We start from the raw sequence: 71,538 nt of genomic DNA, 5'->3' as shown, positions 1-71,538 counted from the left end.
ATGAGCAAGACAGACTGTGGGGGCTGACTGATGGCTTTTGTGTCCACAGCTCTTCAAAAATCTGTGTCCTCAGTGAAAATATCCACAGGCCTTTTAGGTAACAGATGGAGGCTGCTCCTGATTTCTTGCTGTTGCATTGCGGGGTAATTCCTTGACTTTCCCAGTGAGTGCATATTACCATGGTGCTTACTTGCACAATCACTGTGGTGCACACTACAGGTGACATACTAGGTGAGTGTTTATACAACAGCATATAGTGGGCACTATGGATACTCCCTAGACACACAACACATGTAGGGAGCATGTGTGAAATTGCACTGTCACACCACAGCAATGTTGGCCACTGTTACTGAAGCTGATAGCCCAGGCATGGGGGCACGGCGAAGGACCACAGTGCTGCTGAGTGAGAAGACAAGTCTCCCCAACCTTCTCAGAGACCAAAGTCTGCACAGACGTAAAGAAACATGGAAGTAGGGTCCAACAGCTGGAGCCTGAGATTGGACCCAGGGCACCCTCACCTTGCCTAGGAGACTGCCCTTATTGCACAGAGGCGAAACCACTGTGTGGTCTTCAGAGGCTGGAGGAGAAAGAAATTGTACCACCTTGACTATCTGAATGAAGTCGGGCAACCACACCCTACAGGTTCCCTGGCACCTCTGGGCTGAAGGGAGAGGCACAGAAACCAGAGGATCCAGCAGGGTGGGGGCCACTTCAGCCCAGAGGGTGTGGTGTTTTCCTTGAGGGCAGAGGGAGACTGTGGAGACCACTTACAGTTACTCTCTGTCCGACCCAGGCAGACCCTGTGCCTCCTTGGAGACACCTGGACATCTGACCCACTCTGCCCCACGGTGATATCTCTTCCTGGCTGAAACAGGCAATGGTCCTAGCAAGAGAGGAGAATGTATGGGAAGGGTCAGCTCTGAGGTCCAGAGCATAGTCAGGATGTGTGTGCAGGACAGAAGTGGGCCCTGGAGACCCTCTAGCGCTTCCCCTGTATGCTTTTGGAGGTGGGCCCTAGCCATAGCTCACAAGACAGTCTCTGGTCAGCAGGGGTTGCAGCACAGAGGACAAGGCAGACATGAGCTCTTCTCCCTCCAGGCCAGAGGAGCAGAGCCAAACAGAGGACTGTATACCCACTATGCTTAGGAGAAAAGAGATTAGCAAGGCTGATTTCAGTGGTGAAATAACGACTGATTTTAATTTTCTTCCCTTCCTTTTCTTGTCCTTTATTTTGTGTACTTATATTTTCTCCATGGTGACTCTGATTTTGTTGATATTCAGAGAACGTGAATCTCCCTCCAACCATCTTCTATCAACATGGTTTCCATGAAGTTTCTCCATGCAATCTGCTGCTCCCCTCCTCACCTCCCTGAGTCATGAAAAAAACACCTTCCAGGAGCAGGAGCCTGGCTGTCACTTACCCAGATAAGCCCAGGCTCTACCTTGCCTATGCCAGGCCCCTGGTCACCCTGGGAAAATGCACAGAGCTTACCACAATGCCATGTGGCAACAGATGTAAGCCTCTTCCTTTTAACACGGCAGCTTTGAGCTGAAGCAGGCTCAAGACCCCCTGCTATGGTGCCCCAGAGTCCTTGCTGGCCGTGTGACATGATGGACCACTGGGCAGTTGAGCTGAGCAGCAGGACCTCATCAGAGACTGTCCTGTTCACAACAGTGCCATTTGCCTGGAGCCTGTCTTCCCACAAGGACAGTGACATTGTGAGCACACAGCTTTGAGAAGGCATGGAGACAGCACCCTGAGCTGTCACAATCTATGTGACCAGGAGCAGTCTGGGTCTCATCCTGACACCATGGAGCAGGACCACCTCACTTCCTGCCCTGGACCCCAGCCCCATCCAATTTCACTCCCTTATCTTGGGAGGCTTTGTCACAGGTTAGACTATGGCTAAGGCAGCAGGCAAGTCCTGGTTTTAAATTCCCTCTCTGAAATTTGCTAATTTGTCACCTCACTGGTCCAGGCCTGGTTTCCTCCTAGCAAGTGGAAGTGTCAGTAGCTGACCTGAAAGGCTGGGAAAATCAGAATACTCACATGGGTGCCTGGTTCACAGTGACATTACCAGATGATGGCTCGGATAATGACAGCAGATAGCTCTTTGCTAGCTGAGCTCCTGTGACCTCCGACTCTCCCTGAGGAGACCTGAGGCCACCCCACTTGCCACTTTGCTCTCCTCCCTCTGTCCTCTGCCCTCGGCCTTGTCTGCTACCCAGGCCTCTGCTTAGGTAAGGTGACAGCTTCCTCGTGCCCACCTTTCCCACTCTGTCCCTTCCAGGTTCTGTCCAGGCCACCTCCTCAGTCTCCAGCAGCTCCCTGACCCTCCTGCTTTGCCTTCAGGCTGACTTTAATCAACTTCAGTGAAGTATACCCTCTGCTAGCTGTGTGCATCCTGCTGTTCTCTGTGCTGGGTCTCTCTTCTTCCTCAGCCTCCTTTGTTTCCTTTGCTCAGCTTAGATCACACTTGGAAGCCCTTGCCTGATAGCACCACTCCTGTGCCCTGAATGTGAAGGCCTCTCCTTGGCTTTCCTGGCACAAAGTTGCACCCAAGGGCAGCTTCTGAATCACTTGCTCTGAGTTTACAGCCTGACTCTGACACATTTTAGCACCACAGCCCCAAATTACCTACCTCTCTGTGCCTTAGTTTTCTCATCTGTGACATGGGGGAGGAAACGAGTGTCTTCTTCATAGGGTTGCTGTGAAACTCAAAAGATATTGTGAATTAAAATACTCAGCATAGTCCCTGGCTGCTTGGAGCATTCAACAGATTTCAGCTAGTGACGTCAATATCACCCCCCACCCCGTCTCGATCCCTAGTCTAGTCTAGCTCCTCCCCCAGCAGTGGAAGATGCCATGAAAAGCCCCGGGGTTCTAGAAAACCCAGGCTCAGGACTAGGGCCAGGTTTGCTTCCAGAAAGGGTGAGTTCAAGACAGACTATTGGGCAGGGCCAGGCTGCCGGGAGCTCACCACCCTGCCTAACTCTACCTGCCTTTGCTTTGCATGACTGAGCATCACAGGTGCCCCTCTGTACGGTCATTACTAGCATAATGAAAGCCCTTTCCCACTTGGAACTAGGGTCACCTGCCCAGAGAGCCTGGCCACCCAAGACAGAGGGAGGGAAGAGTCCAAGTGAGAGGGCAGGAGTGCCCAGGAGGGCTGGGGTGGCACAGACAGGTCACTGAGGAGTCAGGGCACCAAGAGGGGGAGGGGACAGAAAGGGCAGGCAAGGCGAGAGTTGCCACATCAAAATATTGTACTGCTAAAAATTCCCTTTGTTTCTATTTATTAAAAAATGCTTTTCTATATGTACCCTTAATAACAGATTTTGAAGAAATCGTAAGATGGTAAAACATTTGAATGGTACAGTCGATGTAAAAAAAAATTCAGTTTAAAAGAACATTTGTTTATTTGAAATCAAATGATTTTGTATATAAAGTTCAATAATAAAAAAAGCTGAAAAAATACACTGTACTGCTGAGAACATAGGAAAGGGAGACCTCGCATGAAGGAAATCTGCTCCCAGAACACTAGGACAAGGGGCTCCCTCCTCTGGGCCCCCAGCCCGCCTCTCACCCCATCCTGCTCTATCTGTTCCTCACTCTGTGTGGCCGCTCCCAGGCGGTTTCCATACTCTGCTAGTTACTAACCTCAGCTGCAGGATTCTCCTTGTCACATCATCAGTCTTTGTGCCAGGACGTCAGCCCAGCCCAGCCCACCCCAGCCTGAGACCCACCTGGGAGGGTCTTCCTCCACCACTGGCAGCCAGGGCAGCTGATGCCACCAGCCATCCTCGTGGGCTGACAGCCACCTGCTTCTGCCCCCACCAGCCAGTCGAGGGAAAGGCCTGTCCCTCCCATGCTCAGCCCACCATCTCTCTGGGTTCTGACTGGAGCCCTGTCCCAGGAGGGCACTCCTCCTTGTCTTGCTTTCTCCTATGGGAACAGACTTTGACACCCAGGGCCATGACAGTACTGTGTCTACAGATGTTTCCCAACCATGCCAGAGCTTGCATGAATGTTCCTGCAACCTTTCTCCGACCAGAGAGCTCACCACTAACACTGACCTCATTTCTACTGGGAAATAACACGTTTCAAGCAATCACCTTAAAATGAACTCGGAAAACCTCTCTCTGCACCTCCTCACAAGGAGACTAAGAGCTAGTAGATATCATGTGGATGTGCCTAAGTGTTGTTCTTGTCCCCACTTGGCATACAATTAGCATTCAAGCCACATAGTAACTGCACCCAAGACCAGAAGCTGAATATAAATACCACGCAGCTGAGGTTATTACAATCCTCAATCAGATCGACCTGATCTAAGGCAATTATTTTTTCTGGCAGAGTTAATTAGAATGTGTCTAAAATGAGTGAGATGTGAAAGGCAACTTTCCATTACTTATTCCTTTAACGGCTGCCTCAAAGCTGGAGTCTCGTCCTTAATTTCACATTACAAGCACCTTCTAGACAGGAGAGCTCTACACACAGATTTTTAAAGTGGGGACCAAGCTTTGTTCCTGATAATGTCAGCTGAAGCATCAAATTGAGAAGAAAGGAAACCACAGGTGTGTTGGAAGAATTCCCAGAGAAAAGCCAAGGCCTAGGGAGGATTCGGAGAAGCAGGAGCAGGAGGCACTGGCCAAAGCGCTTGCCTGGACCTAGCAGAAGGCCTAGTACCCCATCCCTTTGGTCTCCAGCCCATGTCTGGATTTTCGATTACACAAGGGTACATCACCTGACCTCACGTGACAAGAGTGTGTCACTTTTTTTTTTTTTTTGGTACCGGGGATCAAACTTGGGTCCTTGCACTCACGCTTGTGCAGCAGGTGGCGAAACAACTGAGCTAAATCCCTGGCCCCACGAGTGTGTCACCTTTTATGTCCTCAGTTTGGCAAAACCATCTGGCCTATGAAATGGAAGTATGACCTGCATTGCAGACTGGAGTTTGTAATCTATATGGTTCAGACCTTGGAATGCTTTTGACCAATGAACACATGAGGAATTGCTTTCAAGAAAACAACTTGTGATTACTTAAAGAAGCAAATGAATGAAAAGGAGGAAGTAAAAGCTAGATGAATGATTCATCTGACTGAGTGTAGGTGGATAGACAGTGCACAATGAGGGCCAGCGAGGGTTCCTCATCATCCTCACCTTTGAGGAAAAGATGAGGCAAGGTAGTCCAATCCTGCTCTGCCATCCCAAGTGTGGGTCCAAAGTCCAGCCCCTTTCCCGCCTCCTGAAGAGTCTTTCTAATGAAGCAGAGGTTCTGATTTCTGTTTTAATGTCTATCACATCTAAACATCTGTGGTGGTGCAGTGTGTGCACTTGTCTGCACATGGGTGGGGACACAACTGTGAGGAGAGAAGAGAAGGAGACTTGGGGTGGTGGAGAGCTCCAGAGGGTGTAAAGAAAACAGTAAAATAGCCAGCAGAGCCCGTGCTCTCTGGGTGCTGTGTGTCAGGCTCAGTTAGAGATGACTTAAGCAAAGGTAGGATACATGGTAGTGCACTGGCACTGTGGCAGCCCTTTGGGGCTTGTGGAAGGGAATGCCTGGTATCGGGCAGTGTGAGTCAGGGCGGACTTCTTGGAGGAGGAAACTGTTCAACAGATTTAGAATGGGGACCATTTAAGGTGGAGGGTCAACTGTTAACCAGATCTCTAAAGAAACAGCACAGTGCTCAGAGCAATCCTTAGGTAGGGGAAAAATGAATTTCCTCAGGCAATGCTCTCCTCCCCTGCTTTTCATAAAGTCCTCTTCCCTTAAACCACTTGGCATCTGAGTGTCCACACTCTCAAAAGGAAGCAGAACCCATATTGGCTGCAGTAAAGTGGAGAGCTGGGTTCTCCAGGGCATAGGATGAAAAGGCACCCTCCACCCCAAAGGGACCTGAGTCTCAAGTTGCCAGCCTAGATGCCACCTCTTCCCATACCACAATGTCCAGTGAGGCTGGCCCTGGTGAACTGGAGGGCTTCCACACTGTCTCTCTTGCTGTCAGGAAGTTGCCTATGGCTGTCAGCCAAATCTGAAGTCTCCATGACTCCAGGAGAGCTGCCCTGCTGGGAGGTCCCAGACTGATCACAGGGCTAATGCGAGCGCCTTCTCCACAAGCCTCCCAGGTGGCTGTTTATGGAGTGCACTGCACTCTTCCAGGGAGTTACTGACTCCGGAGCCTGGAGCCAACCAGGACTGCGCCATCTACACTCCACTGACCGAGTTCCCTCATCTTCTCCAGAGGAGGGAGACTGGGCCACACTGGGTGTCCAGGGCAGTGGGGAGGGTGAACTGAGAAACCCAGTCAGGCACTCAGCCACCCCTTCCTCCAAATCATTGTACCACCCAACCAGAAACTGGGGTGCAAGGGTGCAGGGTGGGGTGTTCTGTAGGTTATTTGTGTGTGTGTTGTACACTGAGGGAATGCAGTGTGTTATGTGTACTGCACGTGTATGTATATTGTGTGTTGTATGTTACACATAGGTGGTTGCATTATGTGTGTTGGGTATATGTTGTAAGTGCTGTGTGTGGTGTTTGTTAAATGTGTATATTGTGCTGTATGTACGTGTGTGTGTTTCTGTGCTGTGTGCCATCTGTGTGCACACACACCCTTGTGTGTCTTGTGAAGAGAAAGCAAACCAAAGCAGGGTCCCCTTGAACAATTTGGTGTTACTAAGGAGACAAACCCCAGTCACCACCTGAGCCAACCTCTATTTACAGGGCTCATCAGGCCCCCAGGGATTCAATGTCCTGTGGCCCTGCTGGGGATGGAGTCACTGTCACTCTTGAACTGAGGCTCCCCTCACCCTCCCAATTTTCCTAGACTCTGTTTCTCATTGTCTTCAATGCTGAGATTAGGATGGGGAACAGACTCACCTTCTTTCCAAGAAGCAGATATGGACTTTGACAGGGCTACTAAGGTGGGTTGGCCCTACATAAGTAGGTGGAGGGTGGGTGGTGAGGTTTGGAGACTTGCTGGCAGGGTGTCAGGGCCTGGGACAGCACACCAGGTATGGAGAAGCTGGTATCAGTTTATTTTAAACCAAGAAAATGGGCATGGAATATTCTGTGGAGGGAAAGGGTCTATCTTCCCTCTGCTCACCTCTCTTCTCCAGCTCTTCCTTCCTTGGAGATTGTGTGCTGATCCTGACCCTGAGGGTCACCTGTACCCTGCAGGGTCCCATGAAGCAGCTCTCCTGAAGAGCATCCTGGCATGATTGGTCACCTCAGTAATGGTTCATTCCCACCTCCAGTGGGCCAGGATTCACAGCTGAAATTAGCTTGCTGTGAAATACTTCTCAAATAATCCTCTGCTGTAAGCCGAGCTATGTCCCCCAAAGTCTATATGTTGAAGTCCCAACTCCAAGTTACCTCCAAAAGTGACCTTATTTCAGGTAGGCTTTTATCCTTTTAAGGATGTGTCTTTAAAAGAGAGGAAACTTGGACCCAGAGAAACACACACAGAGGGAGACCACGAGAAGAGACATAGGGAGCAGGTGGCACCTACAAGCCAGGGAGGGAGGCCTGGAGCCTCTGAGAGAGCTGCTTGACTACACCTCAACCTTGGAGCTCCAGATCCATTCACCACCCTGATCGTGGACCTCCAGGAACTGCGAACACCTTGACCACAGACCTCCAGCCTCCAACCATGAGCGACTAAGTTTCTATTCTTTAAGCTGCCTCACCTGGGTACTTTGTCATGGTAGCCCTAGCCAACTAATGAAACTTCCCATAAGGCAAGCAGAGAGAATGGTGTATGGTGAATGTCATGGTGCTTTGTCAAAGTAACCAATGAAGGACTCAATTTGATTTCCTTTTTTATAGTGGCTTTTGACCCCTAACACAAAAGACAGATTACTCCACAGTCCACAGAACCTGTCAGTCCCTCGATGGAAGAGCAGATGGGTGCACGGCAACTGGGTTTTTCCTATGGCACCTGCTTCTCCATGCTATTAGCACATAGAGTCACTCCAATCCATAGTCACATGACCACTGTCCCCTTGTCACTGCTGTTGTTACCCTCTAGCTTCCTTGAGTCCTTAAAAAACTCAGTCTTTTGTCTTTTTTTGGACAACAGGACTTCAAGTCCCCTCATTCACCAATAAATATGCTGGGTTCCCTGATGAAGGGTTTGTCCTTGTAGCTTGAGGTCCAGCGGGGGACAGATTCTGTGGCAGGGGCTAAAAGGTGGGTCAGCTTGGGACAGATGTGAGAGGTCATCCACCTGAGCCTCAGTGGAGAGGAAAGCCCAGCTAGGCATCACAGGGTGGGCTGAGAGCATCACAGCCAGAACCAGAGCCCAGGGCTCCACATCCCAGCACTGAGCGCTCCCCCTGCTCTGTGCAGCTGAGTTGCTCTTGCCTCTGGCTCTCAGCCTGGCAGCTCTGGGGTGCTGGGAGCTGAGTTGTTCTAGGGACACATAGGAAATTCACCCAGTTCCCTTTCTTAGTCTGCTTTCCTTGGTCCAGATGTCCCAGAAATTAGCAGCTAGGGTGTCACATACTCATTGTCCCTCCCTGAGGGCAGAATGAAGACCTTTTGGAGGCTGTTGACCAGGCCATGTCTGTGGTGGCCATCAGTCTGCTGTGATCTAGAGTCATATCTGTAGTGGCAGCAAGAAAGCTCGGGTCCCCGCTCCTCTGTCCTTCAAAGCCCCTCATGATTTAGTGTGAATTCATTTCTCATCCTTGACTCCTGATTCTACTCCAAACCATCTGTCTTGCGATGTGAAACTATTTAGTATTCCAAGAGCAAGTTTCTGTCACCTCCAGCCCTTCACCCACTCCCTTCTCCTGATCCCTTCCCTTCCCTCTTCACTCCTCTCCATGATCCCTTCCAGATCTCAAAGCCCTACACAGGCCCTCTTGCTCCCTGTGCCCGGGTCCCCTGGGGCCTCTGGTCCTAGCCCTCTGGTCCCTGCCCTCTGATCCCCTGACCCCTCTAGGCACTGTCTGACCCTTCCCCCTTCCCCCCAGACACCACTGTGGACCAGTCCTGGGGACCAGGAACAGCACTGTCTCTGAGAAACCCCTGAACTTTCCCACACGTGGGACCATTCGCTCTCTTTCGGTGCCATCCCTGTTTTCGCAGTTAAGGGTCAGCTCCTCAGTAGTGCCTCCTCCAGGCATAGCCCAGGTGGGTGTCCAGGTGTGAATCCTGAGGAGCCACAGATGTTGCCTCTGTGGTCCAGAGCAGGACTGGCATTTTCCGAGCATGCCAGCAGACTGGCACACACAGTCCAGGGTCTCACATGGAAAGCAGCCCCAGCACTCAGCATTTGTTGATGATGGGATCTGTGGGTCTGTGCTTTTGCCTCCTTCCCAGGAGGCTGCAGGCAATCCCACAGCTCAGTCACAATCTTGGCATTTGTAGTGATGGCAGATAGGGAAGGTGGCCCTGCAGAGCTCCTGGGCTCCATGGTTGGAGAAGCCTGAGCTGGGTGGCCCCTCAGCTTTAGTCCTCACCGACAGGTTCCTGCCTGGCACTGCTCTCCACGCTCTCCCTTCCCATAGGCCACGTTGCTCAGCCTCCCTGCATACTGGACAGACTCCCAGCTTTGCACCGTGGGCGCCAGTGGGCATGGTCTTCTAAGGCAATCCCTGTCCACAGCTCCCTCTAACTTCCCACAGCTGGTTTAAGCAATATTATGTATGTTTAGATCTAAAATGGCTGCCCACATTCTCATGTATGTAGAAGGTGATCAATCATGGAGGCACCGTAGCTGACTTGCTGCAAGAGGCAGGGCCGGGTTGGAGGTGGGTCACTGGGGATGTGACAGGGAAGGGTTCAACTGCCTCCCTGCCTCCTCCTGTCTGTCTGCTTTCTGGCTGCCATGGATGAACCAGCTGTCCTCTACCTGGCCCTTCTGCCACACAACTTCTGCCTTGGAGCCAGCAGACCATGGACTAAACCATGAACCAAAATAAAGCTTTCTTCCTGTAAGTTGTGGGCATCAGAGATTTTTCTCAATGACAAGAAAGTAGCTAAGACAAGCAGTTGTGCTGAGATTGCCTATTAGATGGTCACCTCAGTGGGACAGGTGTGCAGGGTTCCGTGTGCTGGAATATCAAGGGGGAGGGCCACACAGGGCCATAGTAGATGAGTCTACTTACCACAAGGTGTCCAGACAGGTGGCAGTGACATCATGGAACTATGACAAAGTCCTGAAAAGGGGATTCCTTTCCACTTGCATAGAGCTGCCATGAGGCCCGCTGTGAGCTTCACACCATGGCCCCACCTGTCCCCACCCTTGGGAGACTTCTCCAGCACCTGTCTGCCTGGGAGCGCCCAAGCCTGAAGCTCCAATTCCTTCAGAAATTAGGGTTCAAAGGGCTCTCTGTCATCTGCGTCCCTCTCTGCTCCTCTCCATGGGTGCAATGCCTTTCTCAAGAGTGACAGTTCTGCAGAGATTGGAAGAGATTCCTCCCAGTCTGGTACATGAGGGCTGAAAGCACTTAGGGAAAATGACCACTGTATTATGATGACAGTCAAGGATGGCAACAGTGGCGGAATGTCCTGTGTCCTGCCCTAAGCCCTTCCTACTTATTTAATCCCCACTACAGACCTCTGAAGACAAAGAAGAGGATGTTGAGGCTCAGACAGGCTACAAGAACATGCCTAGTTGCTCAGGTGGTGCATGGTAGAGCCAGGGCCTACCCCTGGTAGCCTGGGTCCAGATTGCAAGATGACCAGGGTGTTAGAATCCCATGGACTATGTGGTCTGACTAAACCTGCCGTGTCTAGCCACTGTCCTCTTCAGGTCTTTGAGACTGTGCTCATCTCTGCTGTTCATCTTAGCCACACTAGCCATTGTGTCCTTGAATGCTGGCTGCAGGGCCTTTGCACATGCTGTTCTCAGCCTGGAAGTTCTTCCCCTGTCTATTTCCTCCAGTCCGTGATATTCATCCTTCTGATTTCTGCTGAGGGAATCCTTCCCTTCTCCTAGGCAAAACTCCCTCTCACAATTGTGCTTTTGTATTTGCTGTAGTAACTCAGTCAATGTCTGCTTGGCCCACTGACCTGGCAGCTACAGGAGGGAAGGGTATGGCTTGCTTGCCTCTGAGTCTCCAGGGGTTGGCACCATGCCTGGCATGCCAATCCATGCTTTCAACCCATGCTTTCATGGAATGCAGAGCTTTCTTGCTCTGTTACAGTGGGAAACAATTACTCCATCAGTGGCCAAAGAGCCAGGCATCATATCTACTGGGCATGGGAAAATCATCAGATGCTTTTTTTTCTGGTTTAGATTTCGTCTTATTCCTTCAGTAAATCTAGAGAAGTATTCACATTTCATTAAACTGATTCAGATTGAATCTAAATGAGGGTTAAATATAATTTTCTAAATGTTATCTAGTTGTAATTCCTGTGTCTAAATTATAAATAAATGGTTGAAAGTGAGGCGATGGTGAGATTTGGCCCGGTGGTTTCAAGCCTTCCGCATTTGATACAGATAATCAGATTTGCCGCAGAAAGTGTCTGCGCTTGCTGACCTTGTGCTTGATTTTGGCCACTTTCTCTGCAGGCACATTCCAGACACTGACAATGCAGGAGATTTGGGAGTAGGAGCTTTGGGACGAGGGGTGGATCTGGTGGTGTCCAGAGACCCCAAGACACCTTCCTAGACTCCGAGAGGGGGAGAAGCAGGGTGGGTGCCGGGCAGTGTTGACCCAGGGACCCTGCACAGGGAACTCTGATGACCAGGTGGCTGTAGCAGCCAGGGAGTCCTTCTGGGCGGGTTTGATGAACATCCCTGGGAGGGCACAGCTCACTGCACTCAGCTGCCAGTCCTTGGGATAATAAAACCTCCCCCTGGATGCTAAGTCTGCTGTTGAAAAGTGATCAAAATAATCCTGAGGAACAGGTGGACGATAAATTAATCCTTCAGATTGCGCTGGGGAAGAAATTAATTCCTGGGCAAATGAGCAACAAAGAGGGCTCCCCTCCTCCTGCAGCCTCTGAGCCCTCTGAGATTTTGTTCTCCTGAAATCTAATTTTCATAAAACACTTCTGGGAAGTGCATGTTGCCAGCATAAGAATTTCTTAGCAGGAGTGCTAATATGAACGCCGTAATTCCTCAGTAAAGAGGTCTCTCTCTACACCAGGCCCGCGGCTGAAGAGGATGATATTTCAAGGAGGCCAGCAGCGCCTGCAGGAGCTGTTAACACCCAACATGCAGATGGGATGAGGACCAAGCTGGGGGGATTGGACCCCTAGGGTGGAGATAAACTTTATTTATAGGATAATTTGTACAAATACATAAAATCTTTATTTTCAATAGCTCACATTCTATGCCTGCCTAAAATATAAGCACTTTCCAGTTTTCCTCCTGAGGCTATGAGGCAAATGCTTCTGCAATGTCACCCTGGGGGTGATTTACAGGCAGGAAGCTGGTGGTGAGCCAGGTGACCACTGCAGACCACTAAATCGCTCCTCACAGTCTGAGCACTGACACCCTCCTTCTCCCAACCTGGCCAGGACTGCAGGAGACAGGACAGCTTCTCTTTGGGTGGCTGGATGTCAGGGGCCACCTCATCTCTGCCACCCTATTGCCACTTCAGTGGTTGGCCTGCCAGAATCTGAGTGAGGGAGGAAGCAGGGCAGGCTTCCTGTAGGAAGTGTTAGACCCTCACCCTCCAGTCTGTCTCCTTGCAGGTACACGTGACGACCCTGATCCCTGGTCTCTGAGGTAGGTGTGAGAATCAATGGGATCTTGCATGGAATATAGGAGTGTCCTCCCCACAGCCCACCCAGGTGGCCCAAAGGCCTGGGCACTGCCAGCCACTGACTCATGGAAGGCTCCTTGTCCTGGACAAATGCTTAAATCACTCCAAGTCTCAATTTCCTCACAGTAAAGTGAGAATCACATCCTCCTACAAGTTTGCACAGAAAGCAATGAAATTGTAGGTAATTAATTTGTAATTTGAAAACAAACTGCCATACAAACATAAACCACATCCTGTGCTAGAGGCCCCAGGGGACCCAAAAATTAAAAGATACAACCTCATACCCATTCTAATGCTTAGCATTAAAAAAAAGAGGAAAAAAAACCCACAAAAGAGAAAGTGCTGGTGAAGATGTGGAGAACATTCAACCCTAGTGTGCTATTGGTGGGAATGCAAAATGGTACAGCTGCTATGGGGAACAGTGTGGCAGTTCCTCAAAAGATTAAGGACGTGACTACCCTGTGATCCCTGGAAGTCCTGTCCTCAGTGCATACTAAAAAGAACTGAAGCCAAGGCATCAGGAGATATTTGCATACTCATGTGGACAGTGACATTATCCACAATAGCCAATGGTGGAAGTAACTCAAGTGTCCATCAGTGGACAATAGAAGTAACAAAAATGTGGTTTTTGCACACAGTGGAATGTCATTCAGCCATAAAAAGAAAAACCATTCCGACACATGCAATAAGAGGTGAACACGGAGAACATTATGCTCAAGGAAATAAGCCAGTCACAAAAGGATAGTACTCCACCTATGTAATCAGAGTCACAGAGACAGATCATAGAATGGTGGTTGGGGTCCTAGGGGGTCTTAGTGTTTGATGGGAACAGAGGTTGAGCTTTACAAAATGAGAACATATCTGAGGGTGGACAGAGGTGATGGCTTACAGCAACGTGAGTGTACTCAGTGTCACTAAACTGTTAAAAATGGTTATGGTTATGATGGGGAATTTCATGTTATCCATATTTTACACCAAAAAAAAAATCAGTTATAAAGTGAGGATCATGAGCTGGGAGTAATAACCTTAGTCTTAGAGCACTTGCCTGGTATACATAAGGCCTAGGATTTCATTCCCAGCATTGCCAAGAAAGGATGGAAAGAATGAAGGTGGAAAGAAAAGATAGTGGATGGTGAAAATACATTATCCTTTTTCCTTGTAAGCAAGAAAAGACCCTGTGACCAAACACATTTATCTTTTTCCCAAGAGAACAAAAATCATTTCCAACTCTGCAACTCTCTTCCTCACTTTTCTGCTCCTGTTACTGTGTGGGGTTTACAGCTTTACAGAAGATGGGGAGGTGGGACCTCCAACTTCTGCAAAGGCCTCAGGGGCCACATGGAAGCCTCCTGGCCCAGAACGGTGCCATGGTGTTTGCCCACAGTCCCTTAGGACAGAGCTCTCTGACACTGGCAATGAGAGCCTCAGAAGTGAGCCTGGGGACCATGGGCTCAGTTCCAGACATTAACAAGCCCTTCACAGGGATCTCAGCCAGTCTCCTCCCCAGGGAAGGAGAATGGCAGCCACTGGGGGCTCCTACTGAACCATGTCCATCTCCTAGGTGACAGGACCTGGCACCACCTCCCAGGGAAAACTCAGCATTAGAGAACTCCCTCCACAGCTGTGAGCCCTGTGCTGATGCTCTCAGGAAATGCCACATTGGAAGGGCTGTGCTTGGGTGGCACACAGTACATGGCCATGTGGTCATTGTCCAATTTGTACTGAGGTCCTTCTAATGAAAGAGCAGCTCTCACAGAGCTCAGACTTTTACCAGGATCTGCATAAGAAATGGATGTGGAACTAGTCTGTGCCTTTCAACATGCTTTGCAGACGCTGTCCATTCTGCTGCTCAGAATCACTCGATAGGAGCCAGAACTGCATATCCCTATCGGAGCAAATGACAGGAGAGAGTTTGTGTGAATTAACAGGGCAATTCCTCAATCAAAACTTTAGAGCTATGTTTGCTTTTGCAGCAAAACAGCCACTTTCACTACTAAATTATAGCAACTCCTGCCAGCCCAGGCCTCTGATCACTGTGTTTAGCTGCTCAGTTCACAATCTCTGTCTTTTTTCATTTTCCTTCCACAAGTATTCAGAGGGCATCTATGGCCTTTTTCTGCATGCATTATTTCATCTTTGCTGGGTCACTAGAGCATCTAGGAAGTAAGGGGCATGCAGGAACACACCAGCCAATGTGGACAATTTACAGGCCTTCTGCAAGGACTGCTCTGGCCGGGACCCACTGTGGCCCCCTGTGAGCTGTGAGGTACAAGAGCCCCCCAGTAAGTACAGGGCCTGGAGCCTTACAGATGCACTGGCTGCATGACCTCCAACAAGTCTTTAAACCTCTCTAAGTCTCAGCTTGCTCACCTGTAAAATGTGGGTATGAATTCCTACCTCATCAGGGCCACTTCTGTCTCAGGCTAGGGGTCTGGGACACCAGGGAAACTCCTGGCTAATGGAGGGCCTAGGGAGGGGGGAGTAGAGGGCCCCAGGCCTGACTTCTCCTAGAGGCCTGGAAGAGGCAGGGCCTGGCCCAGAGCCTGCTCCTCTCTGCTTCTCCCCGTACTTCCCTGCCTGTTCCAGCTTCCACAGGCCTCAGTTTCTCTGCAGAGACCTGGCCTGGCCAGGTTGCCCCAACGCACATGGGCAGGACCTGGACAAGAATCTCTGGGGATAATTCACAAGAAGCAGGATCTGGTTGGTCTCCAGCTGTGCAGGACCTGCAGCAGGGATGCCAGGGCAGAGTGCAGCAGGCTGTGCTCAGACCGGACTGCACGTGGAGGGCTGCCTTTGGAGTGACTGAAACGATGCAAAGTGCCAGGTGCAGGATGTGAGATGACGTTGGGACTCGGTCTGCTCTCTGCTTTTGTGTGAGGCACACTGGACCAGACCTGGTCAGGGTAGAATGGGAGTTAGTTACATGACAGCAAGAACTATGCCATTTTGTGACATTTTAAATTTAAAAACTAATGAACTTTACTTAGGTGTGATTTATTTACAGTAAACTGCGTTTGATAGAAGTGTACAGTTTAATGGCTTTGACTTCACATCCTGCAAAAGCTGTGGACTGTGCTATACCATTCCTGTTCCCTCCCCTCCTTGGGGAAGGTAGGCATGAAGCAAGCAGCTCCTGAAAAAGGTTGTCTGCTTCCTCCCAGCCTCCTCTCCCACCAACTGTGGCCGACCCCCAGCTGTGCCTGCGGATATTGCCTTGGGATGTCTTCCATTCCAAGCCCAACATACCTCAAGGTCTATCCTGTTTGCTGCTGGTCTGTCTCTGTCCCCAGAATGTCTACAGCCTAACAGGCCCTGGGTGAAGAGCAGAGTGGCCTCACATCACCACTGGGTTCCCACTGACAGCACCCTACACCAGGCTGGCCTCACCCTGGCTCCCGCACTGCTTTTCCTTGCTGGTCAGGCCAGGGAAGCCTCTGACCAGGTGCCCCTAACCCAGTGGATGTCACTTCCTCCCCTCTACAGAGCCCACTGCTCTCTCTTTCTGAAGTCCTGGACTCCCCTTACAACCACAGGGTAAGTACCTGCCTACCCTATCAGAAGCCATCAGAAACCCCACTCTCTGGGCTGGCAGCATCAAGTGTTGGCTTGAATCAAGCCTTAGTGAAAGACTGCATTCATACCAGGTCTCTCTTCACCAATAATTCTACATGATCTCCAGCTTCATGATAGACTTTCTATGAAATTTCCTTTGAACAGCTCAAAATTAGACACTTAATTTCCTCAGGTTTGTGTGCCATGGTTAATGGCTCAGTCTTGCTAGGTAATACCCCATGACAGTCACTTACAGAAAATGGAAGTGACTGCATGAGAACCCCATATTGTCCTGTTTGTTCACATATTCTATCAAAGACGCAAAACATTTTTTCAGTTAAATATTTTAGATAGGCCAAGGCTTCAGGCCCAGGAGGCCACCCTTCACTAGACACCCAGGAGTCAAATGATTTTGGGGTTCCCTGGAGCTTAGCCAAATCTGGCTTGTGGCAGCCACAGTGGCCCTCAATCTCAGGGGCCAGTGGGTCCAACAATGTGCCTTGCTTCTTTTTTTTTTTTCTGCCAGCAGATAGTAATGTATGTCTACTTAATTAAAGTTAAGGCTTCTAGTTAAATTGACTCATATGGGGCCAGGGATTTAGCTCAGTGGTTTCAATGCATGCTGAGCAATCGCAAGGACCCAAGTTCGACCCCCAGGACCAAAAAAAAAAATTGACTCATATGAAGTGGGGAGAGGAATCTGAGTGCCAATGCAAGCAGAACACATGTGAATAGATAGCAAGAGAAGACAGGACATATTTTATGGCTTACTGAGATGGCAACACAGACCCTTTGCTCTATACATGATCTTGGTGGTGATGTTTATACAGCACCTCACAATTTACATGAGCTTGCACACACATGATCCCTTACATCGAGGGTCTTTGACCATATGACCTCTACTCCTGTGCCGAGTGAGTTTCATCAGAAGTCAAGAGACCCAACTGCTTGTTCTACCCCAAGACCAGCTCTGTGCAAAGTTTGGCAAGTCTTTTCCATTTTATGCCTCCTTAAGCACACAACTGCCTCTCACTTCCTGTTCCCCAGGGAATAAGAGGCTGGAGAAGCACGAGGATGGAGTGGGTCGGCCTGGCTGTGGCTGCTCAACGCTGGGTCAAGCCTGCCTATGCTTGGCGCAGCTTGGAGGGCATCACTGAAACTGAGGTTTAAAATCAGGAAGAACATGCTACATTTCCCTGTTGCCATTTAGAGTCAACTAGAGATATTTCCCACTGATGACTTCACTAAAACTTACGAGGCTAAAAACAAAATGTTCAGCTCTGATGAAAGATTCTTCCAAATTATAGATGCTGCAGGGGCTGTGTGTGACAAGAGTGCTGGGTCTGTATGCTCCAGCTGCAGAGTACCAGTGAGGTCACCATGCCACTGCTCCTGTGTGCAGATGAGCAAACTGCAGCCCAGAGACACGAAGTGCTGCCTGTAGTCCCAGGGTAGCAGGGCTGGGGGAGAGCCAGGCCTTCTGACTCCAGCCTGAGTCCTTTCTGTTGCCTGTGCCTCTCAGAGGGGACGCCATTCCCAGGCCATGTGGCAGTGACCCTGGGCTCTTTGGACCCATGGCCTACACATACCACACCTTCTGGGCATCAATTCCTCTTGACATGTTTTAGAAAAATCACTGTAATTAGAGAAAAACACACAGAGCTGTCTCATGGAGCAGAATGAGAATCTCATAGACTTTAAAGCTGACACAAAGTTCTACAAATAGCTGGGTGTGGTGGCCTATGCGTGTACTCCCAGCATTTAGGAGGCTGAGACAGGAGGATCACTGTGCATTCAAGGCTATGTAGTAAGTTCAAAACCAGCCTGAACTACATAATAAAACCATAAAAAAAAAAGTTCTAGCCTTTTACCACAGTGTGGCCAGCACTCAGGTCTCATGCACTTTTACCCCATTGGCTCAGATGTCCTGCTCACAGTGCTTTATGGCAGTGTGGTTGGAACATCTTCTGAGTGGCTTGCAGTTTGGGTCTGAGTGGAGGGAACCAGGGTCGCTCGTGTTGACTGGCCCAGAAACATGGATGTGGGAAAACATCTAAGCTACCAGAATTAATCAGAGAAGATGTCAAAGTAAATCGTGGACATTAAAGTATAGTTTCTACTTCTTAAAAAGAAATCTACACAGCCTTTGGAGGTGAAGTGAATATATATTCAGGCTTAAATGAAGATTAAGAACTTTGTAGGAAGCAGCAAAGAGGAGATGAACCTTCTAGGCCTCTGTACCACTGCCCCCAGTGCCAAGGAGCAGAGCTGCCCCCAGTGCAGAGGTGAGCTGTGCAGCGCCAGCAGCAACCCCTGCCCTTTGAAATGAGAAGACATGTAAACAAGTCTCAAAACCACACTTCCCAGGCTGGGGATTTAGCTCAGTGGTTTCACTGCCTGCTGCACAAGCGCAAGGACCCGAGTTCAATCCCCGGTACCAAAAACAAAAAACAAAAAAAACCACACTTCCAGATCACCTAAAGCAAGCCCAAAGGGAAACAAGATGTAACACTCTGATACTCAACCACCTGGACTCCCTGAACTGGCAACAAAAGAGGATCTGGAAAAAATGAAATCGGAAATAATTTCTCAGATAACAGCAGAGATTGTGACCACAGTGCAAGACATGATTAATAAATCTAGAGAAGAGCTGAGGAACATGATGGAATCCCAACATAGGAAACAAATGGAATCCATAAAACAGATGCAAGGGCTGGGGATTTAGCTCAGTGGTTCTGCCACCTGCCACACAAGCACAAGGTCCCAAGTTCGATCCCTGGTACCAAAAAAAAAACAAAACCCCAACATAAAACAGATGCAAACAGATTTCCAGGAGATTGAAAACTCTGTTGAAAGTGTACACAGCAGAATGAGCCAATGTGAGGACAGAATTTCAGATATAGAAGATAAGACTGCAATTAGTGAACAGGAAAAGAAAAATTGCTTTAAAATTGTAAGAAATCAATCCAGCAGCTGCTAGATGATGCAAGGAAGAATAACATAAGAATGACTGGAGTCAATGAAGAAACAGAGAGTGCAGATGACATAAAAAAAACCTGTCCACAGAAGTCATGGCTGAAAACTTCCCAAGCAGGGGGAAAGAACTTGACATACAGGTAAGTGAGAAAAGCCCATCAGAATCACAGCAGACTTCTTAATGCAAACTCTCAAGGCAAGAAGAGCTTGGAGTGATGTATTCCAAGCCCTAAAGGAAAACAGCCTCCAACCTAGATGGATGTACCCTGAAAAACTATCTTTCAAAATTGATGGAGAAATAAGATACTTTCATGACAAAGAGCACTTTAGGAACTTCATGAATACCAAACCAGCACTCAAAAAATTTTAGACAATATCCTAGGAAAAGACAATGAGGATCACAACTCCAGGAAGCCCAGAAGAATGAATCCATTGGGTGTGACAAGAAATTAAATGCAAAGGAGGAGAATCCAACAAACAGAAAAAGTCATGACAATAAGTCAATATGTGCAAGTTATAACCATCAATGTTAATGGTCTCAATTCACCAATCAAAAGAAATAGACTGGCAGAATGGGTCAAGAAGCAAGATCCAACAATATGCTGCATACCAGAAACACACTTAATTCAAAAAGAAACTCATAGTCTGAAAGTTAAAGGGTGGAAAACAATACTCCATGCGATAGAAACCCCCCAAAAAGCAGGAGTAGCTATCCTCTTTGCAGATCAAGTGAATTTCAAATCAACACTGATTAAGAGAGACAAAGAAGGACACTACATCTTTGCAAAGGGAACAATCCAAGAGGAAGAGATGACCATCATAAATATATATATGCACCAAACACTAGTGCACCCATCTATACAAAACAAATACTAACAGACATGAAAAGTCATATATGCACTAATACAATAATAGTGGGGGACCTCAATACCCCACTGTCACAGATAGAAAAACTAGACAAAAAATAATTAATGAAATACTCAATACTAATGAAATACTCAATTGAACTCTTGAAAAAATGAACTTAACAGATGTTTACAGAGTCTTCCACCCCACAAAATCAGAATACACATTCTTTTCAGCTTCACAGGGGTCATTCTTCAAAATAGATCACATACTTGCTCATAGAACCTGTTTAAGTAAGTGCAAAGGAATTGAAGTTATCCCCTGTATATTACCAGACTACAGTGTGATGAAATTGGAGATCCACAGAAAAAGAAACCACAAAATTTCATAAACACATGGAAATTGAACATCACACGTCTGGATAACCAATGGGTCACAGAAGAAATTAGAGAAGAAATCAGACAGTTCCTTCAATTAAATGACAATGACAATATAACATATCGGAATCTATGGGACACAATGAAAGCAGTCTTACAAGGGAAATTCATAGCAGTGAATACTCATATTAGGAAAATAAACCAAGCCCAATTAAACAACCTGATGCTGAACCTCAAGCTTCTAGAAAAAGAAGAGCAGGACAACCCCAAAGCTCATACAAGGGAGGAAATTATAAAGATCAGAGCAGTAATCAATGCAATGGAGACTAAGGGAATGACACAAAAAAATCAATGAAGCAAAGAGCTGGTGCTTCCAAAGAATAAACAAAATCAACAAACCCTTAGCCAACCTTATCAGAAAAAGGAAAGAAAAGGCCCAAATCGATGCAATTAGGAATGAAAAGGGTGAAATTACAACAGACCCAGCAGAAATCCAGAGGATCATCAATACGTACTTCAAGAACCTATACACCAATAAGGTTGAAAACACAGAAGAAATGGACAGATTTGTAGATATGTATGAATTACCAAAGTTGAACAAAGAAGACCTAAAAATTCTACACAACCCAATATCAACCAATGAAATTGAAAACATAATTAAAAACTTACCAACTAAGAAAAGCCCAGGTCCTGATGGCTTCACTTCTGAATTCTACAAGACATTTAAAGAGGAACTACTGGCACTACTGTTTAAACTCTTCAATGAAATTGAAAGGAAAGCAATACTCCCAAATTCATTCCTGGAAGCAAGCAACACCTTGATCCCCAAAGCAGAGAAAGACCCAACTGAAAAAGAGAACTATAGGCCAATCTCACTAATGAACATAGATGCAAAAATCCTTAATAAGATACTGGCAAATAGAATGAAGAAGATCATACACCCTGACCAAGTGGGATTCATCCCAGGGATGAAGGGATGGTTCAACATATGCAAATCAATAAATGTAATACACTGTATCAATAGAGCCAAGGACAAAAACCATATGATTATCTCCATAGATGCAGAAAAAGCATTTGACAAAATCCAACATGCATTTATTATTTAAAAAACCCTACAAAAAGTTGGAATAGATGGTCTCCACCTCAATCTGATAAAAGCCATCTATAAAAAAAACAACAGCCAATATCATACTACCAACAGCCAATATCATACTAAAAACTGAAATCCTTCACACTAAAATCAGGAACATGACAAGGATGTCCACTATCACCACTCCTGTTCAATATAGTTTTGGAAACATTAGCCACGGCAATTAGACAAGAGAAAGAAATAAAAGGAATAAAGATAGGAAATGAAGAGTCAAACTGTCATTATTTTCACATGACATGATAATGCATGTAGGAGACCCCAAGAACTCCACCAAAAGTCTTCTAGACTTAACAACCAAATTCAGTAAAGTTTCTGGATAGAAGGTCAACACACAGAAATCAATAGCTTTCCTCTACATGAACAACAGACTCACTGAGAGAGAAATAGGGCAAACAATTCCTTTCACAATAGAATCCAAAAAACTGAAATACCTAGGAAGCAACCTAACAAAATAAATCAAAGACCTCTTCTCTGAAAACTGTAGCACTCTGAAAAGAGAGATTGAAGATGATATCAGAAAATGGAAAGACGTTCCCTGTTCCTGGGTAGGAAGAATCAACATAGTGAAAATGGTCATACTTCCAAAACTGCTATATAGATTCAATGCAATCCGAATTGAAATCCCAGCAGCATACATCATGGATCTTGAGAAAACAATCCAAAAATTCATTTGGAACAAGAAGGGACCCAGAATAGCAAAAGCAATTCTAGGCAACAAAGACATGGCAGAGGGTATCGCAACCCTCAACTTGAAACTATACTGCAAAGCTACTGTGATAAAAACAGCATGGTACTGGCAAAGAAACAGACCTGAGAACCAGTGGAACAGATTAGAAGATGCAGAAACAACTCCAGACACACTCAGCCACCTCATCTTCGACAAGGGAGCCAAACACCCTCACTAGAGGAAAGATAACCTCTTTAATAAATAGTGCTGGAAAAAAATAATAATAAATGGTGCTGGAAAAATTGGGTTTCAACTTGTGAAAGATTAAACCCCCCCAAAAAAAGAAAGATTAAACCCATATCTCTCCATATATTAAACCTACATCTCTCACCATGCACTAAACTAAAATCAAAATGGATTAAAGATCTAAATATTAAAACAGAAATGCTGAACCAGCTGGAACAGAAGTTAGGTAGAACTATTGAAGACATTGATGTAGGAAAAACATTTTAATTTTATGAACAAAACCTCAGTTGCCAGTGAACTAGCACAATCAACAAGTGGGATCTCTTCTTACTAAAAAGCTTCTGCACAGCAAGAGAAACCACCAACAGTGTGAAGAGACAACCCACAATGTGGAAAAATTTTCACCTGCTATTCCTCAGACAAAAGTCTACTATCTAGAATCTATAAAGAACTTTAAAAAATCAGACTTCCCAAATTTAAGGACCCAATCCAAAAATGGGCATCTGAAATGAACAGACATTTCTCAGACAAAGAAGTAGAAATAACAAATAAACATATGAAAAAATGTTCAACATCACTGGTTATTTGAGAGATACAAATGAAAACAATGCTGAGATTCCACCTCACCCAAGAAAGAATGGCTGCTATCATGAAAACAACCAATAACAAATGCTGGCGGGGCTGTGGGGAAAGAGGAACACTGCCCCACTGCTGGTAGGAGTGCAGACTGGTGCAACCACTGTGGAAATCAATAAGGAGATACCTCAAAGAACTAGGATTGGAAGTCCCATTTGACCCAGCTATTCCGCTGTTGGATATCTTCCCCCAAAGAATTAAAAGAATCATACCACAGCTATATATGTGTGCCCATGTTCATAGCAGCACAATTCATTGTGTTAGCTAAAACTTGGAAACAACCCAGTTGTCCATCAACTGGAGACTGGTTAAAGAAAGTGTGGTTTTTTAATAAAATGGAGTATAACTCAGCCATAAAGAATGAGAAACTAGAGACATTTATAGCTAAATGGATGCACATTGAGGTGATATTCAAGTGAAATAAATAGGACACATATGCGTAAATACTGAATCGTTTCTCTAGTGTGAGAAACTGAAATTGTAAATAAGGACTAAAAGGTATAATAGATAATGTGAAATAGGAAGAAAAGTTGCAAAGGGGAAGGGAAAGTGGGAGGAGTAGGGGAAAGGAAAGAAGGGAATGGAATTAATATGAGAAAGAAAAAATGGAAACAAAGTCTTTGTAGATAGGGAGGGTGGAGGGGTTGAAGGGAGGGCAGGGGAATGGGTAAAAAATGAGAACCAAGATGGATTATGTAAAGGTGCAAATTTCCGAAGATGAATGTCATTATATTGTATACTTTAAATGTACCAATAAAAATTTTTTTAAAACTGGTAAGGGTGGAACAAGCCTGGATTACTGGGGTCACAAGAACACAGCACCATTAGCTCCAGAGTCCACAGCTGTTCCCAGGAGTCAGTCCTCCTGTGGTCCTGGGACCCATCCCCGCAGAGCCCGGGATGAGAGATAGTTCACCCAAGAAAACGATCATGGACTACCACCATTAAGACACACAAGGGAAATCCCACAGAACCATCAGCAGCCCATAGTTCTGACCACAACACAGCTACCTTAGAACTCTGTAGTACAGTGCAGTTAGCAGTGGCCTGGCAGAGGGCAGATGAGGTGACAGGAGGGCATGTGCCAGGCTTAATGAGCATCAACACTAGGGTTGGAAACAAGAGGCAGATTCCACAGGTGCCTGCAGTGTCGGCCTGGAAGAAGTCAAGATCATGGCCAAGCTCAGCTTTGGCCACTGGGCACAGGCTGAGCCAAAAGTCAGAGAAGGTGAAGCTGGGAAATGGGACCTAAGCACTCACCTGGGGAGGGCAGGACATGAACACTGACTTCTGGAGGGTGGGACATGGTCCCCAACCTGAGAAGTGCAACCTCACTTGCACACAGAGCTGTGGGGCTGAACACAGACTGGACGGGCTGAGGGAGGAATGGAAGGCAGAATTGGGTCCGTAAGCATTGGCCTCCCTTTGAGAAACGTGGTAAGGAGGGGTGGGGGTTCCAGGGCAGGACTGGATGCTGTCTATGGCTTTCCTGTGAGTCAGGAGTGGAATGATGTTGAGCCCTGGTCCAAGGCCATGTCGCTCCTCCAGCTCCAAGGCTGTGTCCCTCCTCCAACTCCTGCCCTTTCACTTGCTTGCAGGGCTGAGATGTGCATCTGAACCTATCCCCTTGCCCTCCACCATCCAACGCCTCAGTGTGGCCTTTTCCCCTTCACAAGTTCCTGGCTCTCTCTAAGTCCCACTGCTGGAGGCACGCTGCTGACCCCAGAGTTTACATCTCAAAGCAAGAGAGCCACCGCTCCCACTTTTGAAGAAAGGAAACCCTGAGACTAAGATGGGGGTGGTGGGTAGGGCAGGAGGCATGTGGCAGGCACAGTGGCCTTCTTGGTCCCAACTGGTGGGTCCTTCTAAAACTACTACAGTATTCAATGGATTGCTACAGGATGAGACAAAATTCCCATTCTAACATAGACAGGCAATTTGGAAATGGTTTTGTATCGGGGCCCAGTATCCTTGGCTAAAGCCTAGGATGCACCATAAAGGAGGGTTTTTCTTCTGCAGCAGCAGGATGTCAGAAGCCAGGACAGTACACCAGGGGAGAATGAAACCACAGCATGCCAAAGAAGAGCCTAAAACTGTTATAATTATGGGTGCAATTGTTAGCCAGCCTCCTAATGGAGGAGCACAATGGAGCCTAGCTACATTTCCTTAACATGGGGATCTGTGCCGCCTCAGGCCCTGTCCCTACTGCAACCTGCATGGCCTTGCCTTTGTCAGGACTTCTCACAGCCTATGCTGATAATTTTTCTTATTAATATTTAATATATGTGAATTGTGCACATTTTATAAAATACATTCATGGTACAAAAGGAAAAAGAAGAAAATAATAATCATCTGTAATCCTCACCACCCCACAAAACTCACTAAAGGCAAACAATTGCATGCATACAATTCCCTTTTTATGTGAAATATATATCTATATATATTTAGATATAAATATAGATATATATCATTATTAACACCAACACCAGCACTGCTCTTAGAAGACAGCTGGCTCTGTTAGGAAAGACAGAGGAATATGAGAAGTCAGTGGAAGCTGGGAGCATCCCTAGCTCCCCTATACGGGAGAGCTGTTGGTGGGGGGCTGTGAATATCCCAGGAAAGGGGATCCATTGTTCCAAGAGAGGTGAGGGAGAAGGAGGGGGAGAGAAGGAAGGAGCATAGGGTACAAGACTGCATCTTCTGTGTGATTCTTCACAACCCCTAAATTCTCAATAAAGTTGGCTGAACTCAAAAACTCTTAGGTGTGGCTGACAATGTGTAGCTAAAGGGTACAGTGTGTGCTTAGCATAGCAAAGCCTTGGGTTCCATTTCCAGCCTTGACAGAAAATAAAGTAAAAGAAAGGTAGGGAAGGAAAGAAAGAGAAGGGAGGGAGGGAGGGAGGAGAGCCGGTGCTAGTGACTTCTTTGTTATGGAAATAAGAGGTGAGGAACCCAGGTCTGAGCAATCTGTAAAGAAGCCCAGAAGCAAAGTTCAGAAGCATGGAGGACCTTGCTCCAGCTTGCACCCCAGAAATTAGCGGAATCTTAGAGAGAACCAGGGGCTGGTAGGGCTTCATCTAGCACTCAGCACTGAGGAGGCCAGTTGCCAACTTCTGAATCATGCACACCCACCTAGAGACCTCCTTGCAGAAGCACATCACTCAGAGCTTACACATACTCTAAGTTGTGACGGCAGCCTCCTTCCGCTTCTGCACCTGTAGCCTGTGCACAACAGCCTGGACTGGAGTAGTGATCGTATAAGCTGAAACCTGCAAATGACTAATGGGAAAATCATGACTATTTCATGACTTTAAAACTCTCCAAAGCAGGGATTAGGGCACAACTCTTCTGCATCAGTTATGAATCAGGAGATGAAAAACATAGAACTGGTATTTATCTGGCACACTATAATTTAAAACATTAGCAATATTAACAATTGAAGGGTTTTAGTTCTTTGTAAAAAGCATTATAAGAGGAGGTTGGCTGCCCTGGTCTTGCCTCATGGCTCCCTGCATGGATTGATTTCATGCTTTCTATACCAAGGGCATAAGAAGGAAAACTGCATTTGGAATTCTTTATTCATGGTCTCACTTGAGTCTCTCCCCTTCTGTTTTTTCTCCCTAGTTTTGGCATTTCCTCTCCTGTTTGAGGTCACATAGCCTCTTTACCCTCAGTTTCCACTTCCATAAGTTTCTCATTCTTGGCCCTGTTTGAGGACCTGTGAAACCAGGTTCCAGAGAGCAGCCAGTCAGATGGAGCCCAAGTCACCAAAGGCTTAGGTGAGCTGGGCTTGTCCTCTAAACAATGCCGGGGATTTAGCTCAGTGGTGCTGCTGCCTGCCTCAAAAGCCCAAGGTCCTGAGTTCAACCCCTGTACCAAATAAATAAATAAACAAACAATGACAGCAGGGACAACTCCTTAAATTAAAGCCATAAATCATTGTCTGATTCCAAAAGCCCAGACACCGTTAAATGTGGAGGAATAGTTTCCAGGAAGGTATCTTTGCTGAATTCTGCCTATGAAAGGGCACAGTGGAAAGGTACCATCAGCACTCCATTGTCAAGGGCCCATGAAGATGGCACCAAAGGACTATCAAAGGAAACACCAAGGGACAATCAGGGAGCAGGATACATGGACAAAGGAAGAAGGCATCAAACTGAAACCCAGCTTCTGCCCAGAGAGGGGAAGTACGGAGAGTGATGGGTCTCCAGGGACAGAGCACTGTGCTGGGAGCTCAGTCTCACCAAGTGGCATTCCTCCTGTGCCTCTTTAGAGGAGATACCTGTCTGACCTCAGTTGGAACATGAGAGTATTCTCATTTCTTTTGAGCAGGGGTGCTTTATTGTCATTGTCTATAAAATGGAGACGACCGGCCCCAACTCAGCGTAGGTAGCCAATGAGCATCTTTGAGGCCTTAGGACAAATACATCATTTACCTTGGGAACAGAGGCCCAGCAGGTGTGGAGAAGAAGTGAGCACCACTTGGAGGCCAGAAAATCTCACAAGTCTCCCGTGTACACTGATGCAGGCAGCTGGAGACAGAAACTGTTTGTTTTGCTCTGATAATGGCTCCCCCAACAAATGCTTAGTAGCTGCTTCCGGGAGTTCACAGAGCAGAGGCAGAAGATGGAAGGTTCTGGGAAGAATTCAAGGAGATTTGAGGAGGAAATCAAATGCTTCTTGTGCATGAAATCCCAGAAGCAACCTGATTTGGACTTGTTATGATTCTGCCTTTTGCTGCTTCTAATGGGCTCCTTCTTAGGGGAAAAAAAGAAATCAGAGACAGCTAATGCCATGGAAATGAACTCTAAATGCAGAACTAACAGAGAGAAGGCTCAGGCTACTCACAGGAGATCATGCACCAAAAGCACGCTGCAATTTGCTCAAGTGCTGCTCTCCTGGCCCTGTATTAGGGGTCTGAATAGCATGGAGGCACAGGAAGGTAGCCCCAAGAAAGTGATTTTCCAGTCCCTGAGCTTTGGGGTAGCTGCAGAAGCTGTGACCCTGACACTGCTCTGAGGCTTCCATTTCTCCTTGGCGGTCACTGATCTTTTCCTCCAATTAAGAAAAAAGATCCAAAAAGTCTGATAAAGAATATTATCTGGTTTATGAATTCATTCACATGAAAAATTGCAAAAGCACAGAAATTAAGGCATGCTTAAGAGTTTAATGGCTATGAGTACTTAAATTAGAGTAAATAAAATTATTTCTAGCTCACATGTGAAATTACTACATCTACACAGAGACAGAGGTATTGTTTTTTAGTTTGTTTAAGGTCACAACTTCCCACCCATGCACCACATACCACCGCCAGCAGTGGTAGAGAGGCAGCGTCCTTGACAGTAAGAAGGTAAAGTCCTTGGCTTCACTCTCTCCCATCTACAAAGACAGAACACATGGAGACAGCACCTGGGAATCTTTATTTCTAGGAGCCTTGTGCTGTTGTGCTCACTAAGTTTTGCACTTGCTGCTGAGAGAGGATCTGGCAGGCCAGTGCTGGCCCACGAAGGAGCTCACCCACTCCTGGCCTCACCTGCTCCAGGGCTGGATCCTCTGCCTTCAGCAATGGCTTCCCTGTCTACAGGTTGCAGTGATGCAATGATGGCAAACCTTGTAGAGATGAGTGTCCAAACTGCAATCCAAAACCTACCTATTTATCACAAAGTGGCAACACTGCAATTACACTTGAATACCGAGGTTTTAGTTTAGAAAAAACAACTCACACATTAACATCTTTTGTCTTAAAAGAAAAACAAATAGCATATGTGCTATAGGTTCACCACCACTGGCATATGGCCTCAGAGCTGCTTCCCAGAAGCTTACAGATCACATGGGCTTGGGGAAGATGGTGAGCCTCCCACAGGCCTGGCCAGCTGTGGGTTCTGCCCCAGAGCAGCCTAGACAACTGTCCCCAGATTCTGGATCTCAGCTTCAACCCTCAGGAGGCTCCTGTCCTATTCTGTCTGTCCAGAATGGAGGGGAAGCCTGAGGCCAGGATCTCTGGGTTTAAAACCGAGAGAGTCCTGGTCCAGGGATGTACCTCAGTGGCACTGAACCTACCAGATAAGTGAAAGGTACTGAGTTCGATCCCTGATACTGGGGGGAAAAAAAAGAAAACCAAAAGAATCCCAAGCAAGCCAGGAATTGTTCATCCTACTGTCAATCAATAATCAATCATGAACCCTCGTGTGTGTGTGTGTGTGTGTGTGTGTGTGTGTGTGTGTGAGAGAGAGAGAGAGAGAGAGAGAGTTTACTGGGGATTAAACCCAGGACCTTTGCACTTAGCTACATCCTGAGACTTTTTCTTAAGTTTGAGAGAGGGTCTTGTTAAACCACTAAGTTGCCCAAGTTGGGCCTGAATTCACAATCCTGCCTCAGCCTCCCAGAATCCTGGGATTATAGTCATGTACCACTATGCCCAGCTAATAATGAAGCTTTTGATTAGCTTTACTTGGAGTTCTTAAGGATTGCAAGTTGAGAATCCGAGATTTCAGTTAGCTCTGAAATAAGTGTTCCAACAAAAGGCAGAGGTGGAGATTCCCATGGAACCAGCAGAGGGTTGGTCTGAGTTTGGGTCTTGTTGAAAACTCAGGTTGGCTGATTAGGCTGCAGGTGGGAGACTGCAGAGAAAGTTTTTTCCTATCAATTGAAGGAAAGATCCTCAAGATGGGTACTCTGGAGGATCCTGGAGTTGCTCAGTCATACACTCAGTCAGTTCACATTTCAAAATGACAACTGGAGTCATCAAGTGGAGCTGCCTGGCTTTGAGCTGGTCCCACACTGCCTGGTGACACAATGACACCTCAGCAAGACTCATCAGAGGCTGAGAAAACATAGTCATGACTTGGTTATTCCACACTCAGAGAAAAGAATCAGAGTGAGAAGCCTGTGTGGGCTGCAGCAGATCTCGAGGCCAGGCAGGGCCCGCAAGACAACTCAATCCTACACCAATTGCTTGGACTCAGCACAGACCCCACAGGTTAAGGGCAGCTGCTCCCCGAACCCCACAGACACAAGCAGCAAGTTCCAGGAGCCACTCTCACTCCTGGCCAATGGCTGTAATTTGGGGACCCCACAACTCCCTTTCGGGCCTGATAATTCACTAGAATGGCTCACAGAATTCAGGAAAGTGCTATACTGAGGGTTAGTTTCATTATAAAAAATACAAGGCAGAAACAGCCAAATGGAAGCACACCATGGGGGTAGAGGTGGGAATGCAGGCAGCATGTCCACTCCTTTTCCTGTGGGATAGGAGCACACTGCACAGTACTCCATTTGCTCCTGTCCCCACCGACCTCCACTGCCAATGTGGTGAACCTTCCTCAGATTCCTTTCCTTTAAATCCTGCCCCACTGAACAGCAAACCCAGGAGAAGGTGGATGTTTAGGGTGCTGAGTGCTCAGCAGAAATCTACTGTACTTTCCTCAGATCCAGGGTATGTGTGTGACTAGACCATTACAAGCACCCAAATATCAACCAAGTATCATATGTGTGTGACATATCCTACCTCAGGAGGACCAAAGGCAAAAGTGGATTCATTTCCACCATGGCCCCACTTCCACAAGCAATTTCCCCTCATCTATTTGGAACATGATGGACACCCACTTATGAGGGTTCTCAAGCACCAGGCCTTGGGATGGAAAGAATTCTGCTCAATACAACAATGTGTACAGTAAGCATCAGATAGGTGTATTGAATAAATGCAAGGAATAAGAAAACAGACTTACCTTAGTCCGGTCAAACATCCTAAAACAGAAGGAACACCAAAACATGAACTGCAGTGTTGTCGATAACCCAGATCTCATGTAAATGTTTGGTGAATTGGATCTGACAAATTTTTCTGCTGGGGTCTGTTGTCCACTCTGGCCAGCCCACTTCTGTCTGGGCCCCTCTCCCACCAGGCTCCCCTCCCTTGTGGCCAACTTTGGCTCTTGCACAGATGTTAGAGGAGTCTTCCCTCCTCTGAGCTGACGTGACTGCTCAGGGTCCTTGTCAAGACCACGAGTTTTTGAGCAGCTTTTTAAGTATTTTGTGCCAGTATGTTCTCCTGAATATTTATTTCTGAAAGTCAGAGGTCCTCATGTGGGAGGGGATAACTTTGCTGCACACAGGGCACGCAGCAATATCTAGGGACACTTTGAATCATTGCATAAGGGTGGATGCCTTGGCTTGGAGTGTAGGGCCAGGGGCCACTAACCTTCCCTCCCACACAGAATAGTCCCAGACAAGGAGCAACCCCCTGCAATAGTCTCAATGCTGCATCCCAAATTCATAATGGGAACTTAACCTCCAGTGCCATAGAACTAAATGACAGAGCTCTCGTGAGTGAGATGAGTGTCGAACAAGGTAAGGGATGAACCACTGTTCCTCTGCAATGGGGATGCAGCCTCAATGCACCTTCAGAAGCATCCTGAACTTCACTGGGTGCCAAATCTACCAGCACCTGACTCATGGATTCCAGCCTCCAGCACCGTCAGCAGCAAAGACAGCCTGAAGCGTTTTGTTACCATGGCAGGGCAGGAATTGAGGAGACACAGTCTAGAATGTCAGCACATCAGTGTTGAAGAATGGCTTTGAGGAGACCCTGGGACCTTTGTGGCTACTTGATGCATGGTCTTGGTTCTCCCTCACCACAGCCATGAATGTACCCCACTTATCCAAAATTCCCTGAAGAAAGGAATGCACCCAGGAACAACGTGACAAGCATTCTGGAACCAGGCCCTGTCCATGCTAGGCTGTCATGAGCTGCAGGGCCTCAGAGAGACCCTGGCCTCTCTTTAGGCCCCAGTTTTCTCATCTTTAAAATAGTAATAAATAATGGGAAAGCCAGGCCATGGTAGTGCATGCCTATAATCTCAGCATTCGGGAGGCTGAGACAGGAGGATTGCTGTGAGGCTAAACTCAGCTACATAGTGAGTTCAAGGCTAGCCTGAACTATGTAGTGAGACCCTGTTTTTAAGAAAAAAAAATTTTAATTAAATTTAAAAATAAACAGTGGGAAGAAGTGTTAGAAGTATAACATAATGCATCTTTGGAGGTTTATGAAGGATTAATAAAACAACTCACACAATGCATTTAATCCAAAACCTCATGACCAGAAAATATTAGCTGTTAATGCTGTGGGCTGGGCTTGGTGGGCTTATAGTTCCAGGTACTTGAGAGGCTGAGGCAGGAGGGCCACTTGAACCCAGGAGTTCAAGACCAGCCAGGGCATCATAGTGAGAAGCTATCTTTTAAAAATAATAATGACAGCAATGTTGTAACTTACTTTAGTTTTTAAATTTTCTTTCGCAGATTATTTGCTTCTAAAACCAACTATCTCAGTGAGGGTTTGGAGAAGTAGACTGAAGACCTTTACCTGGGAAACTTAATGCTTACCCAGAAGCCCCAGAGTGGAGAAACCAGAGCTGGTGAGCAAGGTAAGTGCCAGTATGGGACAGGTGTCTCCATCAAACCAGCAGGGATGTCTCCAGGACCCTGAGGATAAAGATCCATGGACACACATCCTCCTGTGCACTTTAGACCATCTCTAGAAGACTCACAGTTCCTAGTACAATTCCAGAACATCACTTCACTCACATGGATTTGATGTAATACTCAATATGCAACAAAGCAGTTTGCTTCTTGGAACTTTCTGGAATTAAAAAAAAAATTCAATCTGCAGGTGTGAACCTGCAGATATGGACCCCCAATTGTAGTTGTTAAAACAGACAGAAACCATCACCATGAATGTTTTTTTCATTCTATTTTTTAACTTAAACTGGGCTGTCAGTCAGCTTGCTGTATTGAGCGACTTGCAGTTAAAGTGCTTCTTGCCCAGTCAGCAAGGGCTGGCACCCACAGCTCAGATCTGGGCCCTGCTCTGAGCATATCACCCAGGCTGTGGGTATAGAGTGGCCTCTCTGGCATCTTCCTCCTCCCAGCATGTCTGGTGGCTCTTGCCTAGAGAGGACCCAGAAGTTGAGGCTTCCAAGCCCATGTCCATGCCCCTCATCAAACTCCTTGCTGTTTTTCTCCAAACATTCATTTCCACATATTATTGAGTGCCCAACCTGAGTCATGCATGGTCCACATCTTGTCCTGACCTCCTGCCCTGTCATCTGTTCCATGAAGTTGCACCTGAAAAGGCCCTTAGATCACTCACAGCATTGCTACATAGAAATCTATTTTCCCCATCCCAAAGGAAAGAGGCAAACATGAAGATAATGGATACCCTTTTCTACAATAGCCCTTGTATGTATGTTGATTCACAGCTTACAAAACACTACATCCTGTACCTCCTTTACTCTATTTCCAGTTTTCCCTAGGACAGCTGAGGAGTATTTGGTGGAGAGGACATGGTCATTGCCATGTTCAATGTGAATCACACCAGGTGAAGACAATGCCTGTCTTGAATGGAGGTCAGCAGCATTATAGCTTCCAGAGAGGAAAATGCCCAGGTTGGAATCACTGCACTTTTGCTTAGTCACAGGAAGAAGGAATGCTCTGTGTGGCCCTTGAAATGTTAGCGGCAAGGAAGAGGCTGCCCCAGGGCAGAGCTCAGTGGGCAAGTGTACCTCACTTTCTGGGGCTTTGGGGTGTCAGCCTATAGGTGCAGCCCAGGTACAACAGGAGCAAGAGGACTTGATGTCAAAGACAGCTTCATTCCCAACTTCCTATGTTAGAAAACTCAGGTGGCTGCCAACTCTAAAGACAAATTGCAGGACCAATGTGTGACAGACCTGCAAAGTAGGGGGCATGCTGAGCTGTGCCTGGGAAATCTGGACCTATGAGACAACTTGGAGGAACAGGAGGACCCTTGGAGCACAGTGGAGCTCTGGGCACCATGGCCAGGACCCAGGGCTGAGTCCTCCCGTAGGACTATGGTAGCCTATGTATTACGAGAAAGTCTCCTTAGAGGTCCCTGGGTCTCTTTCCGTGCTTTTCCCATGCTGTGTCTCACCCATGTTGGGGACGCGATGCCTGCAGACTGTAACATAGTCCCTTCTTCCACAGATGCCCTTTTCTCTCCCTCCCTCTCACCCAGGGTTATTTTGAAGACACTATCAGGTACTCTGGTGACCCATGTGGAAGACATATGGGATTGAAAAGAAATCAAAGAAAACAAAACAGTAAGAATGAGGTGTAAGTGAGGAAGAGAACTGTCATCCCTGCAGAACCCCATGAGCAACCACAGCATGGTTGTCTGGACAGGAGAAGGCGATTATGGCGATGAGTTCCCTGAAAAGCCGGGAGAAGGGGCCAGGGAAAGAGCCAGAGGTCAAGGAGCCACATCCCCAGGGTGAAACCCCAGCCACTCTCAGCAGGAAAGCCAGGGGCTTCGGGGCCATTGCATGGGCTGGAGTTGAGGGGGGAGGGACTTCAGCTCCAGGGTGGGGAAACTGCTTCGGCCCCACCTTGCACAAAAGCTACTGCAACCTTACACAGAAAACGCTCTGCCAGGACGTCCGTCCCACAATTGTCAGCTAGGCTAGCCATGCCTGTTATTAATCCCTGTGGCTGAAGTTTACCGATTCAGAATATCTAAGTCTCCATGTTTTATCATTAAAACCTTCTTGACTGAGCTCATAGTTTACTGCAACATATAGATCCCCATGGTGATTCTTCTCTGTTTCCAAACCAATATCGTGATTCTTTGGAGAATCTCAGATTATTACTTGGTTTGGCAACAGCAAGAACCCCCATTTGACCTCAAACAAAGCTGATTCCAGGGACAGAGAAATATTTAAGGCCAAGCCCCAGGAATCCAGAGGAAAGAATTCACACCATTTCTGGAGATTGGTCCCCACACCTGTAGCCAGCTGTGAGGATATGGGGACACTAGAGACAAATGGAATGGAATAAGTCAGGAGAGAGAAGCCAGCAGGGCTTATGGGGTATGATAACAGTGAGAACTCTGTCTGGTCTTTGTCCCTTGTTCCCAGTGCAGACCTCCTAAACCCTGGCTCTTGTTATTCACAGTGCATCCCTGTTCTCCTGAGCTTTTGTTAATATGATCTATGGTAACCGAGGACGGGGACCCTGAGTAGGCCAAGGTGGGGCTGGTGGAACCTCAACCATCCTTTGGAGCTGCGGGGTGGGGGTGCTGGAGACTCAGGCCCATAGAAACTCCTGAGCAGCAAATGGAGGCAGGAGCAGGGGGAGGGACTTCCGGGCTGAGGAGCACATCTCCTGCCAGGAGGATGGCGACCCCAACTCCACAAGGATGAAGTTCCTGTGCTCAGGACCCTTTGGGATGTGGCTTCACTTAGCTCTCCATCTGCACCCTTTGTAATGTCCTTCATAAGTCAGCCAGTACCGTAAGTAAAGTGCCCTCCCAAGTCCTGTGAGCTGCTCTCACACAATTGAAGCCAGGAGATGGCTTGTCACCCGGGAGAACATGGGTGACTCAGACTTGTGATTGCTGTGTGCAGTGGACAGCCTGAGCATCTCCCAGGACCCTCTGCACACTTCCTTGTGTGTTTAGTAAAGACTCCTGCAGAGTCAATTTAGCAAGAACCCCTCAGCCTGCATATACTATCATCTCCTCCATACCTGCTCCTTTCCTAGGACAGGTGGCACTGGTAGGACAGAGGTGGCACTGGCTGCAGGGGAGATGCACAGGGTCAGAATTGGGCAGAATTATAAGACCCTAGCTGGGTCAGAGGGTTGCATGGTGTGAGGAGAAGCCCACTACAACCACACCTCCTTCTTCAGCAGCAGGGCCTTTTTCCTTGGAGGTAATAATTGTTTTCTTTTTTTATACATAAGTCAGATTTCCTATGTCCAAATGATTATCTTTTCCCCAAAACAATCCTAATTCAATAGCAGTGTTAATATATCCAGACACCACAGTTCTGTTTCTTTTACTCTTTCCAGCACATTCCCCCCGAATCTCCAACTTCCAGCCCACTGGGGCTGAGCACCTGCCGAGGGTGTGCTCTGCCCTCCTCTTATTTCTCCTTTGATTTCTCTCTTTTCTGAGACATATCTTTTTACAGAAAGTTCATAGGAGGCAGAAAATCTGAGTCTTTGGTTTTCTGAGAATATTGTCTTCCTGCCCTTACTCCTGATTAATATTATGCCCAGGGTAGCGCTCTAGTTGAAAGTCATCATCCCTCAGAACACTGACAGCTTTGTGTCATTATCTTCCACCACTCAGTCTCACTATGAAGAATTTCAAAGCTGTTTCAATTCCAAATCCTTTATATGTTGTAGTAACCCACGCTCTCCAACATCTGCCACACCAGAATCTTTTAGACATTTTCTCCCCTGGGGATCTGAAATGACAATGTGACACTTGCTGAAGAATGCATCATCATGGCCACTCTGGAAAGTGTGTGCCCTTCAACTGTGGAGATTTCTTTAATATAATGCTTCTTTTTTTTTTTTTTTTTGGTATTGGGGATCGAACTCGGGTCCTTGCGCTTGCACAGCAGGCAGCAAAACCACTGAGCTAAATCCCCAGCCCTATAATGCTTCTTTAATACAACGGCTTTGATCATCTCCTCTCCACCAACTTGTCTTCTCTCTCTCTCTCCAATCTCTTCACCAAACTGAAGCTCCTGGATGGGGTCTTTATCCCCCACCCCACTTGCCAGGCATTTGTTTTTCTTGTTCACTTCTGAGTCCTTGGAATCCTTCCTTAGCATGATCCTCTCTTCCCACTAATATCCTATTTTTAATTTCTAAATTGTTTTTCATATTCCCTGAAGCTGTCAAAAGAGTGTTTTTGTTTTTTATTTTCATTTTCTGCCTCCTGCATGATATGGCTTTCCTCTGGATTTTTTTTTCTATTTATTTTCATTTATCTGTCTTTGATACTGAAGACTTCCTTCAAATATTTGTTCACATTAAAAATTCAGATGACAAAAGCTGATTGTGAGCCACGTGCCTAAGGAGGGTATGGGGAGTAGGTCTCCTGAGGTGAGGTGACTGGACAGGAGCCATGTTTTCCTAGGGGAGAGGGCCCAGTCAGGAATCACTTGAGCAGACAGAGGCCTTCCCTTTGCCTCCCAGGATATGGAGCAGGGAGAGAAGAGAACAGTCTGGCTCCCAGCCTTGAAAAGGACCTAAGTGAAGTTCCACCATCTACTCTCCACCGTAAGGACTCTGCCAGCTGCCATGGCCATTACCCCAGGTACCTCTCTGTTCCCCCCAGGAAGAGGCAGAAGCTCCAGGGTGCAGGGATGTGGAAGGAGACTCAGGGATTGAACCACACCCCGTGCACACTTCAGTGCTCCCCTCCATACCACTTCCCAATTTTCTGTGGGATTTCACACTTCCCAGTCCTGTGGACTTTGGCAAACCACTTCATTTTTCATGTGTGTCCCCCTTTGATGGCCAAGCCAAAAGCACCTTCTATCCCACTAAATCAGACCATCTTATTTTTCTATCCTGAAAAAAACTCATTGAAACTTCCTGTCAGTTAATATCTCCTTTCTCAATTTCTTTTTTTCTGTGTAGATAATGCTTTTTTACCTTCAGAGTTTTATAACAGAAAGAAAATTAGTGAGCCAGGGATTTAGCTCAGTGGCACTGTGCCTGCCTCGATAGCACAAGGTCCTGAGTTCAATCCTTGGTAGCCCCCCCACAAAAAGAAAGAAAGAAAGAAAATTACTCTGTGGTAAAACTGCTACATTTTCTGACTTTCCTAAGCATTAGTCAAGTGTCTCACTTACTAACAGTGGAATTTTAGGGAAGTTACTTGCCACTCAGTTTCAGTTTCCTCATCTGTGAAATTATGAAAACAATAGCTGTCTGACACAGGCCACAGTCTTCTAGTGATGAATTGAATAATTTGTATAAAAATATTTATAATTCTAATAGGAATCCACTATAAAACTAATAAGCTAATAAGCAGGGTTAGCAAGGTTACAGAATATATGATCATTTTATAAAAATCAACTATATTATAGTACACGAACAACAAACAATTCCAAAATAAAGAAAACAATCTCACTCATAATAGCATGAAAAAGAATGAATTTTAAGAATAAACTTAATCCAAAAAGTTCAAAACTTACATGTTTAAAATTACAAAATATTGTTGAAATAAATTAAGAAAAAAATCTAAACAAATGAAAGGAGATCCCATGGTCATGGAATGGAAGAGATGATATTGTTAAGATGGTAGTAGCTTGTATAGAAATGCAAGTTCACAACACCCAAAAACAAAAGTGAAAAAAACAAAGTAGGCGGACACACACTTTCTGATTTCAAAGTTTACTACAAAGCTGTAGTAACTGTGACTGTGGAGCTGGTGTGACAATAGACATGTATGTTAACAGGACAGAAAGGAAGGCTAGAAACCAGCTCATACATGGATAAGCCAGTTGGATTTTTGATGAGGGTGTCCAGGCGATTCAAGGAGGAAGTGCAGTCTCTTCTGGTACAGGGATGGCTGTGAAGGGAAAAACATGACATCTTTCTCACATGGCACATGTAAATTAACTAAAAATGGACTACAGCCCTAAACATAGAGATGCAGCTATAAAACTCTCAGAAGAAAATATGGAAGCCAATCTCTGAGCTGAGGTTAAATAATTATTCTTAGGAGGTGAGGTCTGAAGAAGCCATGTGGATAGTAGAGATCTCCCAAGCTGTTTGGCCTCAGTTGAGAATGATATTGTATGTCCAGCTCTTAATTGTGGAGAGAGAATGTTTCAGATAGAGGCAAAGTTATCCTGGGCTATTTTAATCTCTTTAATAGCCCTTTACTTTCCACATCTGCATATCTGACCTAACATTACCATGACTATTAGGTAAATCTCTTGGAATGTGTTGGGAAGCTTGGCAGGCCTCTGGCTTCTACCAACCCTGAAGCTAAGAATGCATGGGCCTATAATAAAGATTCCTCCACTTTTCTGCTGCCTTTCCATCTAATGCCTCACCAGTGTATTTGCTAAGTGTAATGACTTATGATCTTTTCTGTTCTTTGGCTATAAAAGTCCACATCACCCCTCCAGTGGTGAAAAGCATCTTTTGGGATAAATTTGATCCATGTCCTTGTAGTCACTCATATTTGGTTCTGAATAATCTTTTTTGTTTGTTTTTGTTTTTTGAGATGGGGTCTTCCTACATAGCCCAAGCTGGCCTCAAACTCATGGTCCTCTTGCCTCAGCCTCCCAAGTGCTAGGATTATGTATAGGCATAAACTTCTTATTTCCTTTAAACCAGAGTTATTATTTTACATTGACTCCCAAAGAATAAGCGACCAAAGGGGAAAAAAAATTGGCAAGTTGGTCTTCATCCAGATGAAAAACTTTAGTATTAGGACAAAGGACACAATAATGAAAGTAAAAAAACAACTCCAGAAATAAAGAAAGTGTTTGCTAGTCTGTCAAGGGAAATGTATCCAGAATACAGAAAGAACTCTTACAACTCAATAATAAAAAGACAGAGGACCCAATTTAAAAAACGAGGCAAGGGATCTACTAGATAATTCTCCAAGAAAGGTATGTAAGAGGTCAATAAACACAAAGAAATGCTAACATCATCAATCATCAGGGAAGCATAAGTCAAAAACACAAAGAAGTATCACTTCTCACCTGTGGGATGGTTGTGGCATAGTAAAAAGTACACATTTGGTCTTTGTCCCAGGCCTATGTCACAGAGTTCCTACAATCCTGGGGACTTGCTGAGAATAGGAGAGTCTTGTTCATAAGCTGCCCCTTTCAACCATCCCAAGTCTGTGCTAGTGAGGTGACTCAGGGGCCCCTAGGTAGTTTGGGGTGACAGCTTGTTGCCAGGAGAACCAACCTAGTGACTAGAGGACTGGAACCATCAGATCCTAGCTCCAGGAAGGTCAGCAATCTAATCTATAATGTCTGCTTAATGAAAGTCAGTAAGAACACCAAAACAAAGCAGTCAGAGAGCTGTGGGTTAGTGAGCATGCCACTGTGCTAGAGGGTGGTGTATGCCTGGAGTTCCCTATTCCTGCTCTGTACCTCTCTTCCACTTGGTGGTTTCAACTTGTACCCTTTAAAATAAACTATCACCATAAGTGCAGCACTTTCCTGTGAGTCGTCTAGAGTATTGAACTTGAAGGGTATGGCCCCCCCCCATTTATAGTCCACCAATCACAGACTGAGCCCTTAACGTGTGAAGTCTGACACCTATTCTGGGTAGTCAGTGACAGAACTGAATTGAATTGGATATGCCTGGGCAGTATCAGGAAATTAGAGAATTGGTGGTTATTTGGAACACCAGTGATGGTGGTAATCAGGAAGACAGACAATAACAAGCACTAGTAAGGATTTGGGGAAATTGGGACCCTTGTACATCACTGTTGGGAATATAAAAAACAGTGTAGGCAGCTCCTCAGATTTTACATATAGAGTTGCCATGTGACCCAGCAATTCCAGGCGTATCCAAGAAAAACAAAAGCACATATCCACACAAAAACTTATACACGAATGTCCACAGCAGCATTAAGTCAAACAGTGGAGGTGCGGTCAGAGCAGCCTCCGGGGCAGGGGAGCGTGTTATGGAGAGAGCGGGGCCCCGGGCGTCACAGCCGCCTCGGCGACTCCAGATCTGACGGGGTTCTCAGGTCTGTCCCCGCGCCACCGCACGGGACCTCGCTCTGGCCGAGGAGCGGAGGCAAGAGCTACCGAGGCCGCTGGGCCGCCCCCCTGCGCCGCAGCCTTCGTCCACCCGCCCGCCCCTCCTTCTCAGCTCCCCGTCCTCCCTCTCCGTGCCCCGGACCCCCTTCCCCCCACCCCCACCCCCCCGGTCTCCGCAGGCCGAGTGGTGCAACCCGCCCCCAGCTGACCGGCCCGGAATCCCGGCTCGGAGCCCCGGACTCGCGCCCCACCACGCGCCCGCTCCCTCCCCCTCCCCCGGCTGAGCCCCAGGCAGCCGCTGCCGCCGCCGCCTCCTCGGAGCGGGGCCCAGGCCCAGCCGCCGCCGCCGCCGAGCACCATGGGAGACGCTGGGAGCGAGCGCAGCAAAGCGCCCAGCCTGCCGCCTCGCTGTCCCTGCGGCTTCTGGGGGCCATTGTTTTTTAGTTTCAACCCTTTCTAGGATACCGTGTATAGATAGATGTGCTGGCAAAGTTCACTTCTGAAAGGATTTATGAATGAGACACAAAGTAGGTTAAATAATGCAGTAATTCTCAACTGTTGAAAAAGAGTATCAACCAGAAAGAAGTAAAAAATAAACTGGAGGTAGGAGAAGGTGCCTCAGGACTTAAAGACCTCCTCCCAGCAGCTGGCCCCTAGAGACCAAGCCTTTAATGCACAGCCTTTGGGGATAGTCAAGATCCAAACTGTAGCAGCTTTCACTAGAAAAGGAAGGTTATTCCTGCTCAGAAACTGTGAACACGTGGGATCAGCTCAAACCCCTGTCCTGCTAATGTCTTCTTTCTCCTCAGTCCTGGTGTCTCCATGTAAGGGCACAGCATGGATGATTGCCTTTAAAATTGTTTTCTAAAAGGCTCACATGGCAGACCCAGTGAAGGCAGGATGGCAGTTGGCACCTCTTGCAGTTCCCACTGAGAGTGACAAAACCTTGCTGGTGCAGGAGCAGAGCTCTGGACCCTCGGCTGGGGCCTTGCTTCGGATTCTGTTCACAGCATTCTCCCAGTTTGGCTTCTGCACTCAGACTGGGTTCTCCCAAATCCCACAATGGCCCACTCTGGACCATTTCTATGCCATCCAAATGTACTCGGTAAGCAATGCTCAAAGAGCCCAAAAGGCCTGTGATAGGAAGCTGCTTTTCCAGAACCCCCTCCCCCCCAATTTCGTCTTGGGACCAAACACAGGCAGTGACGTGGGGCCTTTGCCCTGAACTACCTACGATGCCGAGAGCTGCCAAATTACTAACTTGGTCAGAGTAGATCATCCAGATAAACTCCACTGAATCAAGAATGTAGTCTTTATTTTCATGGCATTGACATACTGGGTGAATGTGGCCTATATAATAATCAGCCACTTTCACATGAGCCTCAGAAGGGGCAGCTATCGAATGGCCAACGTTACCTGCCTTGCTCAAAGGAAGCCTGAGAAGGGGCAGAGAGACCCTGACCAGAAATACTCTCCTGCTTCAAAGCCTTGAAGACTGAGACCCTGAGAAATCCCAGCTGAGTTGTTTGTGACCCGGACTTGCTCATAAGAAGTGGATCTGATTGGTCTCAGCCTTCCCGCCTGGGCAGCCCTGCCTGTTAGACTCTCACGTCTGGGGTCATCTGCTGGGGTTTCCATTGGTGTCAGCCCTCAGTAACAACCTTTAAGAACCAAACTAAATATCCAGCAATTCTGAGCACCCAGAGATCCAGTCCTGTCCACCCCACTCTACCCCGTGGTCAGGACCCACCCGGTCTGAGCCCCACATCCTGCCTCGTGATGGGGGAGGCTGCCCTGTAAGAGGCCACTGTCAGCTCTCCTGGGGAAGGGGAGGTGGACCTGGTCACTAAGGGGGAAAGTTCCCCCATGTGGGGCAAGGCCACCTGGGCCTGATGTAATACAGGTTTCCTTAGCAGAGATGTCATAAATACAGTGCGGGTCAGCACATTCCGGGTTCCCAAGGCTCAAAGGCAAGTGGCTGCCAGAAGGGTTCTACCCTACAGGGCAGAGCACCTGCACTCCACTAGCCTGGATTGCTATATCTCACTCATTTTGGTCCTCCCCCCACCCACCCCCATCATGTTCCTGCGGTGCCCCTGGGTTCCCGCACTCCTCATCTGGCAGCAGTTGTGGTTCCTGGTCCAGGCGGCCTCGCTTCTAGAAAGGCACTGGGTCCTGCCGACCACCAAGCCAGAGTTATCCCCTGAGCCCTCATCTTTCCCTAATCTGGCAGCATTGCCCGATACCCTTACTCCACATCTACAGCCAGAGTCTGATGACCTAGCATCGTCTGCTCCCTCCCAGGGGTCGGCCCCAGGACTTCCTCAGGTCCAGCCGGAGGCCCAAACTCGAAATTCAAAGCCTACAAAGGTCCAGTCCTCTTTACCTCAGGAAGAAGTCAAAGGTCAACTCTCACAGCCCCTCAAGGAAGCTGAACCTTCTATAACCCAGCAGGATGCCTACCCTCAGTATGAACTTGGTACTGAGAATATAGGTCAGCTGTCGATGCAGGAGGCAAATGCGCCATCTGGAAGTAGGCATGAAGCTCAGCATTCAAACATGGCATTTGTCACAGTGAGACCTGTGGACATGAAGGTTAGCAAATCTACAGAGGCAGGGAAAAAGCCACAACCTACTTCAAGCCAACTGCAGACCCTGACCCAACACCCAGAGAGTCCTGAGGAGGAGGAACCTTCCTCAACCCAACAAAAAATCCTATCTCAGACTTCAGAGCTCTCTGAAGAGATAGGAATTTCCTCAACCCACCAAGAGGCCCCAGCTCAGCCTCTAGGCCCTCTTGTGGAGGCTGAACTTTCTGCCACTAAAACAAAGCCAGCTCAACTTTCTGAGTCTTTTAGGACAGAAGAACCTTCGGAAATCCAGTTGAAAGCCCCAGATCAGCCCTCAGATTTGGAAACTGGAGAGCTGGAAACTTCTCCAACCCAGCTGAAGCAACCAGCTCAGTTTTCGGAGCATGGTAAAGAAAGAGTGCCAACTCCACATCACCACAAAGCTAAGCATCCACACTTGCCCCATGTGACTGGTAAACCTCTGAATCTGCAGCTTGCCATAACCCCAGAACCCACCACAGAGGAGGGAAACTTCCCAGTGCTCCCCAAGGCTGCAGCTCAACCCTCAACTCCAGTAAATGATGTGAAACCTTCTATAAGTCAGCAAGGGGCTCCAAATCTGTTTTCTGAGGCCTCGGAAAGAGCTGAGCTCTTACAATTTCACCAGGAGGCTCCAGCTACATCTTCAGAACTTGCTCAGCAGGAGACCCAAGCTGGCAATCTATACACTTTTGAGGAGGGTGAACCATCTTGGCCCACTCAAGAGGCTGGAGCTCAGCCTCCAGAGCTCCCTAATGAACTCATACCTGAGCCTCCAGAACTACAGGAGAAAACAGTCTCTCCTCTAGGTGATGAACAAGTTCAGCCTCCAACACTGACCCGTGGCGCTGTTACTCCTGGAGAGTTGTTGTCTAGTGAGGTTGAAATTGAAATTTCAACTGCACAGGAGGCCCCAGCTCAGTCCTCAGTGTCCCTTGAGCAGTTTGAATCTCTTGGAGACAATCAAGAGCATACAACTCCACAGCCAAACCCTGCCATAAAGGATGAACTCTCTTCATTTGTCAGCAAGGTTCCAACTCCACCTGCAGAGCTTGCTGGGGAATATTCCCCAGACCACCCCCAGAGCTTAGCGATGTCCCCAGGCTCCTCTGGTGTACCAGTTTCACCAGTGCAGCAAGAGCTCGCAGCTCAGTCTTCAGGACTCCCCAGGAAGGTTACTCTTTCTCTTTTATTGACAGGAAGAGTAACATTTTCAGCCCAGCCTTCAGAGCCACCTGAGGACACAGAACCATTTTCAGTTCCCCAGGAGGAGGATGCAGCTCCACTTTCAGAGCCACCCAATGAGATGGAACCTTCTCAAGCTCAGAAGATGACCCCACCTCAGCGTGCAGAGGAGGAAGAACCATCTCCTGCACCGCCACCAGCCGCATCTCCTCCTCCAGATCCTCCTAAGGTAGAACTTTCTTCAACCCTGCCCATGATGCTCCCTCAGCTTCCAAGTGAGCCACCCAATGAGAGCGCAGCTCACCCTCCACCCCGTTCTGAGACGACAGTTCCAACTCCAGCTCAGGGTCAAGCTCAGCAGCCAAGCGTCACATTTCACCCTTTGAACCTGGAAGCCACCATCATTCCAGAACGTACTACAGACAGTGAATTTTCCACAGCCCTGAAGAAGGCTACAGCTCTTCCTCTGAAGAACCACAAAGTGACACTTCCACCTCCAGACTGGGTTCAGACTCAGCATTCAAAGCTCAGTCTGCTCACAGTTCGACCTTTGCACCGGAAGCTTATCGGCGCTCCAGGAATTACTGCAAAAGTTAGATCTTTTCCAACTATGCCTGAGATCCCATCTCAGCCTCCAAAACCACCTAAGGTGGTTCAAACTCCGGCGTCTCATGAGGTGCAAGTTGTAACCCCGGGTCTGGAGCTAGCTCAGCATCCAACATCACCCACAGTCACAGACCAAGCTTTGAACCTGGAGCTCACAACTGCAGTACTCACTATAGAGACTCAGGTTTCTGTACCTCTGCAGGAAGCTGCATCTCCTCCTCCAGAGCAGCCTGAGGTGATACTTACACAACCCGAGCAGTTGCAGGCTCAGCATCCAAACCTGGCTGAAGTCACTGTTCAGCCTTTGGATGTGGAATTTGTGGTCACTGAGTATTCTGTGAGTCACTCTCCAGGAAAGGCTTCCACAGTGCAAGAGAAGCAGAATGCCAGGACAAACACTGACATATGTGAGCTCTGTACCTGCCAGGATGAGACCTTGTCATGTGCTGGTCTCAGCCCAAAGCACAAGCTCCACCAAGTGCCTGTATTAGAGCTCAACAACACCTTTACTACCTTCAATTTCCAAGAAAATGCTATTTTTCACCTCGGTGAGAATAGCTGGACAACATACAGGTTTGCTGAGAAACTAAATCTCAGTGAAAATAACCTGACTGGATTACATAAAAATTCCTTTAAAGGCCTGCTGTCCCTCCAGTATTTAGATTTATCCTGTAATAAAATACAGTTTATTGAAGCACAAACATTTGAAGCACTACCCTTTTTGCAGGTTTTAAATCTTCGCTGCAACTTAGTTAAACAGATTAGCTTTGGGACATTTAGGGCATGGCATGGAATGCAGTTTTTGCACAAAGTCATCCTCAATCACAATCCTCTGTCAAGTGTTGAAGATTCCTATCTTTTTAAATTGCCAGCATTAAGATATCTAGACTTGGGGACAACATACACGCCACTTCCGGTGGTCGAGAACATCATCATGATGACACTTGCATTGAAAACACTGATCATACCGAGGCACATGGCCTGCTGCCTCTGCCAATTTAAAAGTGATATTGAGGTTGTCGGCAAGACAGTCAAGCTGCACTGTGACAGTGAGTGTGTGACCAATCCCATGCAGTGTCTTGAGAAAGACCCTGTAGGGAACCCAGAAGGAGCCTTCATGAGGGTGTTACAGGCCCGGAAAATGAACACCAAGACCGAGCTGGTGATCGAGTCTGGAAAGTCATCTTCCGAACAAAGTGATGTCAGCTGGTCAGACTTCATGGACAAGGAGCTTGACTCTAAAGATGAAAATGATGTGGTTGGAGCACTCAATTACATCCTGCCAAATTTCTCAGAGGTAAATCTAGAAGATGTAGACTCATTATTGCCATTCATTCAACTCCTTTTCTCAAATATACAAAATGAAGCTAATCCTCAGGGTTACATGAAAGGCAATATGAAAAACCCCTCTCATCAACCTGTGTCCAGCAGTATGGCTTATAGAAATGAACTGAAGAAGCTGTATCTTCTACAGAGTTGGTTACGTGCAGAAATTCAGAGAAAAATTGAGGAGGTTAAGAAAAAAGAGAAAACAGGCATGCTTATGCAGTCCAGCCTTTCAAGTCCCAAATTTCAAATTGTTCCCGACGTCCCCAAGAAATTGGCAAGTGCTGAAGCACGGGAAAACAGCCTGGTGGAAGATCAGCATGAAGGGAGAAGGCTGCGGACAGTGCACAGGGTCCTCAAGGGCCCCAAGGGCATACGGAAAAGACTGCTCAAAGAGAGGCAGAAACAGGTGGTCAGGGAGAAGCAGAGCACCCAGCCACTGGCCGAAAACACCGCAGATGGACGGAGCCTCAGGAGCCCCAGCACAGGGAAGCCGGGGCAGAATGAGGGGGTGCTGGGGCCTGGGAACCTGCTCCATACAGAACAGAAGGTGCCTGTGTCTTCTGCCTTGCAGGATCCCCTGCTGGGCAGGTTGGCCACCTCCACCTTGGCCAAAGCCCCACATGGGGTGAGGCACGGAGCCAAAGACCTCACCAATAGCATTCGGGTTTTAGAAAATCCCAATGTGAAAGTTAAAAGCATGAAAGCTTCCAAAACAGGTCATGGCTTTCAAACAGTTGCCTCTCTCAAGGCCCACAGAACACTCAAGGCCAACCCCAGGAAGCAGCTCATGAAGGAAGACGCACACGGGAGGCTGAAGATTGTGGAGGGGCCTCTGTTCTCAGCACTGAGGAGCCTCATCCATTCCCGCTCCCAAGGGCTCCTCTCATCGTCTGGAGACCCACGTATTCAGGACCATCCTTTCCCTGAATTATATGATCTGGCCAATACCTCCACAGGCAGCACTGCTGTAGAAGACCAAACTTCAGAAAACATCTCTGAACAAAATGCTTTTACCATAAACTCTCCCGTTTCTCCCAAAGATTCTGCCCTCACCCTGATATCCACCGATGATCACACCAATGAGAGGCACAGGGAGAACACCAGCACCGGCACTGAGCCACCCCCTCCAGAAACCTCTGTCCCCTTGCTGTCCTCCCCCGAAGATGAGCTTGAGACCCAGCTGGACCAGCAGCTTTACATCCTCCTTCCCAACAAGGAGCTGAGGACGCTCATTTCTGACATTATTCACATCCTGTCAGTGGACTGCTCCGAGCCCAGCATGCACCTGGCCTGTGCCAAGCTCATCTCCAGGATATGCCTCCTGATGAAGCTGCTCAGTGCGCAGCAGGAAGAGGTGGTGGCCCAGAGGCAGCGGGACAAGAAGCAGTGGAAGAACAAGACCTACATCAACAAGAGCTCGAGGACCTCCACCAAGACGCTCATCTCGTCAACATCGATCATGGTGGCCCTAACGCTTCTGATCTTCATCTTCTACCTCATCAAGATTTGCTCCCACAGAAGAGCTTTGGGGAAAGATAAGGAAAGGTCATCAAGTAGCGTTTCTGGGCAGAAAAGGGAGTACTCAGCAGAAAAGGACAGTCAGAAGGGCTTCTCCTGGTTTTGGCATCCGCTGTGGCACAGGTACATGAGCAGCCCTCTCAGCGTCACCCAGGAGCAAAGCATGGGGCAGGAGGTACACGAGGATGGCTCTTCCGACTCTTCCAATGAGGACAAGAACAACAGGGGAGGCCAGTGAAGCCCCCTCAGAGGCAGAGGAATCCGCAAAGCCAGCAGGGTGACCCCTTTGTCATTGCTTATAAAATAAATTACAGTTCCTCAGAAAAAAAACAGTGGAAACTGCTCGAAACTGCAACCCATGAATGACAAATAAAATGTGGTATACTGATTCAATAGAGCATCATTTGGTACCAAAAAGGAATGAGGTATTGATTCACCACAACATGGGCGAAATTCCAATACATTATGCAGGTAAGAGAAAGAAGACAGTTAAAAAGGCTGTCACCAGACAGAGTCCAAGGAGCTCCCCCAAAGAGGAGGTGGAGACCTCAACTCACCCCACCCATGGGGTAGGTTGTAGGTTTGTTGATTTCTGTCACAGAAAAAGAATTTTTTTTTCCATACCAGGGATCAAATTCACGACCTTGCACTTGCCAGGCAGGGATGAGCACCACTGAGCTACATCCCTGGCCCAGAAAAAGAATTTTTGAGAGGCATAAAGAGGTTTATTAGGCAGAGTTTTTAATATATACACTCAGACTGGAGTGTGGGCCCTTGTGGGAGAGAGGCACATTATAGTCTGGGGCTGGGGATTTTTATGTGGCTTTGGTGACATCCTCAAGATGAGTGATCTAGGATATGTATTCCTAATGTTTGTCTGGCTACCCATCTGGTGGGCTGGGTTAGAACACAAATCATTTACCTGCCTTTGAAGCTGAGATCTGCCACCCACTAATATTGCTGCTTCCTTGAGAATAAGGTCTGTGGAAGGAAGGGTAATTTATAGGTGAAAAGCACAGGCTCAGAGCCCAATTCACGGGCATATTGAGTCCTTAAAACCTTTGAAAAAAATTTCAGTGCATTTCCTGGAGGAGAAAAAGGCTTGGGTAACTCGTGTCTTAAAACTGCAATTTTTCTCAAAAGTACTACTAAAAAATTACAAACGTTTTGTCTCCTTTTTACCAATCTTTAATTTTTCCATCCCATCTCAAAGCCACATATGATAGGATTTCATTTATATGAAATGTCCTAGCTGAGTGTGGTAGTGCACACCTATAATTCCAGCACTCTGAGAGGCTGAAGCAGGAGGACCACAAATTGGAGAGCAGCCTGGGCAACTTAGTGACTTAGAAGAGAGAGAGAGAGAGAGAGAGAGAGAGAGAGAGAGAGAGAGAGAGAGAGAACAGGAGAATGTCCAGAACAAGAAAATCTCTAGAGCCTAAAAGCAAAATTTTGGTTTCCCAGGACAAGATGCCAGCTGGGGTGAGTGGTGAGAAGTGACTGCTGATAGGCCCAGAGGTTCTGGTAGTGACACAAATGTTCTAAAATTATATTGCAGTGCTGGTTGTGCAATTCTGGGAATATACTCAAAACCATTAACTGTGAAAAACAAGTGAACTGTTATGGTGTGTGAATTTATATCTCAATAAAGCTGTTTGCAAATTTAAAGTTAAATACAAAAGTCAAATTTCTCCTAACATTATTATTGGTGAAAGCAGAACATGAACACTGGGAATCAGCTCCCTTACTGTTTTGAGCAATGAGTTAACAATGAAATGACACATACATCTCAGATGCTTCGCAGGGTTGCTGCTCAGAAATACCAACTCACAAATGAAACCAGGGGTCCTTAGGAGCTGCTACTGTAGACACCTCAGACCTTTCTGAGGGCACAGGTCTTGGGGACAGGCGGGGAAGGATAATGTCCCAGGGTCATGTGGGCACATGGCTCCCACACAAGGTCCTCTGACTTAAGCCATCAGAGCCACGGGGTGGGCAAAGTCATCATTTCCGACAGTCACTGCAGTGATGGCTGGAAGTACTCGCAGTTTCTAAATCCACCTGGCAATCAAGTACCCACTTGGTGATTGAAATGGATTAAGAGCCTGGATGGGGCTGGGAGGGGGAGAGGAGTGGGCCCTACCTTGGGGCTCCTCTCTGCAACCCTGCAGGACACACAGGCAAGCAAAACCAGGAAATGGCCCCTTTCCTCACCCTTTTGGGATACCCATGGGTTACATTTGGTGGTGGTGGTGGTGTGTGTACCATGTCACTTAACAAAAATGAAACAAGACTGAGAATCTAGCTTGGCATCACTCTCTGTACGATGTGCTGTAAACATCCCTGTTGTCATTCAGAGAAGTCCCATGGTGGGTGGCATTCTATGTATGTCACATTCGCTTTATTGATCCCCTCTGGCCAGGTATGTCAGAATTAGGTCAGTTAGATTAAAAATCTCAGGCCAGAGATGTAGCTCAGCAGCACAGCGCCTGCCTGGCAAGCATGAGGTCCTGAGTTTGATCCCTGGTACCAAAAAATAAATTAAATAAATATAAAAATCTTATCTGTGCTTCCTAAATTTTCCTTGAAAGATGAGATTTTGCTGAAATATAGGATGATATAAAGTTACTCTTTAAATCCCCAAATGAGAATATTTTAATATGTACATGTTACAGGTGTTAAAACAATGCCACTTCAGAATCCAAACCATCTGTCCAAATTGTGTATTTCTCTTAGGTGCCTTCAGGTACAAGGAGAGCACAGTCCAGAGGCCAGAGGGTTTTGCTGTTATGTTAGTGTTCATCTATTTTCTAGCATCTCCCTAGTATGTGGCCAGAAAGGGCGAGGGGCTCCCATGGCAGAGGCTGTGCCTTCCCACACAAGGCAGGAGCTGTCTCACAGAGAAGGCTGCATGGTGGGAGATGCGCCTCAGGACAGGAACAATGCTGCCCTGAAAGCTGGTCTGAGCCAGGGTCACCCCCACCAGAACTGGCACACAGTCCCCAACTCACATGCCCTTGTCTCCAGCCATGGATGAGGGCTCTCTCCAGTATGATTAAGTGCTTTGGAAGCCCTGAATATGTGTGTGTGTGTGTGTGTGTGTGTGTGTGTGTGTGTGTGTGTGTGTGTGTAATAATACTGTGAGCTCACCATGCTGTGCTATACCAAGGCCAGTAGAACAGAATTACTGTGACTGCTTTTAATAAGTTGTCAACATAACTTTTGAATGAAGCAGCCTCAGCCTTTCCATCCTGACCACAGATACATATATGCAGCTGAAGTTTGAGCTCAGGGTCTTCCTCTGATTCCTCCTCTCCTGGGGCTCACATGAGATCTGGCAGGTGATGCTATGAAGCTGGGTCTGCTGCCAGGACTGGATTCATCTTCCCAGGTGCACAGAGTGGAACTAGGCTTTTACCTTCAGTTATTAGAACACCACTAAAGCTGAATGGAGCACAAATCTCACCTGCTCAAGGTGCCTCTGAACAATTTCTGAGTGGTGAGAAGATTTAACCAGGTTTGCGGGGATCTGACTCTGACTGAAGGCAGAATCTCCTTTTCCCAGAGTCTCCCCACCCACTCCCCATCCCCTCTGTAGTGAATGATGGCTGTATACGTGGATCTGACGTGGAGGGATTTATGCTGTGCAACTCTTCTGGTGTCTGGTGCTACATTCCACACCTCATCTTCACTGGCCATGCAAAGCAGGACCGGGACTGAAGGAGTTAATCTGCACTGGGTTGCAAGCTCTCCACTCCACTCATTCCTCACCTGCATGGACTTTCACCCCACTACTCTTCCTCTGGGTCCACATCCCCTGGACCCTTCCTTCCCAAGAGCCACATATTTGAAGTCTAGCTCTGGACTCCAAGGCACACCGAACCCCTGGCTCTGCCTGACTCCTGGTTCCCCTGACCCCTAGCTCCCCTGACCCCTGAGCAGGAGAGGACCGGCAGGCTCTTTGTCCTGCAACCTTCACACCAGACCCTTCAAAGGAAGAACTTCCTTCTCTCTCCTTTCACACACACCTTATGTTCTCCAACTTCTGCCTTGTATGGCAATGTCATTAAACTCCATCAGCTTCAAAGGAAGACCTTTTTGCTTCTTGTTCTGGCTTTCTGTCACAGGAAAACTGAGCAAAATCTAACCAACAAGAGGAAATGAGTTAATGAAGTAGAGTGGTAGAAATCTTAAAAGGATGTGATTGGCTCACTTATGGTCAGAATCGTGCCTTTATTGCTTTCATAAAAACAAATGTTGGATCATTATGAAGCGCCCAAGGAATAAGGAAAAGTGGAAGTAAGAAAATAATGAATCATTCAAAATCCTGGTACTCAGAAACAATAAGTGTTAGCATTTGGAGACAAATCTCAGACATCTGCCTGTGGTGTACGAAAAGACGTTTAGATGGCTGGATCTTCAATGTCCTCAAAGGCCCAGGAGTCAAAGGCTTGGGAGGTGGTGGAACCTGTAAGAGGTGGTCAGGTGGGATGTCCTTAGGTCGCTGGGTTTGTGTGCTTGAAGGAGACTGTGGGATCCCAACCTTTTCCTTTCTCCCTTCTGTTTCCCAGCTATTTTTGCTCTACCATACATACCCACCATGATGTGCTGTCTGCCATAGGCTCAAAGCAATGGAGCCAACTAACCAAGAACTGAACCTTCCAAAACTGTTAGTCAAAAGAAACTTTTTCTCTTTAAATTGATTATCTCAAGTATGGGTTATAGTAACAGAAAGCTGACAAACACAGATGGGTAAATAGACGGGTAGACTGATGATTAGAAAATTTTGAGAAAAAAGAATACAAAAAACAATTATAAAGTTGGAATCATGTCTTAAAACTATATGTGTTTATTTCCCTTTTTTTTTTCTGGTACTGGGGTTTGAACTCAGGACCTTGCACTTGTGAGGCAGGTGCAGTGCCACCAAGCTAAATCCCCAGTCCTATATGTGTTTTTTTCAATATCCAGGTATTATTAATGACCTATGCTGGGAATCAAGGCACTGGGATTCATAAGCCTTCCTCCAGTGGCCTATCTGAACTTCACTCTATGTTCTCAGTATTATTACTACTCTTGGGATCTTGATATCCCTGTTCTGCTGTGAAGTTCTGACCCCCGTTGCTTAATCTCAACTCAGCATTGGGCTGGTTTTCCTACTGTGACTCTTCCATTCCTGCCTTCCTGGCTCCTGAATACTTGCGTTCCAACACCAGAAAGCTCTTACCTTGTACTTAGTTCAGTGTCTGTGAATATCACCTGCTGTCTCTGCACTTTGGAGACAGTAGTGATGGTATTCTTTTCTCTTTTTTGGGGGACCGGGGATCGAACTCAGGACCTTACGTTTGCAAGGCAGGCGCGATGCCATTGAGCTAAATCCCCGGCCCTCAGTGATGGTATTCTCAAGCAGCTTGTTCTCTTAGAATTGTGGGACTCTCACTCCATTCCTTCTTGCTGCTCTTCTTTTAAAAATGAGTTTGTATTCATATTAACTTTTCCTGGGGTTTGAACTATATGTGGGAAATGTGTTTCTATTTTAAGGCTGTACTTTCTCCCAGAATGGGTTCTTCTGTATTTCGAATGTGATGTAATGTTACTCCTATCACTGTGTGTGCCAGGGGCAGGGAGTTTGAATGGTTGCCAGGACATTTCTTTCTTATTCACACTTAATATGCAGAGTTCTGTCCAAACCTTCTATTTTCTACACACACACACACACACACACACACACACACACACACACACACACAGGGAGACTTTTCCTTGATACAGGCCCCCTTACCAGGAGCCAGTTTGTCCCCCACCTTACCATCTGTGGAATGGCTACTATGCTCCACCCTCCAAGCTCAAGGCATGGGAAGGAAAAGGTGCTCCTGGGGTCTGCACTCTCTCTCTCTCCCTCCCTCCCTCCCTCCCTCTCCCTCCCTCCCTCCCTCCCTCTCCCTCCCTCCCTCTCCCTCCCTCCCTCACATCTTCCAGCTCCCACGTGTGTCTGTGCTTTCCTGCTCCTCAGCCCAAATCATGGAACACTTTTGGGCTCTGGCAGACTTACCATTTCCTTTACACCTGCTCTCTGAGGGAAAATGTAGAATTACAGATATGCACCTGGGACCTTTCCAGCTTTATGTTCATGCATTTTACAAACATTTATGAAACCCTTTAGAAAGACCCATATAGACATGAAGGAATGTTCTTCTGTTCCTTCAGTGCTTACCCCTTCCTTTCCTTTACCTTCCTCATCCCAAGAACCTTGACTTACACAATTGCAAGACTTGTGACACTCCTGACAGTCATAGTGAGGATGGTGCTGCACCAGCATCCCAGCAACCTGAGCAAGAGGCATGAAAACCAGGACAGCCTACAGCCATAAGTTCGCCAAAGTCCTAAACAAAATGTTACCTGACAGAAATCAGCAGGTTGCCTGTGATGTCCCCATCCTGCACAGTGTCAACCCTGCTGTGATCAGGAACCATGGTCTTCAGGAGCTCTGGCAAGGACACCAGGGAGCGGTGCCTGTGGCTGCTACCTAAGTCCCTTCCATTATTTTCTTCAAGTGACAAGTGGAAGGCTTAATGCCTTACACTACATGCCCCAGATGAGGAAGATGACACCAGAGAACAACTATGATGTGGTAATGTGGTCACAGTTCTTCCCTTTCTTTGGTTGTGGACACAAAAATAAAAAATATTATCAGAAGACTGTAACCTCTGCACCAGTTTCTCCAAGCTCCCGGCTCATGTGGGAAGACCTGGGAAGCTGCTAGGATAAGGCACACACTTGGCCATGGTGGTGGGGTGGATGCTCAGGCATTGGGATGAGGTGGTCACTGGCCATCAGGATGGGGTGGGAGATGCTCAGCTGTTGAGTGCTGCTTGAGCCCCAGTCATGTGTCCAGGTGTAGCAGAGCCCAGTCCCGAGCCCTACTTTGGGGCGCCACCTGTAGCCAACCCACCCTGCCACCCTTGCTCTGGAGTGAAAGAAGATGGATGACAAAGAGACACAGAGTCAGTTTAACAGGCAGGCAGGCAGCCAGGGGGCTCTTGCCTCTTAGTAGGCAGAGGATCCTCACACAAATCTGGCTCCTCTTGCCTTTATTCACCCATATACCAGTATAAGCAATCAGCGTAACACAGGATTCATCTGCTTTCCAATATCCATTAGCACATCCTCTAGTAGACAACTTAACCTCAGCTGTCTTAACTTTTCTCTAGAACCCATAATACACAATCACTTCTGAGTGCAGCCTTTCTCCTTTGTGCTCACAGAGGAGGTCAATTAGGCCTCAATTCTCTTCTGGTCTCCTATATCCAGATACAGGTCTGCTTTTAAACAGGCTGCAGGAAGTGCTCTCCGGTATGCAAGGCAATGTTCCTGTGACACTGGAACACAGCATGCAGTCCGCATGTTTCACACATGCACCATGGGGTGCCCAGGAGTGAGCTTCTCTGCAGCATCGTGATCTGAGGTCTGCAGGGCAGGGCACAGCTCTGGCCTCATGGAACTGTGCTGGGAACAGAAGATGGCTAGAGGCACAGTTGCTTTAGGCAAAGGAACAGAATTTGGCTCCCTGTAAACAGAAAATGGGCAGAACTTTCCCCTGGCAAACTCCTGATGAGTTCATAATAGCAAGTTCCAGGACTGTGAAAGGGAGGGATAAGGACTCGATGGTGCAGCCCATCACAAAACACAGGGACAAGACAGAACAAATGCTGCTCATCCTGCTGGCATTGTGGCTTCTGCTCAGTCCCTCTGGCAGAGAGAGAGAGAGAGAGAGAGAGAGAGGGAGACAGAGACAGAGACTGTATTAACTAATCGGCTAGTGGTGATTATCAGATTGACAGAAAGCAGGAAAACCTAAGCACATGAGCTGAGTTGGGATAGCTGCTAGTGAGTTCGATTGGCTTCTTCAAAGCCAGTCAATGGTCTTCTCATGCCTTTGAGTGCTGAAAAATCTCACAAATGTGAGGCTCCTCTGTGACAAACAAGGCCCACCCTGGAGCCATGACAAAAGCTTCCCGCACATAGCTTCCTTCTGCCACTGCCAGGGTAACGTCTTGCAAAATATCATTTTTAGCAACAAATAGGTGGGGAGGAAGGAGAATGGAGTATTTTACTACACATGAGCTTGGGGGGTTCCAGCTGCCCCCTGGTTGTGAATTCCAGTCATGTGTGACTGCAAGCAGTAAGGACAGATCGTCATGCTTTGCCCAGAGACTCAAGGTGCAGAGCAAGAGGTTATCAGGCTCTTGTTTTTGCCCATTTTTGTGAGAATATACTTACTTCCCTTTCTTTATCTTCAATTGTCCCATGTTCCTATCACACAGCACCATTCCAATTCCAGCAGAAGTCTCTCCACAAGAACGTTTACTGCCCTGTAACAGACCTACACTGTGTGCTTAGAGTACACTCCCACAATCCCTGCCTTCTGCAGAGCTCTGCTTCAGAGCTCTCTGAACCTATGTTCCTCTAATTGCAACCCCTAAGACTCTGATACTATTTGTGCACTTTCTGGGTGTGGATTGATCTTCCCAGGAGTTCCAGCCTTGGAGCAGAAACTCCCTGACTGATTCAAGTAAAGGGGAAAGGGTGTTCATGTAAGAGAAAGAGAGGGATCGCTGGAATCTTGCTAGTCAAGACTAGATGGGTGTCTACATCACCCTTGGCCCACGGATAACAAACAGCAGCATATGGGGCACTGGCGACATTCTGAGTGCACCCACCCAGTATCTGTGAGGAAATACTGCACTGTCTGAGACCCGGGGCCCCTGGGGAGCAGGAGAGAGAGGCAGAGAACTGAAATGTTTGGTGTGGAAGATGTGTGTCAGCTTCTTGGCAGAGGAGCTCACACAGGGGTGGGACCCCATGAGAGGATGGAACCTCTGCTGAGACTCTGCCTGCTGCACTCAGGCATAAGCACCATTAAACATGCATTCCATGCCTCTTCATTTTCTCACATTATTTTGATCCTAATTTTATTTTTATTTATTTTGTTTTATTTGTTTTTTTGAGACAGGCTTTTGCTATGCTATTTAGGCTGGCCCAAAACTCACTACGTAGCCCTGGCTGGCCTCAAATTCATGGTGATCCTCCTGCCTCAGCCTCCCAAGTGCTGAAATCACAGGTATAAGCCACCATGCCTGGCCTAATCCTAGTTTTAAAGAGATTGAATATTGACCCAGGCATGGTGGCACAGGCCTGTAATCCTAGATACTTAAAAGGCTAATGGAAGAGTACTGAAAATTCAGGGCTACCCTGGGCAACTCAACAAGACCTTGTCTCAAAATTTAAAAAGGGCTGGGAACACAGCCAGGACAAGGTCCTGGTTTCAATCTCTAGTAACACAAAAAATTTTTAAATGTCAGAAAAACAGAGAGAGATGAATTTTGAGGCTCCAAGAGATTACCCAGCCTTCCCAGGTAAGGGAGTAAAAGGGTGGTCCTTCCTGGTGAGCACTGTACCTACCCTGCAGCACACCTCCCACAAGTGCACATGCATGCAGGTGCACACACACACACACACACACACACACACATATACCACACAGGTGTGCACACACAGATGTGCAGCACACACTTGCCCCATCTGGAGCCCTTGAGTCTGAGATGAACGTGGCATTCTGCAGGAGAGGATTAGCTCAAATGAACCAGAGTGTTAATTTCCAGAGAGCATTAATACCTGCTCAGGTATTAAAGCCAGGTCAGTTAATAAAGCCAACATACAAGCACCAGGATGGGAAAGAAAACCAGAAACAAAAAGCCAAAGTGGGAGCTGAGAAACCTGGTAAAGCAGGGATGAAACTGAACGAGGACAGCAGTGTATCACTGAGAAAACAAGAAGTGGACTGTCCTGGCCCTGTAGGTGGATGGCTGGGTGAACCCAACAGAGACAAGACATGGAGGCCAAAATGGCCTGGCAGAGACAGAATGGCCAGTTGAGGCCAGACATCCCTCACAGGGTGTGGGGATGTGAAGGCAAGGCCAGGTGAGAAGGCGCCTTGGCCACAAGAGTTAGGGTTTAAAGCAGCAGGAGAAAGCAAGTGGAGATAAACACATTATTGGCTTTGCAACATTGAAAAACTCCTGGACCTCTTTTTGAAGAGGTAACCTCAAAATGCAAAAGCATTGCTAATACTCCTGGAATTAAGTTTGCTTTGCAATTCTATCAGGAAGACCATTCATTGGTGCTAAAACTCAATTTCCCCATGACTTGTGCCCCCAGATATTAAAAAGAAATAGATGAGACTTTGGATTTAGATGAGGCTTCCACAGCTAATCTTCTGTCATTCTAAATGTAATACTCTGAAATACATATATTTTTGGATAGGAATTTAAATTGTCAAATTCTCTTCCACTGTAGTTGCTCAAAAACTGCTCGTTTCCAATTCCAGGATGTGGTCTCTACTTTGATGACCATATGCCACAGGTTTCCCCAATATCCTCCCCATTGTCCACATAAATATACTTGACCTAGAAATACAGAAAATATTTAAATGATTCTATCCAGGTCTTGAGTCATAAATTCTTTTTTAAAACCAAACAACAACAACAACTCAGGAACTATGCTTATCACCCGATCAGGTTAAAGCCATCTTCTCTGTGAGAAATCAAAGCCCACTTGTCCCCTTCAGGGCTCTCAAGGTCATCAAGAGTCACCTGGCTGAGCAAGAGACTTAGGAAGGGCATCCCTCCTTGTGAGAGATATCCATATAGGTTTCCTGAGAGGAGAGATACTGCTTTGCTTTTTTTTTTCCCTATAGGACAAATATGAAAATTTGGGCTTCACCATCATGACAGGCTCTGATCACCATTAAACATAACCAATAATGAAAGCCCCCTGGCACCACACTTCTCCAGCACCTGCTCCCCCAAATAAAATTCTCTTTCCCTTCAAAGCATTTTATAAAATGTAGGCTTTCCTAAATCCCCTATTTTCTTGACACTTCCTGTGTTTGAATTCTATCCAGTCAGCCTTTTGCCCATAACACTAGTCTATATCCGCAGCTCACTGTACCAATGGCTGCCATGTCCAGTAAAGTCTGGGCTCCTCCAACACCTACCACCATTTCCTGCTTTCTTCCTGAAGCTGCCTGTCCTGTGCCTCTTCTTACCTTCTGGATCCCTCCAACTATGGGTACAGGTTGGGTAGCCCCATTCCAAAATCCTGAAATCCAAAATGCTGCTAATATCATGGCACCAGTGGGAAATTCCCCACCTGACTGCATGTCACCAGTCAGTCAGAACACAGGTGCACTAAAAATACTGTACAAAACTGCCATTTGGGCTATGTGGACAAGGTGTGTCTGAAACATAAATGCATTTAATATTTAAACTTGAGTCCCATCCTCTCTCTATTTTTTTGCGGGGGGGGGGGTAGGGGGATCGAACTCAGGGCCTTGCGCTTTTGAGGCAGGCGGCAGCACTACTGAGCTAAATCCCATCCCTCTGTATCTACATTTATATCTATATCCACATCTCAAAATCCAAACCCAAAACACTTCTGGGCCAGGGATTTAGCTCAGTGGTTCCTCCACCTGCCTCGCAAGCACAAGGACTCGAGTTCAATCCCCGGTACCAAAAAAAACCCAAAAAACAAAACACTTCTGGTCCCAAATATTTCAGACAGATGCTCAGCCTGTACTTTCTGTCTCTCTGCCAGAGATGTCAGAGATGCCAGAGCCAAGATCATCCCCTTGCCCCCTTCACTTCTTACTTTATCAGTCTTGGGGTGATTTAATTCTTGCCTTTGCCCACAGCCAACCCCTTTGTCCAGCATCTTTCAAATCAATACCATTTACTCTCTCCATTCCACATGGCCTCCTCTTTCCTAACTGCCTGGCAGACATCTCAGCTTGGATCAACTTTGTGACTTCACGCTTAGGACGGTCTGCTTGGTCCTGCCCCCAGGGCACACCAGGAGCTTGTTCCAGAACAAGGTGAAGAAAAGACCCTTCCTTGGTGACCAAGGAGGAGGGCTAGGGGCTGTCCAGACTCATGGACAGGCCTCTCTCAGAGAGGCAGAGAACCTCTACCATCAATAATGCACAGAAAATACAGGCTGGTCCAGACCAGCGCTTGTTGCCCAGAAAGCCCTGACATGGCATATTAGGTATGGTCTTAGTCAGGAAATAGAGACAGTCCCTCAGAGAAAGTAGAGAACACCAGAAGCAAAATACAGCTTGGAGAGAAGGACCAGCAGGAAGCCCTCAGGAGAGTCCCTTGGGGAAACAAAGCAGCAGGACCACAGCTTCACTTTCTTGGAAGGAGCCACTCAGTGTCTGCAAGCTGCATCCACGCAGTGACTGGTCTCAGGGCTCTGGGGACAGTAGCAGGAACTGGCTTCTGAGGGATACCAACCCTGGAAGGGCCTGGTTCCAGCCAACGGGTAGCATGGTGGCTATGAGGGCTGGCAGATTCTCCCTCCTAAATGGAACTCATTTTCAGCATCAACCCAGATCACAGCCTCAGATTCCCCTGTCCCCAGTTAGAGCAGAGAGTCATCTTTCTCTCCAGCATCCTCCTGCTGGGCTTGCAGCTGGCATAAGTCCATCTGGTTGTCAATCAATGTTCACTCCACCTTGCTCCAAGGGGGACCTGAAGTCACTCACAAGGGAGCACATCTTAATAAGACTTAAAGACTCTAGTTGAGGAGAAGGGGGAGAAAATAACAAGAAAAATCAGAGAAACCAAGGACATGATACAAAGTATGTGCTCTGACCCCACCCCAGGCTCAAGGGTGAACTGCAGAGTGGCCATGCTCCCTACCACCAGTCTCAGCATCCTAACGATAAAAACAGTGCTCAAGAGAGGCACATTATTCCCAGTACTAAAACCCAACTGAACACATGTGCATGTGACCAAAGTCCTATGAGGATGCCACATGTACACCAAAGACCCTGGCTTGCCTGACCTCAACTGACTAGAGCACAGTGGCTATGGAGAGATGGAGTGCTGTGGGTTGATAGCCCAAATCATCCTGGGCTGGCTGGGGTCCTTTCATTTGGTATCTACTGACCTCACATTCTCACGACTAACAGATAGGTTTCTTGGAGTATACCCCTAAGTTTAACAAACCTCCAGCCTCCACCACCTAAAGACAAGAATGCCTAAGATAACACCTGAACCTATAAAGGAGATTTTCCCACCTTGTTATAGCCACCTGCCTGGTGCTCCCACCAGTGCACCTGGTAAATTATTGATTTATGACTTTCTTTTATTATGGTCCCACCCTCACACCTAGGGAATCTGTGGCTTATTCCAGTGGCAAGATGAAAACATGAAGCAAGTCACCCACATACTTCAGTATTTCAAAGTATTACACCTTCCACAATTGCTAGTGGTTTTCTTTGAAATAATACTGAATTGTAATTATAAAACATTGGAATGAAAGGATACACTAATTAGAAACTCATTATCAATACTATTAACTGACAGGCCTCCCCAAGTGAGACCCCTGCCCATCTGAGAAAGAAAAACCTCAAACGACACACATTGCCTGCAAGGACAGTGATGAATAGAAGCCAGCTACCACCTCATTCACTCACACCTGCAAGACCAATTCTCCAAAAATACAACTCACTCACTCACACCTGCAAGGAGACTGATTCTTCGACCACAAGGCACCTGCTACACCTTGCTGTACCTCCCATCCCCCTTCTACCCTCACCCTTCTGTTCGCCAACCTCAAGCCTATCACTCAGGAGACCCCAAAATTTTTCACCCTCTGAGCTGACACTCCCTCACCTACCTAAACTCCCCTATATAAACTGTGTGCACCCTCCTTCCTATGCCAACGATCTTGTCAACCTTGGCCAACCTGCACCCAGGTCACAATAAACTCCTTGCCTCATTGCTTCAACTTTGCCTGCCTTAGTGGTCTGACTCATGCTCCAGTCCAATCTAACATTAACCATTTCAATATCTTTGTAAACTAGACGTTTCTATAAACAAATTCCTTTGTAGTGTACTTCACTATAAATCTTTTGTTTTGTTTTGTTTTGTTTTTTGGTACCAGGGATTGAACTCGGGTCCTTGTGCTTTTGAGGCAGGCAGCGGAACCACTGAGCTAAATCCCTGGCCCCAATTATAAATCTTTTTACAAAACTCTACCTAAATGGGCTGGGGATTCTGGGGATATCAGTCAGAGATTAGTTTGCCTATAATGGGGACCTATGGAAAGGGGGTCCAAGAAAAACAAGTGTTTCTCATTCTCAGAGAGTCTGAATTAGGCCATCTAGGGTGGGAGCAGCTGTTGGGGACCAAGGTCACCCCACCTTCCTGCCTCACCATCCCCAGAATACTGGCATGCATCTCAGAGCTCACTGCCTCTTAACATAGGTGGCCGCTGCACATACAGACCTCACACCCATATTTCAGGCAGAAAGATAAAGAAGAAAAAAATGAAAGAAGGACATCAGAATCAGGAAAGCATGTATTCCCCCCGAGAAAACTTCAGTTTCTGTGCTATTGGGCAGAACTAAATCACATGGCTCTTCCTAACTGCAGAGGATTCTGAGATAGCAAGTACTTTCGGCTGGTCACACCGCTGTTCTGAGCATAACTAGGGTTTTGTAGTTTAAAAAAGGAAAAGGATGGTGGAATGGGAATGGGAGACACAGCTGACATCATCTGCCAGGCTAGGATCAGATATTTAATCTTTCTGGGCCTCAGTTCTTTGAGTTACAAAATCAATATTAAACTACATATAAAAATTCCAAAAAGTTTTACAAGCCCCAAATGGTAGGTGATGGCCATCTCCTTTCCTCGTTCCCATTTTGAGGGTAAAGCCAACCATGGCCCACAAAGTTCCGTGAAGTCTTATGTTTAATCTTGACAACTCAGGAGTCTTTCATTCTAGGTTCCCTGCCCTGGGCTCCACTCAGGGTCCCTTCCTTCTTACCTTTGTTCTGGGAAGAGAAGAACTGGGCAGATGAGGGCAGAGCAACCTTGGGCAAGAGCAGCCCCCTTTCCTCATTCACCTGGGGACAGATCAAGCCGAGCCCCAGGCACAACCACATCAGAGCTTAGTCACGGGGTAACTCATACCTTCCCAAAGTGTGGGTTTTTGAAAGCTGCTTTTGTGCACTAGTGTGATAAGCAGCACTGATGTGAGCAGACAAGGATGCCTCAAGCTACACTCCATAGAACACTGATGCTGAGAGAGCCATGGGCTGAAGAGGACACAGCACCCGAAGAGCTCTGTGCAGGTCACACGCAGTTTCATGCGGGCCACCCCAGGAAGCCCAGACCCTGGGCACAGTGGATGTTGAACTCTATTCAGGGCTCATGTATCACCCACAGATGGATCGAGTCTCTCCACCGCCCTGAGACGGTATGCAGACCTGCTGGATGCCAGCCATGTGAATCCAAAAAGCCTCTTGTGCTTCCAAAAAGCCCTTTTCAGAAGGAGCCAGGTAAGAAGACAATGGTTTCTACATATCACTTCTGGATAATATCTGCTCCCTGTTGCCCGGATGATCAGCCGTGTCTTACTTTCTCAACTCCAAAGTGAGGAAATGTGTTTTCCTTACAGGTGCACTGAAAATCACTCGGATGTTAATAAGGAGATGCAGTTGCTAATCAAAAGGGTGTGCGGCACCTTGTAGGGAAAGGCCTTATTCTACTTATATATTCTGGCTTGGGTTGAAACATAGAGTGTTAAAATGTACAAAGATATGATTTTAGATTATGTAAATTATATGAATATGAAAACTAAACCTGTAATTAGCAGAGAGAAAGAGAAAAAAAGGAAAGAGAAGAAAAAAGAAGCTGAAAAGATCTAAATGAAACAATAAGTAATGAAGGTGGTGGAAAGAGCAGATGGAACAGGAAGGTCAAAGCCTGGGGGTCCCAGGAACCCCCTTGACTGTTCGGGAGTGTGCCCAAGGCCTCACCCTTTCCCACCTTCCTCACTGCTTGGAGCAAAGGTGCATGGTACCCTGCAATGTCTGAAAGAAGAAGGAGAGAATCTGAGACTGGTGGTCCCTGTCTTTGTTATGTCTACAGAGTCCCACATCACATTGGACAAAGGATGTGGCAAACATGCCCCATGGTGCAGGAGGAGGGTGCCCAAAGGGGACATGGCACCCACAGAGCTCTGTGCAGGTGGACTTCTTTCCCACTTGGCATGGAGCATGGCATCTGAGGTAAGAAGCCAGGTATCAGGAGCCGAGGCACACATGGAAGGCGAGCAGACAGGGAGGTAGGATGGCATGGTACAGCCTTGGAAACTCACTTCTCTTTCCTCATTTAGGAAGGAAAAGTAAGAAGCTCTGGCTCATAAGTTTAAGAAACATATTTGCCTCTTGACTCAGACACTTTTAAATAATAAAGGTCAGAGATCAGTGACTAATAAATAGAACAGCAGGAGATGGAGAAGTCACCATATTCCGGGGACAGATTCCAGGACTGAGCTGGAATACTGGCAGGTGGATCTTGCCAGCCCCTGGTAGCTGAACATCTTGAAGCCCCAACTTCTTCACCTTTGGATGAGAGTAACTATGCATCTCTCACATGGTCTTGGAAAGCACAGGGATCCCACAAGTGTAAACTCTCCAGCCCTGGCCCAGCTCTGCATGGTCAGGGAGCTCCTGTCATCTTTTGTACTTATTGTCCCTTTGCCTCATTCTGTAAGAAAACCCAGGTAAGACTTAAACATGGCGGCTGCCAGAAGTGAGGCCACCATCTGAAACCATACCTAGCAACTGCTACAGGGGACTACAAGCACATCAATTCTTTCTCTAGATTTTAAACATAAAGGTTTTACAGTGGGAAACAACACAAGCAGTCAATTCTTAAAAAGCTCCAGTGTGAGGAAGCCCTCAGAGCATGACCCTGTGTGAAGATACTAAACATGATGGTGTCACCAACTGCCTCCAAACCTTTCGTGGGACACTAGCTTCTGATTTGAACATTCCTTTCTAGATCTGTTGAATGAACACCACATACCTTCAAAGATAAATAAGATTAATGTTTGCTGCATTTCCCTTTAACCCTGAGCCAAAAGAGAAGCCACCACTACCTCACGGGTGGCCTCCACACCTTTCCCAGTCTCAGGAAAGCCTCACCTGTCTGAGACATGAGCCCACATGAACAGGTGTGCTCAGCTGCACAGATACAGGCTCTCTCCAGTGAGCATCCTCTCAGATCATAGCCCCATCCCACTTCAGGCCTGCCACCCCATTTAGACAGCCCTTTCTCCTCCTCCTCTGTCCCCTGACTCCACCTGACCTGCTCAGTGAAGGCTGAGGGGCTTCATGAGTCTTTCCAGTCCCTCCTCTAAGTTCATACTTGCCTCCCCCATTGCTGCTTGGCATCCCTACCACGTTGAGCCATCTCAACATAAGCAAGCTAAAGGCTTTGGTCAGCTTCCTTATCTCTGGGACAAAATAGCTAAAACTCACAAATTAAAGAAAGAGAGATTTATTTTGGTTCACAGTTTCAGAGATTCAGTCCTTGGTCATCTGTCTCCAAGGCATAAACATCATGGAAGGAGAGAGTGGTAGAGGAAAGCTGCTCAACTCATGGCAACTGCAAAGCAGAGAGCAGAGGAAGAGCCCAGGAGGAAGGGGCCAGGAGCTAGGGACCAGATATAGTCCTTAAGATTCATAGCCCATTCAGCTATGAACTCATCAATGGGTTAACCATTGATGAGGTTTATGCCCTCACAATCCAATCACTTCTTCAGGAGTCAATCTAGTCAATATGACAATCAAGATTAACCAACAGAGTCACACTTAAGTTCTTTCACCCCAAACCCAATCCTCCCTCTAGGTTTCCATTCCTAATCATCTTACTGTAAGGCCTGAAACATGGAAGGACTTTGGACTTCTTTCCCACTTTCCATGAGAAGCACGTTCAACCCAAATCAAGTCCTGGTCAGATTGTTGCCCAAAAAGCTCTCAAATCCATCTTCTTGGCTCTGTTCACCATCCTTGCCCTGTGACAAGTGGAAATTTCTCCACCACAGAGTGCTCCCAAACCTCCCTCCCTCTCTTTCTGCACCCAGTGGGGCTTCTATCCACTTCATGGTGAACACTGTAGCCAGAGTTATCTCCTGAACATAGATCTGACCCCTTTTTACATGCATAACTCTGAAAACTTTTTTTTACTCTGATGACAGTTACATCTAAGTATTCAATAGAACAAAGATAAAGATCACTTCCTGGCCTGAGGAGTCCAGTTCTAACAGCTGTCATACTCTGTGATCCAGGTACACTAGAATCCTTCAGTTCCTCAGAACATGTGACTCCTTCCACCTTCCTGGCATGGGGTTCCTCACTCAAGTGATTGACCAAGAACCTTTTCCCTTTCATCACAGGTCACACCCATTTCCTGGGGACATGCTCCCTGTCACCCCAACCAGATCAATCATCTCATTCTGTGTTCTGTCAGCACCCCATATTATCATTGGAAACCAGACACTGCTGTAATTCTATATTTTGTTGGAGTGCCTCTAATTGATGTCCATTCTCCCATTAGAATGAACTCAGCAAAGGCAGAGTGGTAGAGGAAAGCTGGGCAACCCTCCTTTCCCTTCTCTGCCCTGTATTCCTAGCATTTAGCATAGAGCTCCCCTTATGCTATGAAAGTGGCAAGTGTTTCCAGAGGGGTTGCATGCCTTAGGGAAGACCTCTGAAGCTGTTGTACTAGGGGCGGAGGTCTTCCTTTTATAAGGGAGATTGTGACTGGGGTTCCAGGAGGCTGTGATTCTGTGGGAAATGGGGTCTGTGGTTAATATTCACTTCCATTAAAATTTCAATTAAATATGCTGTTCTTGATTTTGGCATTCATTGTCTCGACTGTGTTTCTGGCCTTCCCAATATTTAATTTAGACATCTGAACTTGGATAGCAGTGGCTTTTGTCTCCACTTTACAGGTAGAGAATCGGGAGCAAGTAAACATGACCAACTTTTCAGAGATTGTAGACTCAGGAGCAGCTCATTATGACCATTTGTATTTATAAAGTTACCTACCTACAGAAAAACCCAAGTCTCTTACCAATGAACAGTGTAATTCATCATTACACAATGCTGTGAGGTACCCAAGTGTTCATTCCTACGGGGGGAAATTTTAAAACATAGGTAGCTAATTTCATAGCCACCCAATTAGGTTGGGTGAGGAGTCACACTGAGCATCACACCACAGGATGGAACATCAGGATCTCTGATTTCATTTTTTCCAGATCCCCTTTTGTTGCCAGTTCAGTGGGTCCAGGTGGTTGAGTATCAGAGGGTTCCATCTCATTTCCCTTTGGGGTTGCTGTAGGTGATAGGGAAGTCTGGTTTTGAGACTTATTTACGCGTTTTCTCATTTCGACTGGGGCGGGGGGCTGTTAGCGCCTGCACGGATTACCTCCTCTGAGCTGGGTGAGGTGGGACAGGGGCCGGGAGCAGCGGTAGGGATGGTGACCCAAAAGCCCTTTCCTGTGGGCTGGGAGCAGCGGGAGGGATGGTGGCCGGGAAGTCCCTTCCTCTGGACCAGGAGCAGTGGGACGGCGGCTCAGAAGCCCCTGCCTCTGGGCCGGGAGCAGCGGGACTCAGTACCTTGGTCTGGTGGTGTGGTGTCCTCTGCGTCTTTGTAGTGTGGAACCAGGTGGCTGCCTGTCTGCAGCAGGGTGATTCGGCATCTTCCTCGCGACTCAGGACCTCGGTAGGGCGTGCACAGACCTGCCTGTCTGCAGCGGGCTGATTCGGCGTGTTCTGTGCCACTCAGGACCTCGGTAGGGTGTGGGCAGACCTGCCTTGCTGCAGCGGGGTGATTCGGCGTCTTCCGCGTGACCACACCAGGATCTCTGAGGGTCCAGGGAAGAATGAATGATTCAGGATGAATCTCTACTTTCTGCTCTCCAAATATACCCCAAGTAATAGATTCAGGATAGTCACTTCCCTCCTTGCTGGGACAAAATACCCAACACAACAAAATTAACGGAAGAGAGGTTTATTTTGGCTTGCAGTTTGTTGAGGTTTTAGTCCTTACATGGTTGGCCAGCTCCACACAGAAGTGGCATGGTGGAAGGGTCTGGCAGAGGAAGGCCATTCATGGCAAGGTGGACAGGAAGCAGAAAGAGCAAAAAGAGGAGCCAGGGAGGGAAATAAACTCTTCCAAGTCATGACCCCAGTGACCCACCTCTTCTGACTCGATCACACCTCCTAACTGCAAGTCAACTGTAATAACCCCCAGCCCCCACAATCTAGTCACCACCGAAAAGCTCTGAGGGGACACCTAGATATAAACCATAATACAGAGTAATGGGCTTAACTTAAGAGTCAACCAAACACAATTCTTACCTACACTCAGCCCTGGGGAACAGAGTAAAAAACTCAAACAAGCCTGTTTGCTCTTGAGTAGAGTAGGAATAATAACTACACATGTAAATATTAAGAATAAATTGAGTGTCTAGAATGACACCTGGACCAAATAGCTATTTAACAAATGATTTTAATATTCATATCTATTAATAATAACAAATGGTTCTTCCAGAGTTTTTAAGTTGAACACAAATGGCCAAATTAATTAAGCATGGAATGTGCAGATAGAACATAATAGCATGGATTTAAGGTGAGGAAAAGACTGACTAGCAAGGCCTGTTCTCTCACAGAGATTCCCAGTTTTCACTGGAAGGCACTCTGCTCTCCTACTCCAGTGCTGACCACCAGAAACCCAGTGGATCCAGCATGGGAGCTGAAGAGGGCTCTCCCCAGCTACACCTTGGGGATAGGGAACACAGCTAGAGAAAGGTGGTTACTGGGAGAATTTTTTCACCTGATTCAAAGAACATATCAGAGTGAAAGAGAGAGCACAGGGAGGGCTAAGCCTGGGGTCTTCAGGAGACAGACCCAAGACAACAGTCCTGTGAGAGGAGGTCAGAAGCTGAACAAAAGTGCTCTTCCAAGAACAGTGAAGCCAAACCCTCCCAGGCAGAGAGCCCAAAATGCAGCACTCTGTCCTCCTCTATTAGGAAAACACTTCCTGACACCAGATTCCTCATTCAAAGCACTCATGTCGTGGGTGGTCTGAGAGGGACACTTGACAAATCCCATCCCTTGCTCTGGTACTGACGTCTAGCTGAGGTGGAAGTAAAGGTCACTTTGAAAGCAACAGTACCTTCTGGAGAAGCCCATGGAGCCTGTACCCCGAGGACACACAAGAGGGAGGCAGTGAAACCTAGGGCTGCACCGTGGGAGCAGGGACTTCTACAGAGCGTGGAGGACTTCCCACATACATTTTATTTAAGCTGGAAATTACTTTCTTCCAGAGCAGTTAGGCAGGAAAAAGAAATGAAAAGCATTAAACGTGAAAGGAAGAAGTAAAATTATCTCTGCAGACATCATCTTATATGTAGAAAAGCCTGAAGATTGCACAAGGGAAAAAACTGTTAGAACTAATAAATAAATTCAGCAAGGCAGCAGGATACAAAATCACCACACAAAATCAGTTGTGGTTCTAAATGATAATGATAAGCAATCTGAACAGATGCCAAGGAAACAATTCCATTTACATCAAAAAAGAATAAAATACTTAGAAATAAACTTAACCAAGGAGGCAAAATGCACATACACTGAGAACTACAAGATGTTACTGACATAAGGGAAAGAAAATGCAAGCAAATGCAAAGATATCAAATGTTCATGGATTGGAAGACAACACTGGTAAGATGACAGTATTATCCAGAGCAATCTTCAGAGTCAGTATAATCCCTATCATGCCTTTTTTTTTTTTGCAGAAATAGAAATATCTGTTCTAAATTTCATATTAAATCTCCCGGGACCCTGAATAGCCAAACAGTCTCAAAGACAAAAACATCTGAAGGCCTCATGCTTCCTGATTTTAAAACTATCTACAAAAGTACAGTAGTCAACCAGAGCAGTGCTAGCAGAAAGACTTCAAAATCCACAGGGTATCATGAGATTCAAGAAATAAAACCTCCAGGGCCGGGGTTTTAGCTCAGTGGTTCTGCCCCCTGCCTCGTAAATTCAAGGACCCTAGTTCGACCCCTGGCACCAAACAAAACAAAACAAGAAATAAACCCTCCAGGGTTGGGGATTTACTGGCGCCTGCCGCGCAAGCGCAAGGTCCCGAATTCGATCCCGGTATCAAATAAATAAATAAATAAATAAATAAATAAATAAATAAATAAATAAATAAGTAATAAACCCTCCGGGGATCGAACTCAGCACCTTGAGCTTGCGAGGCAGGCGGTAGAACCACTGAGCTAAATCCCCAGCCCTCCCCTCAGATTTTTAAATACCGAGGTGCGACAGTAGAGAAGAAGAGCGCAGAGGAGCTCAGCCCGGCACTGCCCGGCCGGCCCAGCCTCCGGGGCGCCTAGCGCCCGCCCCTCACTCAGACCCCGCCTTTCCCCACGTGTCTGCCGCCGAGGGTAGGCGCCTGAGCCGGAGCGGGCCCGCCACCGGCCCGGCCCTGACTTCACACCGGCTTCTGTGTGCAGCGCCCCGGAGCGGCCCGGCTGCCCGATGCTTCCGCCACGGCTGCGGCGGGCCGGGCTGTACGCGTAGTGCCCGGCTCGGGGACCCCCCGAGGCGCCCGCGGGGTGGGAGCGGCCTCGACCCGGCCGAGAGCAAGCGGCTTTCGGACGAGGCGGCGGCGGCTGCGGGTAGGAGGATGGGGGCTGACCAGTTAGTGGTGCTCAACGTGTACGACTTGCGCTTCCGTCGCGGTTCTGACCTCCCCGCCGCCCCCTGGCCCCACGGCTGCCCCGCTCTCCCGGTCCCGATCGCCCGAGCTCGCGCACCTCTCTCTGCTTCTGCTGAACCGTGCGTTTCTCTAAATGCTCGAGTCTTCAAACTGTCGAGCCCCTCGTAAGTCCAGAAAGTCACAGCTGTCGATGCCTCTGCTAGAATCTTTTCAAAGGTGAACAGGAGCCCGCACACCCTTGCCTCCAAGGCAGCCTCATGAAAATGAATGAGGCCAAAATTTATCAGGAAAATAGCCCGGCTGAATTATTTAGAGATCACGGTGCTGCTCCTTCCCTAGATTCCGAAAGCCACTTTCCAGGTGTTGCAACAGGTGGATGAAGTGTCCACAGGAGGGGAAAGAAAGAACTTATTTATTCTGTCACCTAACTCTGAAGTACTGCAAGCACAGACCCGAGTTCAAGGACTGGTTCGCCCGATCGATCGCTGCGATTGAAATAGCCCCAGAAAAACAACCGCTAGAAAATTACTGTGCTAGCTAGCTGCATGCTTGGGTTTGTTGGCTTGCCTTTGGTTATTGAGTTTTTTGTTTTGTAAAGATTATCTCTGCCTGCAGTGCTTAGAATTTTTTTGTAAGTGGATTGACAAAAAAATCCCTCATCGTTATTTTTGTTGGTTTAAAGATGCAGAAATTCTGAAGTGCAGATTCTTGGTTCTCGCTCAAAGATCTAAACTTTGTATTCTTTGTATTGTTTATAAGATTATAAATTTAGAATGTAAAAAAGGGATTCTGCAAACCATATCTGGGAATTATGTCCGCAGAGTGGAGGGTCTGCCCCTGACTTGAGGTGAGTCCTCTACCAAGTTCTGATGTAAGCCTGGAGATAAAAGAAGGTGAGTTGTCAGGGAGAAAAGTAAAGCTG

The 71,538-nt window shown here is 47.2% G+C and overlaps 1 protein-coding gene and 2 long non-coding RNA genes across 8 annotated transcripts; 1 reads left to right on the top strand and 2 right to left on the bottom strand.

Moving 5' to 3' along the window:
* Positions 1–12,030: 12,030 nt before the first annotated feature.
* Positions 12,031–70,299, bottom strand: LOC147826283 (uncharacterized). 4 transcript variants are annotated; one of them, XR_015439413.1, is made up of 4 exons: positions 70,210–70,299; positions 67,938–67,979; positions 67,505–67,752; positions 12,031–15,618 (listed from the first exon to the last, which is right to left on the bottom strand). It is a non-coding gene; the product is annotated as an uncharacterized LOC147826283 (long non-coding RNA). The 4 variants fall into 4 exon arrangements; XR_015439414.1 differs by lacking the exon at positions 12,031–15,618 and adding an exon at positions 51,573–52,110; XR_015439412.1 differs by lacking the exon at positions 12,031–15,618 and adding an exon at positions 52,127–52,435.
* LOC110351155 (uncharacterized) lies at positions 38,363–40,988 on the bottom strand. Of its 3 annotated transcripts, none has more exons than XR_015439410.1 (3): positions 40,930–40,988; positions 39,704–39,792; positions 38,363–38,556 (listed from the first exon to the last, which is right to left on the bottom strand). It is a non-coding gene; the product is annotated as an uncharacterized LOC110351155 (long non-coding RNA). The 3 variants fall into 3 exon arrangements; XR_002398272.2 differs by lacking the exon at positions 40,930–40,988 and adding an exon at positions 39,915–40,808; XR_015439409.1 differs by lacking the exon at positions 40,930–40,988 and having other exon boundaries at positions 39,704–40,808.
* LOC147826284 (leucine-rich repeat-containing protein 37A2-like) lies at positions 42,147–48,342 on the top strand. Its single transcript, XM_087181883.1, has one exon. The coding sequence runs from the start codon at positions 42,800–42,802 to the stop codon at positions 48,203–48,205; it is 5,406 nt and encodes a 1,801-aa protein (XP_087038009.1). The 5' UTR covers positions 42,147–42,799; the 3' UTR covers positions 48,206–48,342.
* Positions 70,300–71,538: the final 1,239 nt, after the last annotated feature.

The sequence above is a fragment of the Heterocephalus glaber genome, unplaced genomic scaffold, assembly GCF_053883595.1.
Source record: "Heterocephalus glaber isolate CG9 unplaced genomic scaffold, H.glaber_assembly_v1.0 deba00001472, whole genome shotgun sequence".
NCBI lineage: Eukaryota > Metazoa > Chordata > Mammalia > Rodentia > Bathyergidae > Heterocephalus > Heterocephalus glaber.
The sequence above is the reverse complement of the archived record's forward strand: the minus strand, read 5'-3'. Positions and strand labels throughout refer to the sequence as shown.

What these genes read in the sequence shown, in the direction of transcription:
- LOC147826284 (XM_087181883.1), top strand. Translation starts at nt 42,800, where the DNA reads ATGTTCCTGCGGTGCCCCTGGGTTCCCGCACTCCTCATCTGGCAGCAG.